The following is a 72,089-nucleotide window of genomic DNA, read 5'->3' on the forward strand; positions in this document are numbered from 1 at the left end:
TCACTATGAAAATTTAGGCTCTTAAACTTCATCATAATAAGTGGAACATCATTTATGTCATTTACTACTACTCATTTCTAATCTGCTAATGTATAATCCTAATTGAGAATCTATGTTTTTTAAGATAGATCCATGGCTTCCAATAATGAGATTGGTTCTACCAAAGTCAAAGGCTTTGCCTTCCATACTTGGCAGCACAAACTAGAATAATTTCCTAATTAAGAAAGAACTTTGGAATACAACCAATGACAAGGAGAAGAAACCTCATGAGGAAACCCAACAAATTGCTTGGGAAGCATAGGATGAAAAAGCACAAGCAATCATCAAGCTTGAATTAGATGACACTTACATGAACCATGTTGATGGTTGTGCTACTACCAAGACACATGGAATCAACTCAACAAATTGTTTGGCGCTCACTCAAAGAGCTCAGTTTGGCCTTTTAATTGAGTTTTTTCATCTTCAAATGAAGTCTCAAACCTCTCTCACATCTCATCTTAATCATATGAAAGGACTTCTAACTCAACTAATAGGTATTGAACTAAAGATTGATGAGAACATCATCATTGGTGTCTTACTAAAATCATTGCCTAAAGAGTATAACCATGTGGTCACCACTCTCATTATATATGCCTTCTCCAATACTAGGGGAAATAGAGGCATCTCTGCTTGAAGAGAAAAAGAGATTGAATTTTAAACAAAGATCAATAGCACCCCTCCAAAACATGAGGCACTCTACGCTAAATCAAAGTAGAAAGGAAATAATAAAATCATTCATAATGAATCCCGTATATGTGCCTTTGTCGCAAGCACAACCATAAAGAAAAAGATTGTTTTCAAAGGAAGTGAGCTAAAAAAGAATTTCTCATGAAGATTTCCAAGAAAGTGAAGAGGAAGTTGAAGAAGACAAGGAAGAAGTTGAAAGTGAAGAAGAAAAGTATGAAGCATTATACATGACTTTTAAGAAAAAGAAGAAGAAGGAGGAGGAGGAGGAAGCTAAGAAGGCCCCTCTACATGTATCTACTTATGAAGGATGGCTCTAAATGTGTGATACTATTTTGTAACTCTCTTGAGTGATATCATGTAATCCTTGTAAAATTTATTTGTAACAACCTTTTCTTAAGCCCAAGTCTCCTAAACCATCAAACCTTTGAACCATAAGTAATCAAGCTAGAAGAGCCTTTGATTATCTTGAGATCACAAGTCCATTGTGCCTATGTGAAACTCAAGAGTAGATACATCACTATAAGCCATGGTGGCCAAGGTGTTATAAGATGGTCTTGCACAAGGTTGCCTACAATCATGAGTTTGAAAGGGGGTGTTAAAACCACAAACACATTATGTACTTGAGAGGTTGCACAAGAGGCACACATTGCCTAGTATAATTTATTTTATCATATAGTTTATACCCATCAATAAAGGGAGAGTCTCCCTACACACACCTTGCACTGTGTGAATGCACTTTAGCCACCAAACATTACCTCTTTAGGAAACCCTAATCCATCTTGTTATATGTCTATAAAAGGGCACCCATCTTTTAAGAATAAACACGTCCTTTCCTTTGTGCTTCCACTCTATCATTGTACTTATGTATTTTCCCTCTTATTTTCTTTTCAAATCATAATAATCTATTTCCAAGTTTGGGATATCTTAGTAACAACTTTATCATGATAGCATTCTTTCCACCATAGATGAGCTTCTCAGGCGAGAGATAGTTGGAAATTATAGCATGATTGGTTATGCTTGTCCTAGCCATGAGAAAATAGTCTTCCATCTACTCAATCCATGTTTCTGTGTTAGTTTCTATTCTCAATTCTTCATCATTAAACTCTACTGGTTTAACTTGCTTTAGTAGAAACTTCCTTTCATGTTAATCAGCCATGGAAATATATGGTGGGTCTTTTCTAAGCCTTGGGAAAAGCCATCTAGCTAACCGGGCCATCTAGTTTAGTAATTCAAATAGGCATGCTACCATGCTGTGATGACTTATAAAAATAGCTTCAATAAATAATTTTTGCACACTGTTCATTGGCACACCTTTATGATACAAACACTAAGCAATCCATTGATATATATATATATATATATATATATATATATATAGATATATATATATGACTCCAAAGAGTGAACGTACTCACAAGTGAGTTACCACCTTTTCTCTATTCATCTGGAGTCTTCCAACGCTCAACCATGCTAGGCTCGTATAGGTCTTTTTTTGCCTATTTTAGGATCAAGATTGAGATTACAAACTCAAATCAAAGCCATATTGATTCTCATCCATCGTAAGGATGCACTTTCCTATATGGAAGACCAAACATACCTAAGTAATGGTCAATTACCTTGGGTAGTATATATATACTCCAATTGAAGAGTATCCAAGGTGGCCTTTGGGATGGCATCACATCTCATTCCCATTCAATAGCTCTTTGAGCCACATACATAATTAGTACAATTCTTTTCATATTTCACAACAACCACAATCAATTTCCAATTTTTTAAATAATCATCCTTTTCAATGTTAGAAATAGCTAAATTCTCCAGTAAGTTGAAATCATCCAATAGATATTTCCCTATGATTTCACAATTCATTATTACTATGAATCTAATTCAAAACAAAGTTTAACTTTGCACACTTGAATGCGCTTTAACACTTTGTATGTGTGAGTACACTTGATTTTCCTTTTCCATACGTGAAAGTGTACTTTAGTATTCCATGCACATGAATGCATTTTAATAGAACAACAAATAATTTAAGCTAATTCCTTGCAGAAAGGACTATGAATAAATGAGATTTTTGCATTTATCCTTTTTGCTTGTGTGTGTGTGTGTGTGTGTGTGTGTATGACCTCATCTACAAAAATACATTTTTATGAAATATAACTTTGAATTATGAAGAAAAGATTATTAGTTTTTCTCTTCACTATTTAATCTTTTAAATAATGAAACTATCTTTGATATTTAAAAATATTTTTTGTATTATAAATATTTATAAAAAAGTAGCTAATTTTTTAATCATAAGATTTTTCATAATCATAAATCTAATAATATTTTTAGTGTTATTTAATTAAAATTATATTTTAAGTTACTTTAATAATATTTTTAATCTTATTATATTAATTTATTTAAAATTTTGAGATTGTTTTATTTATGTTTTTAAATTGAAACCTTCTAAAATTTAAGAAAAATAATATGTGGATTATTTTATTATTTACAAATATTTTTTACAAATAAAATTAAAAAAAATAATGATTTAAGTATAAAAATAACATAATATAATATTTATTGACCATATTTTTTGGTATTATGGCTTGTCCATAGTCCCACCACAATGATATGCTTGCATGGGCTTGTTGTGGATAAGAAGAGTGAAAAAGAAGGATTTGGATATGGTGTCAATATGTGAATTACCAAGAATTCCTTTTGTGCAAAATTTCCTCACAGCTCATGTTCCTTAGCTCTCACACACTCTCTTTCCTTCTCTCAAAAATAAAGTGCTTGTCATTGTGTATTGAAATTTTTAAGAGGGTCCTCCTTTAAATAGTTTCTAAGGGGCTTTGTCTTTTTATATGGGAGATTATTTTTATTTTATTATCTAAGAGAAGAGGCTTTCTTTTTTTAGTTCTCTTTTAGAAGAAATGAAACTTTTAATTAATTAAGTGAATTAAAACTTTATTTGTACTTTCTTTTGAGAGAAATCTAGGAGATTTTGTTTTCCATATAAAAACGTGGAAGCGGAAAGGGGGGCGGGGGGGGGGGGGGGGGGGGGAGTAGTGACCCCATGTGGGTGAGAGGAGGGTGTTTAAAAAAATTAAATTAATACTATTGTTATTGGTATTAAATTTGAAAAAGCAAGTTTTTAGTTTTAAAAAATGAAAAATTTTAGTTAATAATATTTCATATTTTAAGGAGAATTCAAGACTTATTACGACTTTCAGAGTTTTAAAAATATGCAAATTTGTCTCAAAATTTGAAATGGTTTACTATAATTTGAAAAATCAATAATGATTTAGAAAGTGAGTCAAAATCATTTTTAGAAAGTTATAAATGACTAGAAAAGTCCATATTTAGTAAAGAAAATTTGATAATAAATCCTTCTTAATTGAAAAAATCTCAAAATAAATCTTAAAACTTTCATTATAATTCATTAATTTGAAATAAAATATTTCATGCTAGTGTAATTCGATATACTACATGGGCATATGAACTCCTGAATGAGTGGCCATGGTAAAAAGAGAGCAGAATTGTATTTACTCGATTTACAAAAATTGGGTATGTTACAATAAGTCTTTTGTAAGAAGCTGGAAAGAGACATTATTTTAGTGTGGTTTATCAAAGAATACTATGTCCCACTGGCATAGGTATATAAGGTGTTGAGACTTGTAGATTTTCACCAATTCATTAATATAGATTGTAGTCTCTTTATCTTACCTTCTCTCTTATAGTTTCTGTGGCTTCTCTTGCCTCTCCCCTATCTTTTACTCTTTCTCTCTCCTCGTCACTTATTCTCTCTTTTCTACACTCTCTTCTCTCACCTCAAAGTCCTGTTCTTGACAAGTGGTATTAGAGTATTGCTCTTTGATCCATTTGATCACAATCTTCTTAAAATAGATTGGTATAGAGACCAAGGAGTTTTCAAGTGTAGAAGATAGCCAAGTGAGAGATATGGAAGCCAAGTTAGAGGCAGAGTGGACAGGATAGTAGGTCGTCACCAAGAAACAAGCTATTTCAAAGGTACTATGTTTTAATAGGAGGTCACAAAAGTTAGTCGAGGCTAGAACGTCAATTACTTTTTTGAAAGAGGCTTTCTCTTTATTTTCCCTTCAAGCTCTTTCCAAGTTTTCCTGATGGCCAACAAAAAATACTTCTTGTTGATCAATGATTGACCTCCCTTCTTTCATCAAACCCTGGGGCAAATGATCTTTGTATCATGCTTGATTTGTAGAGCACACTTATGCTAGACATTAACTAATCTTTGGAGCAATATTTCCAGCACATTTTTTGGTGCAATCTACAGTGATTATAGTAGGCTTAATCTTCATCTTCAGCAAGGATGATTCTAGTGCTTGTCAATAGCCATGCCAATCATCTCTAGAAGGCATTGAAGCTTCTCTTTCAACCTTTGAGCATTCTCTTTCATCTTCACAAACCCTAGCTATGGCAAAAATAGGGCAAAAACCTCACATGTGAAAAATCTTAAAGGTTATGAAGGGATTTCACATCTTTTTACTCTCGAGTCCTACCTACTAGCCATGGGCTTCCCTTTGTGCCAAGAATATTGAGCCATTTCCCCTCTTCCACAATATTTTTTCTTTTCCAAATGTTCATGGATAGTAAAGTATTGTTGAATTTCTCATAAATCTTTGAGGATTCATTGAGAAGACTTGCAAACAAAGACAAAGGACACTACATAAGAAGGCATTGAGAAGGAATACCTTCAAGATTGCAAACATTGAAGGGATTTTAGCACTTCAAGCATTATGGAGATTTATTTTGGGGATTTTGTATATAAATCTTGAATTTCTTGTGATCAAGTATTCAAAGGGGTTCAAGGCAATTCTACTTTAATCTTTAATGATCCACAAGCATTGCATGGGTTGATTCATGGAGATTATTGACTATGTAGCATTATGGACCAAATGGGAGATTCTCTTCTAGTCTTTGCCTAAAGCTTGATTCTCTTTGGATCATTCATCTTCTTTGCTCTTTAAAGAGGTAATTTAGTCCCTTTTAATCTTTGAAATCTCTCTTTATCCAATTTCTCAAGCTTATCCAATTATTGATGAGAGATTATGACTTATTTAGGCTTTTAATGAACCATAAATCATACTTGCAAGAGAAAAAAGGCACTTGCAAATTTATTGGGGATGATTTTCATCCATTTTTAGGTGCTCCAAACTATTCCAGGTCCTATAAAGGTTTCTTATAGGCTATTATAATGAGACAAGGCAAAAAAGAGTCACTTGGGGATAATATCCACTCATTTGCAAGTGTTGTGGGTTATTAGAGAGCTTAAACAAGGCTTTCACAGGTCATTACAAGTGGTATTCTATACCTATGGGTCTTGTCCAGGTGCTACAAGATTAAGAGACCTTATTTTGGACTTACAAGTGCTTGGAAGACCAAAAGAATCAATTTATAGGATACTAGTCAATTTTGTGTAATAGAAAAAGAATATTCCTAGAATATTTTGATGTAATTCTAAAGTTGTTCTTAATAGATCATCTCGAAGTCCTATTCATTAGGTTTGATTTCAATTAGAAAGTACTTCATTTGGACATCATTGTCAAAAGTTAGAGCCTTTTCTATGATAGAGGGTTTGTTTGGACTACACTTTGAGAGTGAATAGAAATGGCAAGAAATAAGGGAAAAGATAAAGAAAATGCAGATGTGCAGTAATAAATCAAGGAAGGATGTGATACAATGCCTAAGCCACATCATGAGGAAGAGGAATCACAAGAATATGGCGCATACAATACCTTGAATGCCACACTTTTTAACCATGAGACTTCTATCAAACACATGGAGCTTGTTTCCAAGCTAGATCATGTGGTTAAGGAAATGGTTCAATCTAATTCTCAAACCAAAGAAGTGATGGAGTAGATAGCTATATATTGATGTATTCATGGTTGATATGATATGACATACCAATATGTGATATAATGTATATCTTAAAATGGATGAATAGAAATGTGTTTATGATCTTTGCCACAAACTCTTTAGAAAGTTAAAAATCTTACGATATTAAAAAAATAAATTTAAAATCTAAATTCATTTTTAACGTCACATTATGACAAGGAAAACCTACAAAATCTAAGGGAAAAAAAGCTAAGTGTGGAAACTTATGATCAATAAGGCCACTTATTTTCCATTACTCCAGAGACATGTGGCTAATGTTCCCATGCAATAACAACATGAGGACTAGCATGTGAGCTCCTATGTAGGGAAAATTAGGAAGATAATGAAGATATTGACATGTTGAAAGAGAAGCACTTAAACAAAGAAAAAAGACTCAACATGTTGAGAAATAACAAATGATGTATGCTCCAGGAAGAGATGTCCTGAATCCCATATGCATAGTGAGGATAGTGGAGAAGCTGGAAAGCTATAAAATCATGTAATTGGTTCACTTTTTAATGCACTGCTATTGTACTTTGTACTTAGAGTCTGTAACTCTATCCACTAAATATTGTTTTTATGAGTTCAAGCTAATCTATCTTGGAACCTAATTCACTTGAGTGAAAGTTTGTGTCTAGTCATCAGTCTTCATGTCTCTTGCTTACGAGTTTAAGCCTCCATAGCTAAACTGTGTTCAAGTTCCATGTTTGTCAACATGGTATCAGAGCTATGGTTAGCTTAGTTTAGCTCTTCTACCTGATTCTCCAACTTCTCATAGCTTAGCTCTAGCTCAGGACAAGTGTTTGAGTTCATCTCCTACCTCATTCTCACACACCTCTTCTTGGCCACCATAGCCAGACTACACCTACCTTCAGTTGAGCACTTAGATCTCATCATACAGGTGATTTTAGCTCGAGATGTCTTTAGGGAAACTCTTTATCTACTCCCAACGTAGTTCCTTATCACATCAAAGTGTGACATTGTCCACTGTGGAGCCCAAGATTATGAAAATTTGACATCGTTGCCCAGAACTGCACCGATTTCAGGTCGTATAGAGATCCGTCTTCTACGCTGCACAATCTACCCTATGAGCATAGGGCTTTTTAAGCTCACTATGCAAGCCTACTCCCCATGCAATATCTTATGCAATGGTCAACTCGTTGCATTGCTAGAAGGGAAAAACCAGTCGGGTTGAGAACCCTAATCACAGTCCACCATAGCCAAAAGTGACTAAGCTTCATTTCTCACTTCATTTGCTTATCTTTGCTAGTTGGAAGGCTCAAGGGACCCCTTGCAAATCTCACCTACTCAATGCCACTGATTAAACAACAAGGAAGAGAATTCTTTGAGGATTTTTTGAAGATTTGAAAGAATGAAGTCAACAACATCTAGCTCAACAAGGAGACTTAACATCAATAGTATCTCTTGATACTCAATCAGTGTCTCTTGGCACTTGTGTATTTAACTCACTCATGAATTCATTGATTTTACCTCAACTACTCAAAAGTTCATTCTCAGTACTTGTAATGATTTGAAGCCCCATTTATCAAATCCATTTGTAAGTTTCAATTTCTTTGTAAAAGGATAGACACTGCTCGAGTGTCCTCGAGGTAAAACCTCCTTCTAAGATGACTGAAGTTGAATAGATAGCAATTTAATGGTGAAGGCTTTCATGCCTGGAAGGAGAAAACCATGTATCATCTCATGAGAAAAGACATCTGGGATCTCTTTGAGGAAGGTGATGCAGATGAAAATGCTAAAGAGGGAGATGCTGTAGAAGGCGAGCCTAAAACAAAGGCATGGAAGAAGATGAACAACAAAGCTCTAGGTATTATTGTTTGGGGTCTATCCGATGATGTATTACATCATATTTTTGGCATCAGGGATGCAAAGAAAGCATGCGAAGAACTTAACAAGATCTTTAGTACAAAAGCAAATAACTCGAAGGTAAAATTACTTATGTAGTTTTATAAGTTGGATGTAAAAGACAATTCATCTATGACTGTACACATCAATAAGTTCAAAGCCTTAAAACTCAGCTAGTGACTCTTAAAAAGAACATTGATGAGGATGAGGCAATAGCAGTGCTACTTGCTAGTGTTAATCACGAACCATATGAGAACCTTGTTTCAACACTAAGTAATGTTTCTAGTCTCTCACTTAAAGATATTGAGCACTCTTTTCTTGATGAAGAGAACAAACAGAAGAACAAGAATGCAAAAGATGGTATCCCATCATCTATGGAAAATCTCTTATACACCAAAGGAGCTGCTCGACCCAAAGGAAGAGGTCAAGGATTCAACACCGACGACAAAAGTCGGATAACATGTCATTATTATGGTAAGACTCTGGCCATGACTCTAGCCATATTGTCAGTGAATGTTTTCACAAAAAAAGAGCACATCAGATGCAAAATTACCACCACCAAAGTCAATTCATAAATGAAGAAGAAGAAGAAGATACTTTCGCTACCATCAACAACTCTGACATATTGTTCTAAGGAATTTGTTCCCATAGTGGATTTGCTTTATAAAAATCCTTACCAAAGATATAAAGTCTCAAGCTTTAACTTGACTAGGCTGCCTATGAGCTAGTCTCCCGGGCCATGTTATCATGTAGGGGGGCAAAAGCCAACAAGTGTAGCGACTCATCATTTGAGGGGGGGTGTTGAGAAATAACAAATGATGTATGCTCTAGGAAGAGATGTCCTGAATTCCATATGCACAGTGAGGATAGTGGAGAAGTTGGAAAGCTATAAAAGCATGTACTCGATTCACTTTTTAATGCAATGCTATTGTACTTTGTACTTAAAGTCTATAACTCTATCCACTCAAGATTGTGTTTATGAGTCCAAGCTAATCTATCTTGGAACCTAATTCACTTGAGTGAAAGTCTGTGTCTAGTCATCAGTCTTCATGTCTCTTGCTTACGAGTTCAAGCCTCCATAGCTAAATTGTGTTCAAGATCCATGTTTGTAAACACAACAAAAGTGGATGAAGAAGGTAGTGCATTGATGGAACCTCTCTACAATAGAGGCATGTTGAGAGCTCATAACTTAAGAGCAAGGTTGACAATATGTTATGGAATTATGGTATTTTACTAGAATTAAATATGAAAGTAAAATGATTTTTCCTTTATTTATTTTAATGTAGATTTTTTCTATTTGCCACATGATATGCGACTTGTTACAGCTATGTGTATGACACTAGTTGTATTATGCCTAGTAAATAGATAGAAGGATACTAATGTGATTTGTGTTGTGGTGAGCATATTATTAGATAAAGTTATGCAAAATAAATATTTTGTGGAAGAGCATTTTGATGTATAATATTTAATTATGGTTGAGTGTTTTTATGCACCTCTTAGTGTAAGGAAATTGTGGGTACTCAAACACACTTTATTTATTTGAACATTCTTATTTTTGTAAAACCTAGAAGGCTTGATTATTATTACTTACAAACCTTAATTTAAGTGTATTTGATAGGAGTTAGAAATATTGGAGAAAAATCATAGACTTCATGCAAGAAAAGCAAAGACCCAAAAAGGATATGCTTTTCAATGTTATATTTGAGCACAAAAGGTTAATACAATTCATAAATATTTGCATGGGGGAGGTGTTCACTTATGGATGTGGAGAGATTGTATCAAATGATCTTATGATTTTCAAGTCTTGTCTTTTTCTCTTCTCTCTTGCAATTTGTTACCTCTCAATATTCTATCTATTATTTGAGGCTAGCAATATTATTATTAGAGCATAGTGATTGGTCAATCTATCAACATCACTTTGGATACATACATCCATATTTGAGGATCACAGCGTCCACATCATCAAGCTTTATCCTATGAACTATTAGACAAAAGCTTTGCCTAGTGATTCTTGGTTCCAAGACTTCGTATCCTTAATGGTGTGGTTCTCTTCTTCAACCTTTGATGAAAAGGACCCTTTACAAAACACTCTTTTCATTTATATTCTTCTTAAACCATAAATCTTATGAATAAACTGCCACTATAGGTGCAAAGTGCCACTATAGGTGACTTTGCAAGAGAAAGTTGTTTTGTAGAAGAGGTGGAATCAGAAAAATCAAAGGCCCTCAATCTAATTGCACTAGCACTACCACCCAAAAACTGTGTTTTGTTGAAATCAAATCCACCAAACACCATATTGGGGAATATGGGAATTTCCCATAAGTTTGGGACACGCGGTCAAATTTTTGGATTTGTCATAACTTGAACACTATAACTCCAAATCGAGTGTTCTATAGCTCAATAGATTCCATTTTTCAAGCACTTTCCAATGATAGGTCACATCATATGGTTTTGAGAAAATTATGGACATGTTATCCGGGTGCCACCTTTTTAGTATTCAAAAAATGGGAATTGGGAGATTCCCAAACTCACTAATATTGTGTTACCATATGTGCCCCTCCATCAACGGATGGCTGTTTGCCCCACCAGATTCCATTAGCCCTTAACGAATAGATTCATTGTGCCTAAAGCTTAAACACTTGAAATGCTCTAAACTTTGAAAAGCTTAGCTCTACACAACGATGGGTTATCATTTTTATTTTTAGAGGAAGGTGAGAGGGTATCTTTTAAGGCCCTCTATACGTACTTCTTTCTTTTCTATATATTATGAAGACTATTCTTATGCGAGGATAAGAGTTTTTTTTTCTAGCCTCATATTTATCAATGCACTCATCCAATAAGGATACTTTGGCTTAATTGAATATGCATAGCCAAGATGCAATCTGAGAAGCTTATCAATTATTCTAAGCTTTGCATGCAAAGTACAAATATGAGCATTTATAAGAGAGATTGAAAGAATAGGATCCCATATACCCTCCTTATTTTTGAAATTTCTTAAATATAAGGGTTCTCTCATTGGAACTCTTCTTATCAATAGTAAATTAATCCAATCTCTAGTCCCATGCTTTCCATGCAATAAATGCAAGGGTATTTTGCATTGGTCCCATTACATATCCCTATGATAATATTAGAAATACATGTATGAAAGAACAACCATTTTAAGATTTGATGACTTTTAACTAGTACTTCAACTACACATCGTATGCCCATTTTGGACTCAATTTTAGGATGTTACTATTGTATTCTAGTGCCATATTCATGATACAAATGTTGACTTTTTTAAATCTTTTGTCTTATTTAAATTTATGCTTTGCCCAGTTTTAGCACAAACTTTAAACACGACCATATTGCATAGCAAATTTATATACATGGACTATTGCGATTTGCACTCATTTAAGATTAGCCCAAATATTATTAAATCTGTTGTATCTAAGGGCAACTTTTGTCTTCTATTTTTCATAGGGCATACATAGGCCCTTCAATATGAATATACTTCCCAAATACATTTGAAATCCTACTATCCATGGTTGGCCTAGCAAGTGAAACTACAAGAAATCAAGGCAAACCAAATGCAATTATCCTATGACATCTAAGGTTTTTGAACCATAATTTACAGAGAGTACAATAACTTCTACAGCTAGTACCTATAGTGTCATATGTCTTGACTACTTCATTTGGTTTCATTGTCCCTTTCAAGTCTTTCACTAACTCTTTCAAAGTTTGACCTCTCAAATCTACATTTTTTGGTGATTGAAGAATCCTTAAGATATCTTTTTCATTCATAATTTCTTTTAACATCTTGATTAACCCCTCATTCTCTCTGATATCATTGCTCAAAATATAGAGATAAATCTTCTTGAAAGATTTAGTCTCCTTTTTCTAACTTGTTTACGCAAGCTTGTTATATTTTTTAGCGACATTTTTCTTTCTCTAAATCCTACTAGTGTTTTCTTTAAGTGTAATAATTTTCCTTGCAAGGACTTGTTAGAGTTCTTTAGAATCTCAACCTTTTGACCTAAAAATAGTTGTTTGTGCAATTGTTAATACATCTCTCATTTCAAGCATCTGTCTTGTACTATATACAAAATATGTAGAATGTAATCACATGCAATACCAAAGCATTCCATCACAACCATCTCTAACATATCTTACAAATTTGTGAATATTGAGAGAAGGAGGAGGCTTACTTGTTGAAGGGTCTTCAGGGCAGATATTTCCATCTACCCACAAATCTATATGTTTTTTTCATTCGAGTTGTAACTTGTTAGCTTCATCCATGTCTAACAATACTCAATGATATATACTTCTCCAAGATGAATAATTGGATCTATTTGAATAGTATACACTTGAGCTTGTATTACTTAAAGAGATGTTGTTAGACATTTTAGTAGAATAAAATCAACAAATCCATACTATATTCAGAAAAAAGGTAATTACAAAATAGAGAATGACACAATAAATGAGTCTAGAAGAATGAATGAATGTGTTTTGTTGTGAAAATCTCAGCTATGCCAATTTTCACACGTTCAAAGAAAAAAACAATCGAAAAGGTAGTCATTGACATGGATTAAAGAATTGAGGCATTTTAATAACGGACCTATTCAATGATCTCTTTAATTCCATTTAAACGACAAAATTTTGAGGGTTTATTACTCTCAAATATTCTCTAATTAGCAAATTAATCATTTTCCTACAATTTTTATTTTTGAAATATTTTTGGCCCTAATGACTCATAGAATCTGAATGTAATGTAAAGGTCTATCTCACTAGACATGCTAACCATAGGGCCTCCTTGCAAGCCTCAGTGAGGCTACAACATACTCTACCTTAGTAATAGATAAGGATGTGTATTTTTATACCTTGGACATCCAAGAAACAACGCCCAGAGGTGGAATTTCTACTATCTATACGTCTTGCATAGTTAATGTCAACGTAACCCACAATTATAGTATCATGACCACCATAACAAATGCTCATATCTGGAGTGCCTTTTAAGTACCTCACAATAGATACCCTTCACAATGTCCCAATGCCAGGATCCAAGTGTAGCTATATAGCATGTCGCAACTTCCAGTACAAATGCTATGTCTCCCTATCATTGCATACATTTAACTGTCCACTATGGATGTACAAGGAATCTTGGCCATCTTGGTCTTTTGCTTATCTGATTGGGGAGAATCTACCTAACTGACCTTCACATGGAAAGCTAAGGGATATCTAATAGTCTTAGCATCTTGCATATGAAAGTGCTCACGAATCTTCTATATATAGTCCTTCTATAATAAGTAAAGAAGTCTCTTAGAGCAATTTTGTGTGATGCATATGTTGAGAATATGTCCTAGAGAGTCCACTTATAAGAAATCATCTATATAACGTGCATTCAAAGGATATTAAGAAATACCATTTTTTACATATTATAAGGCCTTAAAATGATCCCTTTTACTTTATCAAACTTACGATTTTTTTTTGAATTGTAATTGAGAAATCTCTTTTATAAATATAATCATGTAAATTTTACTAAATATAATACCCTTTCTTTTGAACTTACGTGGTATCTTACATATTTTGTAAGGTGGACCCCCCCTGGGGAATATGTGAGGCATGTCCCATGTCCTTCATCTCAAAGCTCTTCTTGAGCTGACTTTTCTAGGCATCTACCTCATCGTGAGATCCCCCAACAATCAACATATCATCCACATAAAGTACCAAGATAATAAGGCTGCCATCATGAGCCTTCTTTGTGTAGAGACATGGATCCATATCACTATGTGTATATTTCTATGAATCCATGAAAGCATCAAAATTGTGGTACCATTTTCTAGGTGTCTACTTAAGGCCATAAAGACTCTTTCTCAACTTGCACACTAGGTGTTCCCTATATTTTTCCTCAAAGCCCTTAGACTATTGTATATAAAACTCATCATGAAGGTCCCTAAATAAGAAAGCCATCTTTACATCTATCTAATAAAGGTCTAGATCTAGCTACACAACCAAAGCTAAGACCAAGCATAGGTAAGTCATATTGACTACAAGAGAGAAGACCTCATCAAAGTCAACACCCTGCTCCTACATAAGACCCTTTGCAACCAATCTAGCCTTATATACCTGCTTGGGTTATCTAGGGATACTCTTTAACTTGTATACCCACGTGTATGGCAAAGCATGCTTTTTACTAGACAAAGGAACCATAGTTGTATATCCATTTACATAGCAAAGCACACTTTTTACTAGGTAAAGGAACTAAATCCCACATGTAATTTTTTTTGCAATGAGTCATACTGTGACTATATGGCCATCTCCCAAGAGTGACTATCACTTCTATGCATAGCCTCATTATAGGTAAGAGACTCACTAGTATCTATCACCATAAAATAGTCCATGGAGGGTGCAAATCAATTAGGCTAACCTCTATCTCTAGTAGACCATTACAAAATTATAGGTTGTGGAGTCTATACATCCTATCCAACATTATGATCATGGGCCACTAGAACATTAGCTTGTAGGTTGTCTAGCTGGTTGTATGGTAATAGGAGTTTCCTCTTGAAATATCACTCTACAAACCCCAACTACTTGCTCAACTTGCTTATGCATCTTCTCCTCATAGAAAACAACATCATGGCTACAAATGACATTTCTAGCTTGTGGATCCCATAGGTGATAGCCCATCTTACCTTCATCCCTATAACAAAGAAAGATTCATTTCACTAATTTAGGATCTAGCTTATTATCCTTGGGAACATGGCAAAAAGCCTCATATCCAAAGACACAAAAATGAGCATATGATGGAGGTTTTTTAGACCATACATCCTCTACTACGATGACATGACAACCAATAGTAGTACATGGGGCTCTCTTTATAAAATGTATGGCAATATCAATTGTCTTACCCCAAAAGTATTGCGATAAGCCTACCTAGCTAAGCATACTATAGACTCTCTCTTGAATTATCCTATTAAAGTGCTCCACAACACCATTCAGGGGTGGGGTATAAGGGATGGTCAGCTAATGCTTAATACCTTGCTCATTGCAAAATTGATCAAATGCTTTAGATATATATTCACTCCCATTATGTGAACTTAGAGATTTCAGCCTATACTTAAACTAGTTTTCAACAAGAGCAAGCTAACATTAAAAGGTAAGCCAATACATCCAAGTTTTACTTTCTGGAATATTCATTGACCTAATATGAATAATCATCAATGAAAGTCACAAAGAACTTCATGCCACCTAGTGATTGACATGGCATGGGACCATGTATATTAGAATGAACAAGAGCAAGAGACTCACCCATATGTGTAATGCCTGACTTTTTACGAGAATTATATGTCTACCTACCATAAAGAAAAGGATCACATAAATCAAAACTTTTATAGTCAAGGGTGAAAGATACTGAAAATGAGAAATCATTTTCATTTCTTTTAAGGACATGTGCCCAAGGTGATGATGCCATAAAGATACACATGGTATGTCTGTCACAACTGAAACATGGTCAATAGATCCAGGTACAAGCAATGGATAGAGATTGCCAGTCTTGGCAGCTTGAGCAAAGGCAAGATTTCTACATGTAATCTTCAATGCAAAAGATACGTGATATCCTGTATCATCCAACTGTCTAGCAGAGAGTAGAATCTGCAACCTAACATTACCAATGCTAATAATATCCAATACCAAGCCATTTCCTAATCTCCTAGAACCTGCTATGCTATGATAGGAATGAAACCAATCCCCATGTGAAGTAGCATGGAAAGAAGCCCTTGAATCATGTAGCCAACATTGAGAGAAAGTGGATGAGGCATCAGTCAACTAACTAGCATCAAAAGAAGAAGCTACCAAGCATAAAGAGAAAACACTATATTAGAGAATCTGGAAAATTTTCAAGTCTTGATTTTAAATAAGTGATAAATATTTGATTACAAGGCTAAATCTCGATCCATATTTGAAAGTGAGATTTGGGAAGATATCTTATATAGCATTTAGGGTAGACTCCACCTTTAAGTAAGACAACAAGATTTGACCATGTGATTAAATAATAAAGGTATTGGGGGTTCCCAAAGTACATGAAAATTCCCAAATTCCCTAATATAGTGTTAGAAGAAGCTACCAAGATATAATCATCATCTGACTCAAGCTACACTATATTTATCTATTCAATCTTTACACTAGACTTAGTAGGGATAATGTTGCAATAATCAGACTTATCTTGCACTTTACCCTTGTCTTTCTCCTTGCACTTATCATTACATATCTTATGGAACTATGGCCTAATATGGCCTTTCTTTCCACAAAATAACATGTAAGAGAGGCCTTACAACTATGAAACTTATTGTGAGAGTACTTGCAAGATTGAGACCTCTGTGAGTATCTACCATGATGGCCATTATCGCTCTTACTATCACATATGTCGCTAACACTCAATGCATAAGAAGTATGGGCTACATCCACATTCTTTTTATTTATCTCCTCTGTGAGTAAGGCACCCTCAACATCATTGAGTTTAAACTATCCTTAGGTATATTAGCATACATGACAATACAAAAAGTGGCCCATGACTCATAAAATGCTATAAGTCAGAACAAGAAGCAAAGATTATCCTTGAATTGAATGCCCTATAAAGTCAGCTGGCTAAAAATTGAATGAAACTCATTCAAATGCATGGACACACTAGTCCCTTCCTTCATATATATTTCAGCCAATATATCTATGAAGTAGGACTTTCTTATCATAAAGACTACATATATTTTTCCATAACTGCCAAGCATTATCCTCATGTGCCATAACATTGAAATCATTAAGAGAGAATTGAGGTCTATTTTTGGCCCTATAAGAAAATTGAGGAGAGAGAAAGTGCTATGCAATTTAAAAAATACATTGTTGGAAAAAAACATAATCTACGAAAAAATTAGCCCTTGGTGGATAAAAGTACGGTTTGGTGGTACAATAAAAGAACCAATTTTATTTTTTCCTACTTGGTGTTTCCATTAATTCTTAATTTGGATTTTCGTAACAAGCAAGATACATACAAACTAGGGGTTAGACACCCAATCATACTGACCGGGGTATGTAAGGTGTAGGAGTCAGATTAGGTCAACCAGTTATTATCAAGAACATACTCTTCACCTTCATCTTCAGCTTCCATGGCTTCCTCCTCCCTTCTCCCCTCTTTTCTGTCTTTCTCTCTTCTCTTCTAGTCTTCTTTCCTCTTCTTCTTGCTCTCTTTCTCTCTCTTTAGCTCCCCTCCTCTCTCCTCTCAGCTTCATTCATTACAAGTGGTATCAGAGCTTCAAGTTTTGGTCATTTTTTTCTTTTCCCTTTCTTCCTTTTTAAATCCCAAAAACCCTAGTTACTTAGCTTACAAGTATAGGTACAGCAAGGACTACAGTTAACCTTAGCTTTTTGGAGCAAGTAGGAGATATGACTGGAGATTCAAACATATCTAGAGGTAAAATGGTTAAAATAGCAGGTCGTTACTTCTTTTCATGCAAAATTTAGGGATTCCAAGTCAAGTTTAGAGTGCCAGGAGTTGGAAGAGGGCAAAAACCCAGTTATTTTTTGCCTTAGCCCTGTAAAATATTACACAGCGTAGCGAACAGAATCTGAGAAAGAGATAGAGAGTACACAACAGATAAGAGGAGAATCAGTAAATTCTTTAGCTCCAAACAACTGATACAAAGATGGCTCTGTCCACCCATGCGCTTCCACTGTGTGAAGCTTAGATGGCGGTCTAGACAGAAGATAGGTGAAGAGCTTAAGGCTAGGTGGAACAATAACTCTGACTGGGTGAAAGATGAATGATAGATGGCTGTGAAGGGGTTTAGCTTTTATAGCCTGCGAAGGCCATTAGGTCGGCCTGACCGACCTACCATATAAGCTTTCACTAGTCATCCAAGGAATATTCCCTTTACCATCGGGCCGGGGGCATTGCCCCCGGACCCCTGCCAGGGGGGCCGCTGGCCCCCTTGGGACCCCCTAGCCAGGGGCCACTTCCACGGCCCCCGAACCCCAAAATAGGGGCTCCTTTTAAGTTCCTTATCCCGCAACTCGATGCAATGCACCTCGAGTTGCTACCAGCTTAACCACTCCGTCTAACCCAAAGATTAGACCCACAATGGTCACATTTTTTCCATCTGGTCACATAGAACTCATCTGATATACAAGTCAGGACTCAACCAATGTCCGGGCTCACATTTGGCTTCTCTTCATAATGGGGGCCTTACAACTTTGAGCACCATGGATCATTGGTGGCACCTAATGAGGGTGGGACATTGATCATATCTAACACCCCCCCTCAATGTCCACCCATAGGTGAACTATCTCCTCGGCCCAATGCGGAGTCTCTGAAGATGAACTTGAAGCAGATCCTTCGTAAGTGCTTTGGTGAAGATATCTGCTCCATTCTCCTCTGTTGGACAGTAAACTAGTTTTACTATCCCATCCTCAATCAAATCACGCACATAGTGATACTGGATCTCTATATGTTTGGTGCGTGCATGAAACACTGGATTTTTGGCAATGGCAATACAACTCTGATTGTCACATCTCAGCACAATTGGTTCTTCATCCTGCACTCCCATATGCCATAGAATCCTTCTCAACCATATGGCTTCACATGCAGCAAAACAAGCTACCTTGTACTCTGCTTCGGTAGAAGACAATGCCACTGTTGGGCTGCTTCTTACTAATCCAAGAGAAAATTCCTGAATCCAAAGAGAAACAATAACCAGAAACTAACTTCTTGGAATTAATGTCTCCTGCCCAATCTGAGTCACAGTTCCGCACAAGAGAAGTTCTGAAACTGTATGTGATACCATAGTCAAGAGTTTCCTTCAAGTATCTGAGCACCCGCATCCCAGCCTTCCAATGACTCTCATGAGGCTTTTTTGAGAACCTGCTCAAAACACCAACAGCAAAACTAATATCTGGTCTGGTGTTACACAAGTAGATCAGACTGCCAACCAACCTCCTATACCTCCCAATGTCTGCTAGTGCTGATGTTTCCTCGATGGATAACTTTGCATTCACCTCCATAGGTGTAGTTATCTCCTTGCACTCGGTCATGCCAAATGCCTTCAAGATCTCCCATGCATACTTCTTCTGAGAGATGAAGATCTTTCCTGGCTCTTGCCAGACTTCAATCCCCAAACAATAGTGCAGCAAGCCCAAGTCTGTCATTTCAAACTCAGAACTCAAAGCCTTTCGAGTTTGGTTGATCATATCTTCATAGTCACCTGTAATAAGAAGGTCGTCCACATACAGGACAATCACTACAGACTTTTTACCATCCCTGTAAACATACAAGTTAGCATCTAAGGCACATATTTTGAAGTTTAGGTTTAAAAAGAACTTATCTATCCGCTGGTACCATGCTCTGGGGGCTTGTTTCAGCCCATACAATGCCTTCTTCAGCTTACACACTTTGTTCTCAGAATGGGGGGCCTCAAACCCTGGTGGTTGAGCCATGTACACCTCCTCCTTGAGGTCACCATTTAAGAACGCTGACTTAACATCCATTTGGTACACTGGCCACTTCTTGTGGGTAGCCACTGCAAGTACCGTGCAAATAGTGGTCATTCTGGCAGTTGGGGCAAATGACTCTTGAAAATCAAACCCTTCAACTTGTGAATACTCGGACGACCTTGGATCTTGCAAGCGGATTGCCAAGTAGATATACCTACCGGTCGACTGATATTCGGCAGAGGTGCCCAGCGTGTGGTGGTTGATGCTTATCCTGAGTCCCGGCAGAGTGAGAGAGCTTCTCTATCTTCTACAGAATTGGAGACATTAGAAGATTTATCTGCCAGTGAGACATCATCGAGTGATGAGTCCAAAGAGGGATCCACCACAGAGGACATCTATCAGATCACTTTGAATGAGCCGATAGAGGGCCAAGATCGTATAAGAGATGCAGATGTTATCGAGCTAGACCTTGGTACGCCTGATGATTCGCGGCAGGAAAAGTCCTTTGAGTTATTGAAGAATATGGTTTTTGTTGCACCTATTTTGCAATCACCAGAATGGTCTTTACCTTGTCATATTTTTGTTGATGCCTCGGATATGGCAATTGGGGCAGTTCTGATGCAGGAGAAGGTGAAGGGCTGGTATAGGCCAGTTTACTATGCTAGTAGGGTTTTGTCATCTATAGAAAGGAATTATGCTGTGACTGAACGGGAAGCTTTAGGCATGATCTATTCTCTGAATAAATTCAGACATTATTTACTACGGAACGGGTCATTTTTCATGTGGACCATCAGGCTCTGTTATATTTGATTAAAAAACCTCTGCTGACACGAAGGTTGGCCAAGTGGATGCTGTTATTACAAGAGTTTGATTTTATGATAGTTCATATCCTAGGGAAACAACATGCTATTGCAGATTACTTTGGTAGTTGGGCAATCAATCTAGCTTTGTACTTTTCTAAGGTACCATCAGCCTTGTACTTTACCTTCTAGATCCACTTGGTGCCAATAACCTTCCGCTTTGCTGGTCGATCCACTAGCTCCCAAGTGTCATTCTTCATTATGCTGTCATACTCCGCTTGCATAGCAGCCTTCCATGATGGATCTGAGTGCTTCTTCTAAGTCAGTTGGCTCCTTTACTTCTCTTATAATCTCAACCATCAAGGCCATATTGACTATGTGAGCAGAAGCCCTCTTTTGCTCCTCTATTCTCTGAGACCTCCTTGGTCCGTCTGCCTTCTCCTCAACAGATGCAGGCATAGGATTATTGTGGTCATAGAGCTGCTTCACCCAACGCAGATGGCTTTTCCGATGGGGTGATGTCAGGTTGGTGAACTTTTTCCTCATCTTCTGAAGATGATGCTTCCTCCTCCTTAAGGATAGGGACAGCTCTCGAGACAGGTTCATAGTGGACTACTTCTTCGCTTGATGATAAAGTGAAAGAACTTGCCTTCTCCTCCTCCACTGTATGCGGCTTCTCCTTGAACACTACATCACGGCTCGCGATGATCTTCTTTGCCTCTTGGTCATATAATTTGTAAGCCTTCTGCTCATCACTATAACCCAAGAAGATACATTTTCTGCTTTTTGGTTTTAACTTGTTTCTCTTCTCATCTGGAACATGTGCATAACATTCACATCCAAAAATTCTGAAATGTGAGACATATGATTTCTTATCAGTGTAAGCCTCATGAGGTGTTTTTCCCTTGAGAGCCTTTGTGTAGCTCCGATTTAGAATGTAGACTGCAGTATTAACAACTTCAGTCCAAAAATGGTTAGGCAATCCCTTCCCCTTTAGCATGCATCTTGCCGTCTCCACAATGGTGCGATTCCTACATTCCACAACACTGTTCTGCTGAGGTGTGTGAGGCATCGTCAATTGATGCTTGATCCCTTTGCTCTTGCAAAAGCCTTCAAACTCCTTTGAGTTGAACTCACCACCACCATTTGTTCTAAATTTCTTCACACTTTTCCTTGTTTCATTCTCAACAAGTTTTAGCCATTCTTTAAACTTATCAAAAGCTTGAGCCTTATCACGAAGGAAGTACACCCACATCTTCCTACTGTAGTCGTCAACAATCAACATAAAATAAGAAGATCCCCCCAAGGCATGTGTAGGCATCTTACCACACAAGTCAGCATGCACCAACTCTAGAGGAGCCTATGCTCTATTCTTGCTTTCTTGTGGAAATGCCTTTCTCTGTTGCTTTCCCATCATACAAGCTTCACATAGTTCCTTCAATTCAATTATTGTAGGTAGGTGAGCAACCATACCTTGCTTTTGTATCTCCTTCAACACTGCAAATTCAATGTGTCCAAACCTTTCATGCCAAAGCTTACTTGTGCCCACTCCAGCGGTGGCTGTAAGAGCACTTAGCTTATACAAGTTGTTCCTTCTTTCTCCTTTGCCAACAATTGTGCCAGCACTATCAAGAATTTTAGCACCTGTCTTCTTAAACCTCACTTCATGACCAAGATCAGTTATGGCAGCCTGATAGTAGATTTCTCTTGATTTTGGGAACATACAACACATTTGAAAGTTTTTTGACTTCACCATTTGCAGCAACAAAAGAAATAGTATCTGTGCCCGCAGCAAGGCATTTAGCATCATTTCCAACCGTCACAGTAATGGATTCTTGTAGAGGCTGCATAGAATTATATAGACCTTTCTTGTTGGTCATGTGACGGGAGGCCCCACTATCCAACACCCATGAGTCAGTGGTAGGTTCTTCTTGCGCCGAGGAGCACACTTCCTCAATGGTCGCCATGAATAATTCCAACTTTGCTTTAGCTGTATTGGTTGTCTCTTTCCCTTTACTTTTAAGGGTACCATTCTTTTCATCTGCCTTTTTGACACGACAATCTGCAATTGCATGTCCTTTCTTCTTGTAGTAGAAGCACTCTCCTTGAAACTTCTTCTTGCCACCCTTATTCTTTTTGTCACCATCATTTTTGGTGGAGGAACCACCTTTGCCTTTTGCATTGGCAGAGAATGCAGCATCTCCATTGTTGCTTCCTTCTCGGGCTTTTAGCCTCAACTCCTCGTCCATTAATAATGCACAAAACTCCTCAAAAGTCAAAGCTTGAGGTCTCACCTGAGTATTAAGGGCAGTTACTAGTCCATCAAACTTTTGTGGACAAATTTGAAGACATCTCCGAGCTAGCTCTTTGCTAGTCTTTTGTATCCCAGTGCCAGCCATCTGGTCGAGCAGATTCTTAATTCGAGTGATGAATGCTTCAACCGTCTCTCCTTCAGCAAACTTCTCCGCTGCTACTTGATTCTCCAAGTTTTGAATCCTTGTTTGGTTTCGTGTTTCATACTGACTCCTTAGTACATTCTAAGCCTCTAACGCTTTGGTTGTATGTTGAATCAAAGTCAGAACACTGTCAGAACAGCTTGTAACTAAGGCACACAATGCATCTGCATTCCTTCGTTTCCAAGCTTGTAGAAGATCTGCATTCGGAGGAATCATCACACTAGGATTTGATGGGTCGGGGGTAGGCTATGGTTCTATGTCAGTCCCCAGCACAGTCTCCAGAAGCTCATAAGAATCAAGGATAGTTGTAATTTTGAACTTCCACAAGGTGTAGTTTGTACCATCTAACGTGCCTTCGCTGAAGGTTGGTGAACGAATCCTCAGTGTTTGAATAGCCGGTACAGCAGCACCACCTCTTGCACCGCTTCCTGATGCGCCAGAACCGCTTCCGAAAGTCAACATAGTTTCTCTTTGCTGTTGAAGCCTTTGCCTCTTGCATACTCTCCAATCTCTAGAGCCCCCTGGGCTCTGATACCATGTAAAATATTACACGGCGCAGCGAACAGAATCTGAGAAAGAGATAGAGAGTACACAACAGATAAGAGGAGAATCAATAAATTCTTTAGCTCCAAACAAATGATACAAAGATGGCTCTGTCCACCTGTGCACTTCCACTGTGTGAAGCTTAGATGGCGATCTAGACAGAAGATAGGTGAAGAGCTTAAGGCTAGGTGGAATAACAACTCTGATTGGGTGAAAGATGAATGATAGATGGCTGTGAAGGAGTTTAGCTTTTATAGCCTGCGAAGGCCATTAGGTCGGCCTGACCGACCTACCATATAAGCTTCCACTAGTCGGCCAGGGAATATTCCAGGGAATATTTCCTTTACCATCGGGCCGGGGGCATTGCCCTCGGACCCCCGCTAGGGGGGCTGCTGGCCCCCCTAGGACCCCTCAACCAGGGGCTGCTTCCACAGCCCTCGGACCCCAAAATAGGGGCCCCTTTTAACTCCCTTACCCCGCAACTTGATGCAATGCACCTCTAGTTGCTACCAGCTTAACCACTCCATCTAACCCAAAGATTAGACCCACAATGGTCACCTTTTTGCCATCTGGTCACATAGACCTCATCTGATATACAAGTCAGGACTCAACCAATGTCCGGGCTCACATTTGGCTTCTCCTCATAATGGGGGCCTTACAACTTTGACCACCATGGATCATTGGTGGTACCTAATGAGGGTGAGACATTGATCATATCTAGAAAGCCCTCCTTCTCTCTCCCTCCTACAAGCTACCATGGTTGCCATCCCCACACAACCTCTCCAAGCTTGCTTCAAACACCTCCAAGACATCAGCCAACACCAAAGCCTGATCCTCCTCATCTCTAGTCCCATTTAGAGTACCTGGATGGTTAAGGAAACCCTATGACAAGCAGCACCAATAGTAGCCCGCAATTTGTGGTGCAAATTGCGCTACTGCCCCTGGCCTCTTCCTGCCTCTCCCACTCCTACTCCTGGCCTCTCCCGTAGCATTCTTGGCCTCCTGGGGCAAGGGCTAGACACTCTTTCAGTAAGATTTGACCTTTCCTCCCCCACCATTGAACCCGGTTGAATTCCCTACTATACACTGCCTATGGGCAACAATTATTGCTCAGTTCAAGCTTTTGATCTAGCCCACAACCCCTGGAGCTTAGCCCTCACGGCCCCCCTTACCCTTTTTTCCTCTTTCTTACCCGAATTGAAGTTATGGAGATCACCATATAGAGATTTCTTGAGAGAAGCCATGAAAGCTTCACTTGAAGCTTTCCTTCCTTAAAGTTCAAGCTCGGGAACAAGCATGGGAGCCATCATCTCATCATTGGAAGCATTTGAATACTGAAGCCTTCATCCATGGGAGTGCTCCAACCAACTGGCCTTGCTTGATGGAGAAAATGGGCATCATGACGGGGTATGCTTCAACCATCTTCTCCAAGCACTGAAGAGGTATGACAATCTAATCTTAATCTCTCATGGTTATCCACTTGCTGAGCTTAATTCTTTGTTGGAGAGATTAAAGATTGCATAGGCTTAGTAGTTCAATCCCTCTTATATGCATGCATTATAACTCATCCTGAAATTCATTGTATTGGCTAACATTAACCCCCCCATCTTGTCCTATGACCTTGTATAAGCCTCAAAGTGAGTAACAACCATTGTAATTGGGTAAGTAGTAGCCAATGAGTCACTAGATTGCCAAGGTAGCCCCTACCCCAACCCTTGTTCATTCCTTGCATCTCATGAAAAGGCCCAGTGTCTTCTTTCCAATGCATCTCATGTTGATTTCTTAATAAAAATGTTTTCCATGTATACTCCAGCTGAGGAAAAAGGATGATGCCAGGCGAGATGGTAAGACAAAAGAGAGGTGACCCTCCCTTACCACTTAAGACCTTGAAGGGGTGCACAACCTGGCCCAGAGGGAAATTTGCCCACCTCCTAGTGATCCAAAGCTTGATACTTGTATGCAAGTGTAGGTAGTTCCCCATGATCACCACCTCTCCTGATGAAATGATCCCCTTTGGACACCCCCTCAATGCTAATGGCACCCATATATGACACTTGAAGTGCACGCAATCAGAAGAGATGGATGGTAGTCAATTCACTTATGCATTGATGATAGAACAGATGGATATGAAATGACACTTGGGATACTGCTCAGTATGCCTAGGATGCTATTCATGTTGCTGATCAGGCCTCTCAACATATTATCCATCCATATAAGGCTTTTGCAATAAGAGACATGCAATGTTTTTGGTCACAATCCTATAGGATAGTCACGAAGCTCCTATTACAGAAAATTTTGTATTGAATTTGGGAGTGAACCCTATAGGTCACCTCGAAGAGGGCTTTGTCCCCTTTGGTTTGAATAAAAAACTCCCCAATCAGAGCTACGGTTTGGAAGTTACGCCCATTTTTGTGTACTAGGGTCTTTGTGGGTAGGGTGCAGACTGCTCTAGGACAAGCACAATAATTCCATTGCTGATCTTTTTTTGTCACAAAGACTAATAGCTCATCTCAAAGAGGACTTTGTCCCATGCGACCTAAATCAAAAATCTCACCAATCGAAGTTTCCTACAAAAAGTTACACTCCATTTACTGACAGTAGGTCCTGTGGACTGCATCCAGATGGCTAGCCGCCAGAAAGGCAAAAGCAAGGCCCATGAGGAACTCTAGAGGGATATTAGAGACTCCTTGACCTCCATGAATGATGAACCAAGCTCGGCACAATATTACTATGGCGATATGTAGGAGGAAATGCCCAAAAAAGGACCCATATAACCTACTCAATCACACCCTATGTCACCATGAGCTTCGTCACATGAAATGGCATAATGACATGGTCACCAACCACCACCAAATGATATCCAAGTTTGATGAAGCAATCGAGCATATGGCCCTCTCAAACTTGAGGACGCAATAGACCTTGGAGCAGCTCGCTACTCTTGTTGCTCAATTAGCTACTGCTTCATCCCAAGAGAAGGTCAATGACTCTAGGCATGAATCTAGATGTCCACTACATCAAGAGCCATTGCATGGTCCACAGGGCATACTTGGTGCTAAGGGAATCCCCCCTTCTACCTATGAGACTGGTGAACCCTCTCATGTGCACGATAAGCCCTTGTTGAACTCCCCCATTAACCATGTAGCCAACAGCCCACTGAGGCCTTCTCCCACCCTTAGTAGAAATTCCCCCACTCTCCCTAGGAGCCCCCATACACCCTATATGAATCAGTCCCCTCATGAAAAATATGGTACCAATGGACCACATGGACAGCTTGGCTATAATGAACAACATGGAATAAATGCAATACATGGGATGTATGGACAACAAGGTATGTATGGCCACCACGAGATGTATGGGCAGCATGGCCCTCATGATCTGCGCGACAAGATCATCCTAACTAAGTTCAATGGGCAATCTCCCTCACCATCTGACTTGGAGGAATGGACATCCAAGTTGGAGTCCTACTTCAATATCTACCCCCACACTGATGATAAGAAAATACTTTTTGCTTCCCTCCACTTGGAAGGATTTTCCCACACATGGTAGTGCTATATCAATCGAGAGAATCATCAGTTCATTGACTGGGAAGATTTTAAAATGCATATGGTCCAAGTCTTTGAGTCTTCTATGGAAAAAGAGCGGTTGGCAAGATGATGGTATACTCTTGACCAACGTAACCTCACTATATGTGAGCACAAAAATCAGTTCATGAACTTGACCATGTATGTAGAGAGCATTAGAGATGATGCTAAATTGCACAAGTATAGCTATGGGTTGGAACCGAGCCTATCGGCAGATATCATGGCCAAAAAACCTACCACATTGTTTGATGCAATTGAACTAGCTGAGAGATATGCAAGGAAGTACCATAAGAATGATGATTTTCAACAAGGTTCTGGACAACCCCGCATCCCCTCAAGATCAGCCCCATATGGAGGTGGTTTCCAAGGCACCTCTGTACCTAATAACAGCCCCAGAATACCCACATCATACCCCACCTTCCATGCTAAAAGAAAACATGGCACTTTTGGGACAACATTTGGGTCTAATGCTGAGAATAAGTATTCTAAAAATAAGCAGTCCACTGCATCACCTTCCCATGGATCTATGAAATATGTGGGATCTAGAGCATGGTAGATTCGGAAGCTATGGACGTTGAAAGAGGAAAAAGAAACTCATGAAGACATTGACCTTGACTAGGACAAATTGTTACACAAGTGAATTAGGTTCCAAGATTGAGACTTGGACTCATAAACACAATCTTATGTATTGACAGTGACATGACACTTTACTGGAAAGAAAAGAGTACTATCATTGCATTAGAAAAAGAGTGCAAGTACAATGCTTTATAGGAATTGAGTAGTGGTACTTTCTCCTACTGTGCATATGGGATTCTGGTCCTGAGCCCTCACTGCTTCTCACAAAGGGACTAAAGTAGGTGTGATTGCAAATATCTCAACACCCCTCCTCAATCACAACCAAAAGTACAAAGTGTATAGAGGCTTCAGTGAAAGCAACACCTGCAAAGTGTGGGCACACCATAAACATGGCAAAAACACCAGAGGCTGTCACAGAAAAGGCTAGGTGTGGGTACCACAAACATGATGGACATCCAGAGGCTGTAGCAGGGACCTCACAAAGTGTACAGATGCTGTAGTACAAGGATAACTGAGGAGTTTACAAGTTTATGTTTGAGGCATTAGGGCTAGGAAATACAAAACTAAAAAAGTCTATCTAAATAGAAGGACTGATGAGGTTTGTCCTTCTCCTGGTGGTCTTATTCTTCTTCTTCTTCTTCTTCCTTTGCTCCATTTTCTTCTTCTTCTTTGACTGCAACTAGATAGGCCTTTTGGGACCTCTTTCTGGCGTGGAAGAACTTCTTGGTGTGTCCGGTCCTTTTGCAAAAGTCACAGAAGAGCTGATCCTTCTTGCCTTTGTACCCTGTTGCCAACATATAATGCATGCTCATCTCTAGAGGTACTTGGTTCTTCCTTAGTTTTTAGCTTATTTTCCTCCTCTAACAGTGATGCCTGGATATCAACAAGTTCAGGATTTGGCATGTTGATTAAAGTTGTTGATACATTATTATATTCAAGAGGAAAACTCTTAAGTAGAACACCGATGCAAACATCTTCTTCCATTTTAATGTTGATTCCTGCAAGTTGGGTTAGAAGTCCTTCCATGTAATTTAGATGTGTGGTAAGTGATGTATTGGACTTCATTTTAAGCCTGAAAATTGATTGGTTGAAATGCACCCCTATGGAATTACATCACCCCTTGAAGGTCCAAGTAGCAAATGGAGAAGAAGAAATCAACACAATGTATGCCCTACAGTCCCCTTGTGCTTGGCTGAAAATTATGAGGCACTGGTTGATCTAATTGCCCTAGATATGGGCCCCATTGATTTTGCCTTGGGTTGTGATTGACTGAAACAATTGGGGAAATTTTCTATGGACTTCTCTCGACTCAACATGGATTTTATGATGCATGGCCAACCCATCCGCCTAGAGGGAATTCAAGATTATGCTGATTTTCAGCTCACTACAACAAAGCAACTCAGATAGGAATTTAAGAAACGCTCACAAATCTTTGTCTTGTAGCTAAATAAGGACTATCCAGGTCAGCCCTCTACAGTATCTAATGATTTGGCCTTGCATGCCTTACTTGAGGAGTATAGTGATCTATTTTAGATGCCTACAACTCTCCTTCCCCCTAAATGGCAAGTGGTCCGTCCACTTGATTTACAGCCCAATTCCAAGCCAGTAAACAAGCCCCCTTACAGACTCTCCAAGTGTGAGTGTGAAGAGGTTGCAAAGAAAGTCAAGGAGTTGTTGGAGATGGGTTTCATTGAGTCGAGTTCTTCCCCCTATTCATACCTTGTTGTCATGCTAGTCAAGAAGAAATATGGCTCTTTTTGCATGTGCATTGACTCACAGAGACTTGAACAAAATCACGGTGAAGAACCGATACCCCATCCCACGGATTGATGACTTGTTGGATGAGCTGAAAGGGGCATGAGTTTTCACTAAGATTGACTTGTGCTCTGACTACCATCAAATTCGTATGAGGAAGGGAGATGAGATCAAAACGGCCTTCAGGACTAATCATGGAATTTATCATTTTCTAGTGATGCCTTTTGGGTTGACTAACGCCCCCGCCACATTTCAAAGCCTCATGAACAAAATCCTTCAACCCTTTTTGTTCAAGTTTGTGCTTGTTTTCTTCGATGACATCCTCATTTACAACAAGTCATCAAAGGAGCACTTGACACATGTCAGAAGGGTGTTTGATATATTGAGAGAGCATAAAATCTTTGCAAAGGAGAAAAAATGCATCTTCATGTGATATCTATGGAGTACTTGGGACACATTGTGAGCAAAAATGGCATACAGGATGACCCGAAGAAGGTGCAATGTGTTAGGGACTAGCTCACTCCTTTCACCACCACTTCGTTGCATGGCTTCATTGGTCTCTCCTCATTGTATAGATGCTTCATTAAGCACTATGCCACCATTGCAGCACCTTTAATTGATCCATTAAAAAAGGAGTCATTCTTTTTGGGATACTACTGCTGATCATAGCTTCAAGCAGTTAAGAGACATGCTTACTTCCACCCCCATCCTTGTCTCCCCCGACTTCTCTAAGCTATTTACCATTCATTGTGATGCTAATGGCAGGGGTATTGGTGGAGTATTATTGCAAGAGCAAAGTGTGATTGCATTTGAGAGCGGCAAGCTTGATGTGAGAAGGAGATGCAAATGAATGTATATGACCAGGAGATGTTGGCCATACTCCATGCCATCAAGAAATGGCACCACTATTTGTATGGCATCCACTTTCAAGTAAAAAGTGACCACTGAGTTCTCCAATACTTCTTCACTCAGTCCACTTTGACTCCTAAGCAAAGGCAATGGGTAGCAAAATTACATCACACTCAGGGCAAGGATAATATTGTGGCCGATTCACTCTCTTGGATGTGGGCATGTAGAGTATCCTCTATTTCAGAATTACATAGTGATTGGGTTGAAGACTTGTTAGATGATCACTTCAGCCACATCTTCTAGAAATTACAGTATGGGGTTAGGTTGAAAACTCCCAATATTAGCTCAAGCATGGCCTTATTTGGTCATATGGCAAGATTGTCATCCCACACACTTTCCCCTTCACGTAGAAGATCATGGAAGAGATGCCTTCTTGCCCCATTGCTGGTCACTTGGGTGTTTTCAAAACATATGACACAATTGCCAAGAGCTTTCATTGGATATGATTATGGAGGGATGTCAAGGACTTTGTGACCAAATGTGTTCCATGCCAATAGAACAAGGACAATACACTTAGGCCCACTGGCCTCTTGCAGCCCCTCCCTATCCTTGAAGGAAAATGGACTCATATCACAATGGACTTCATCATTGGCCTTCCCGTGACCAAGAAAGGGTGAAACAATATCTATGTGGTAGTTGATCACCTCATCAAAGCTACCCACTTTATCGCCACTAAGATCCAATACACTGCCTCTCAGGTGGCCACTCAGTTTATGGAATATGTCTTCAAGTTTCATGGCTTACCACAAGTCATAGCACATGATTGGGATGCAAAGTTTATGAGCAACTTCTGGCAGATAGTTTTCACATCCATGGGAACCAAGCTTGCTCCATCCTTTGCATACCGCCCTTAGATTGATAGCTAGACTGAAAGAGTAAAGAAATGGCTTGACGGCACTTTTGCCATGATGTACAACACAGTTGGGATACGTGGCTCCACTTGGCTGAGTTTGCATATAATAACTCCATCTACTCCAACATTGGAGTTTCCCCTTTTGAGGCTTTATACGGGTATAAGGTTCCCCTCCCCATAGTCTTATTTAATGATAAGATAGTTCCCCTCCCCATAGTCTTATTTAATGATAAGATAGTTCCCCTCCCCATAGTCTTATTTAATGATAAGATAAACCCTCAGAGTCACAGGATGAGTTGGATCGAATGCAAGCCTTACTTCAGCAATGTAAAGTGAACCTTCAAAAGGCACAAACACACATGAAACTCTATGTTGATGAGAAAAGAAGGAACTTTGAATTCTAGGAAGGGGAAGTGGTCCTTTTGAAAGTGCCTATGTCTCGCTACACCACTTTCAGTAGTAATAAGCTGGCCCACTGCTTCTATGGCCCATACCATATCTTAAAAAAAGAGTTGGTGACTTGACCTATTGATTAGAACTTTCCCCTACCACCAAAATCCAAAATGTGTTTCATGTTAGCCAACTAAAACCCTTCACGGGCTCCTCAGTGGACTATGTGGAAGAACTTTCCCCCATAGATAAAGAAGGCATCACACTCAATATATCCCTAAGGCAATCATTGGGTAGCGAGATAAGCGCATAAGGTCTTGATCCATTAAAGAATACCTCATCAAATGGCAAGGCCTACCCCTAGAAGAAACCTCTTGGTGCATGGCAACCATTGTCAATGAATTTCCCCACCTCCAAGAGGCCCAACATACTGAAGACTAGCCGGTTATACCCCATTTGACCACCCTCTGCCTGTTGTAGACTACACACTATTTTGGAATAGTTTTGTACTTATCCAAATATCAGGCATGCGTATTCTACATAGACTGAAATTACTCTTCATAAGTTCTGTTTTGATATGTGGCACGTCCCATTTGGAGCAGCCTATCAAAATTTATGACTCGTTTACCTTAGTAGGCTAGTCATGGACAACATAATGTCCCTAGTCCTTACCCACCCATTTTTCATTGTGAAATGGCTCAGAGTAGTACTATGCAACCCTCCCTTAGCCCACCCATCACTACCCTCCAATTCTCTTTATTTTTTAGGGCAAAAACCTTCAGGGTGGGGATGGATTGTAACAAGTGGGATACATACAAACTAGGGGTTAGACACCCAGTCACAATGACCGGGGTATAGAAGGTGTAAGAGTCTCAAATTAGGGCAACCAATTATTATCAAGAACATGCTCTTCACCTTCATCTTCAGCTTCCATGGCTTCCTCCTCCCTTCTCTCCTCTTTTCTGTCTTTCTCTCTCCTCTTCTAGTCTTCTTTCCTCTTCTTCTTGCTCTCTTTATCTCTCTTCAGCTCCTCTCCTCTCTCCTCTCAGATTCATTCAATACAATTTTTAGAGAAATTTCTCGATTATAAAAGTAAAAATTTTATAGAATTTTGAGTACGTTACCAGTCCAAATGATATCAAACTATGATGTACGTGTATGGTATCATTATTATGATCACCTATAGATGGAGTTCAATCAAGTAGACTCAAGCTTGAACTACTGAGAAATGTACTATCTTGGAAACAAATCTCACCATCATCCAATCGACGAGGCATAGAAGATGTGTTAAAGCTCACTGCCCTAGATACAACACTAGTTTCCTCTAGCCATTAAGCTCTCAACATACCCCCAGGGCTCTTTGCTTTGTCAAGATTGTGGGAGAGAAGGAAGGAGTCTCACTTGTAGCTTTCTTGCTTACACAATGGGGGAATACGCACAAGGGTGGAGGCTGAAAACAGTTTTCCTCTTCTTAGTTGTGTAAGCCAAAAGAACTCTAATGCAAAGAAATAGAAGAGCCCTATATATGGGCCTCAAACCAAACTCAACTAACTAAGGTGGCATACTAACTGAGCCACGAACTAGAGTAGGTAAGGATAGCTGTCATGTAGCTATTATTCATGGGCGGTGTACCAACCGCATCTGCAACTGACAAGTCGATGACATAAATGCACAACGGTCACCCTGGCATATCACGAGTGGAGCTCGATATCTCAACACTCCCCCTTGAGCTCAATCCCAATTCCTGCACACCAAGCAGGTCTCTGAACTTGCGCAGCTTCTCTGCGCCCAATGCCTTCGTAAATATGTCAGCTACCTGATCCTCTGTGCTGACATAATCTAGATCAATAAGACCTAGTAAAACCCTCTCCCGTACATAGTGATAATGCACCTCAATGTGCTTTGTTCTAGCATGATAGACTGGGTTATTTGCCAAGTGTATACTACTCATGTTGTCACAATAAATGACAACTGGCCCATCTGTAGGCTGATACATATCATAAAGTAGCTTATGCAACCAAGCTACCTCACATGCAGCCATTGCTGCACCCCTGTATACTCAGCCTCTGTGCTGGATAAGGCAACTGTAGGCTGTTTCTTGCTGCTCCAAGTGACTGCAGCACTCCCAAAAGAGAACACATATCCACTGGTAGATCGTCTATCAGAAATGCTACCAGCCCAATCAGCATCAGTGTATCCATGCAACTGTATCTAAACCCTAGTCTCATAAAATAGTCCATACTGCAATGTGGACTTCACATACCTGGGTATGCGTCTAGCCGCATCCAAATGCGGTTTCCTTGGAGCCTGCATAAACTGACTTACCAATCCAACAGCATAGCTCAAATCTGGCCTGGTAATAGTCATATAAATCAAGCTTCCTACTATGCGTCTGTACATAGTAGGGTATTCTAGAAGCTCACCTGCATCTGCGCTCAGCTTCACATTCTGCTCCAAAGGAACTGAAATAGGCTTACAGCCTATCATCCCATAATTGGACAGCATGTCCAATCCATACTGCCTCTGCAAGAGCTGTATCCCACTTGGTGATCTAATCACCTCAATGCCCAAGAAATAACGCAACTCTCCCAAATCCTTCATCTCAAACTTCTACTTCAATAGCATTTTCACATGAAGGATATCTTCATCACTGTCACCTGTCATAATCAAATCATCAACATAAATGACAAGTAGCATAATACCTTTCTCTGTTTTTCTCACATAAAGTGAGAAATCTGCCTTGGAAATTTGAAAGCCAATAGTGACAAGATACTGTCCTATCTTGTCAGACCATGCTCTAGGTGCTTGCTTCAAGCCATACAAGGCTTTCTTCAACCTGCAAACAAAGTCAAGATGAACAGCATACACATAACCTGGTGGCTGCTCCATATAGACCTCTTCTTGCAAATCACCATGCAAGAAGGCATTCTTTACATCCATCTGATGTAAAGACCATCACTTTGATGCAGTCATAGCAATGATTGCTCTTACGGTTGCCATCCTTGCAACCGGACTGAATGTTTCTTCATAGTCAATGCCATATGTTTGTGCATACCCCTTGACTACTAATCTTGCCTTGTATCTGTTCACAGAACCATTTGCATTGTGCTTCGCCTTATAAACCCACTTACAGCCAATTGCATTCTTACCTTTAGGCAAAGGTACCAATTCCCATGTAGCATTTGCTTCCAAGGCATCCATTTCTTCATCCATGTCTTTCTCCCATTTTTCTTTTTCCATGGCTTGCTCAAAAGAAGTGGGTTCTGGTTCCTGTATCACTTTGACCATATATGCATAGTGAATGGCTGTAAATCCATCATATTTCAGCCTATCCACAGGATACCTAGCTCTCGTAGACCTGCGCAAAATAGGTTCACTCCCAGGTTCTCTCAAAATATCCCTGGTTTTCCTTACTCCAGGTGTAACAATAGAAGGAATACCCAACTCATCATCAATGCTCTGTTCTGAGCCACTGGATTCACCATCCACATAAGAGTGACCTATATTCACATCAAACATGGGCTGGTCAACCTTCTCTTTTCCTTTTCGTGATACCTGCATACCACTATCTGCATTGCTTTGAGAAGATTCTCTTGATCTCAATCAGCCTGTCCATGGCGAAGAATGTGAACCACTGCTAGAGGATGCTCCAGGTCCACTAATATTTTGTGACTGCTGCTGTGAATTCTGTGCAGCATTACCATTTTGTGCATCTACATCATCAATCACATTTACTGGTTTATACCAGCTACTCATCTCATCAAAAACAATATCTCTGCTCACTGTAAACTTATGAGTAGAAGGGTTATAGCATCTATACCCTTTTTGCTACAGAGAGTAACCAATAAAGATGCACTTCTTAGCTTTTGGATCCAACTTGGATCTCAACTCATCTGGCACATGTACATAGACAATGCAACCAAAAATTTTCAAATGAGAAATATATGGTTTCCTACCAGTATACCTCTCCTCTGGAGTTATCCCATGTATTGCTGCAGTGGGAGTCATGTTCATTATATAGACTGCTGTAGCAATTGCTTCAGCCCAGTTAAAATCTGGCAAGTCTTTTTCGTTGAGAGTGGCACGAGATACCTCTCCAATATTCTTGTTTTTCCTTTCTGCAATTCCATTTTGTTGTGGGGTATGACTGCATGAATATTGCTGCTTTATGCCATGCTCCTACAGGAACCTTGCAAACTCATTTGAGAGGTACTCTCCCCCTCCATCTGATCTTAGGCATTTTATTTGCAGGCCTGTTTCTTTTTCAACCATAGCTTTAAGAGTTTTGAAATGCCCAAAAACTTCACTTTTCTTTTTCATAAAATACACCCAAACTTTTCTGCTATAGTCATCAATAAAAGTGACAAAATAATAACAGCCTCCAAGAGATGCAGCTTTAGTAGTCCACACATCAGAGTGGATTAATTCCAATGGCTTCTCACTCTCTTGAACATGTCTAGGAAATGGTTTCCTTGCCTATTTTCCAAATTGATAGGCTTCACATATCTTATGCATTTCTGCAACCTTGAATTTTGGCAATCCTGCAACAATATTTTGGGCCTGCATTGATTTAAGTCGCTGTACATTAACATGACCAATGCGTTTATGCCAGATATCAATATCTGCAACTACACCGGTCCCATGTGCAAACATTGCTGCTTTCAATTTAGACATGTCTGCATCCAACGTAAACATTCTGCCCTTCTTCTTTCCTTTTGCTATCAAGCGACCTTTATTTTTCATATCCTCAACAAAGCATCCATGAGGATTAAATCTGACCTGCAAGCCCTGCTCAACCATTTGACCAATAGAAACCAGATTCTTGGTGATATTCGGGACATGAAATACATCAGACAGGTATTTCTTTTTCCCATCCTGCATAGACAAAGGAATTTTTCCAATCTGCACAATAGGATGTGCAGTATCATCACCAGTCTCCACAAATCCTGGTTTTTTCATTTTCCTTGCATCCTCCATCCATTCTGCATGACCTGTCATGTGGTTTGATACACCTGAGTCAACATACCATACATCATTGCTTTCTTCTCCACTTGTCACAGAATTGTTCATGTGCTGCACCATAAACAAATGCTCATTTTTGTCATCACCCTGTCTACTAGAAGATGCAGAATTCCCTTGTTGCAGTTTTCCATTCATGATGTCATTCTGCTTTTTATAGCAGTCTTTAGCCATATGACCCATTTTACCACAGTAGTAGCATTCAACATTACTGTTTGCATTTTGGCCTCTTTGCCATTCACCACGACCTCTTTGGCTCCCCCTACCTCTAGAGTTACCACGTCCTCCTCCATAGGACTGGTTTTCTTGAGTTTGCTGCATATTCTAATTTCTACCACGGCCTCCAAATCGGCCTCCTCTACCTCTGCCTCTACCTCTTCCAGCATTTGAGTAGAATACACCTTCTTTTGAAGTTCCTCCTAAAGAGGATGCACCACCATTTCTCTGCTCCTCAGAAATTAGAAGAGCAATCAACTCCTCAAAATCAGAAAATCTTTCAAGGACGGAAATGGATGTTCGGAATTGTGCATAATCCTTTCCTAGACCATTCAAGGTCACGGAAACTAAATCATCATCTTCCACTGTCGACCCAATGGAAGCAAGTGCATCTGCAATCTTCTTCACCTTCATGTGGTAGTCATTAATACTCATACTTTCTCTTTGCACATTATGCAACTCTTGCTTGAGCTGCATTTTCCTGGCTTGCGTATTTGTGCTATACATTTTTGACAAAGTATCCCATGCCTCCTTTGGCATACTTGCATCCTGAATATGCACAATCATAGAGTCTGAAATACTGATAGACAGCTAGTACATAACTTTCCTAGCTCTCTCATGCCATGCTTTGAATACCTGCATTTGCTGTTGATTGGGAACATCAGGAAGAACTGGTTCTTCTTCATTTCCTGCAACAAATTCCCAATATCCTTTTCCCATAAGGAAATTTGTCATTCTAAACTTCCATGCTTAGAAGTTGTTCTTGTCAAGCTTTTCAGTTACAATCTATGAAAGAGAATCAGACGCCATTACAGAATACTGAAAAAAATTCTTTCACTGCAGAGAACACAGCTTCAGCCTCACAAGGGCAAATCTGTAAAACTGACGAAAGTGGTATTTAACCACACAGTCACTTCCTAGTGACGATTTTGCATCAACAGGCAACAAGGATGATTCTGTAACTTCCAATGTCTCTGCGCACAGGCATACGATGCAATTTCTAGAGTAACTTTTCACGGACCTATAGAGCAGTGGTTGCACAGCATAAAACTGGGCCTTTTCCTGAGTGCGTGCAGAAAACTTTCCGCCTCCAAAACAGGCCCCGAAATGGCTCAAATAAAAAAAACAGGGTCGTCAGGAGCTAAAGCCCTCTTCCGTAGCATATACTGCCCTCTTGCTTCACCGTGAAGGGCGCCTCAACCTGAGACAATGCACTCTTGCAATTTCCGGCTGTGCTACCTACAGAGATCTGCTCCCAAAATAGAAAATGAAAGAAACACTGCTCCTCTTACCAGAACACCGCGAGCTTGGGTTGCTTTCTTGAGCTGCTTACCACGAACAAGGCTCTGATACCATGTCAAGATTGTGGGAGAGAAGGAAGGAGTCTCACTTGTAGCTTTCTTGCTTGCACAATGGGGGAATACACACAAGGGTGGAGGCTGAAAATAGTTTTCCTCTTCTTAGTTGTGTAAGCCAAAAGAACTCTAATACAAAGAAATAGAAGAGCCCTATATATGGGTCTCAAACCAAACTCAACTAACTAAGGTGGCATACTAACTGAGCCACGAACTAGAGTAGATAAGGATAGCTGTCATGTAGCTATTATTAATGGGCGGTGTACCAACCGCATCTGCAACTGACAAGTTGGTGACATAAATGCACAACGGTCACCCTGGCATATCACGAGTGGAGCTCGATATCTCAACGTGCTTTACCACTCAAACTCTCTTCTTGGTGCCTTATATCCAATTTGTCTATTTGCATGTTGCCATGAGGATTCCATCAAGGAAGAGGGATGTTGAAACCATGTCAGTGAAGCCCTCAATAACTGAGTGCAATGAGGGAACAAAATCTCCTCATAACATCAACAAGACATTGTGGTCCATCTTGAAGGAGATGTGGATCCCAACCACTAGTGCAAGCAAGGATAACCACTCCATGGAATAGTCCAAGAAAACATCAATCCAATTTAATGATGAAGACAAATACTCAACGAAACTTAGAGGTGAGCTTACATGGTATTACTTGTTTGGGATTTACTTTGTTTATGGTATTACTTTGTTTGGGATTCACTTTGTTTATTCTGTGTTTTTCTTCATTTAGCTAGGACTTCATGCTGTCTGCTATACTAGGATATATGGTTGATCTCATTATTTTGATTTCTAAGAGCTTGTTGCTCGGTCATGAGCCTCACATGGTTTAAATCCACAATGAGTACCATATCACTTGGTGGTGACCCTTTTGTGTGGTGAACCTTGTGGGTCAGCACCAAGGGAGAGATTCCCATCTCAATGGCAGAGGGTCCTTATATTATTTGGTTGAAGAAAATACATTTATGAGAAGCTACAAGATCTTGTAGGAAAGATTTCATGGAAGGGTTATTATTTGAGCTTGGGTTATGTTTCACAAAACATATCTAAAGACATGAAGAAAGATGTGCTCTCTGGGAATAGTGAGAAGTTAGTAGACTTTCCAAAGCAATTTGCAACTCTCTAGTTTGCAATTTCCTATGACTTTATCAACACACCGAAAGGGTCAACTATGACTATTGCTATGAGTGTCTTGATCTATAATGATTGGTGAAGAGATATAACACTCATATCTGAGATTGAGAAGCAAAAAATTAAGGTGAGAGATGCTAATTCTGTTCATATATTTGAACATGGAAAATGTTCATGTAAGAATGGTGCAGTGCAAGGTTCACTTTCAAAAGAGCAAGGAACTATAGTAAGGCTAGTATAGTGCACATCAAAATTTGTTCATTGAGATTCAAAGTAGATCAATCTATCACTAGAAAGCTTTCTAATAAGAATATAGCAGTGCTATGTGACTACTTGCAAAACTTCTTGCAAAATGGACCAATGTTGAGTTTGTTAATTTGCACCTTGGATTTATATAAAGTTGTATTGATTAAATAGAAGATCCACATTTATTTTCTAAATATTTGTTTGTTATTGACTCTCTATTTTTGTTGTGTATTTTGGCCATTTTGCTACTCCAAATTATCTTATAGAGAGTGGGTAGTGTTATAATTGGCATTACAAACAATGGTGTTATAACCGTTTGTTCACAAGGTGCAGAAAAGTTTTAAGACTCTAAGGGTCTTTGTACACTTGATTGTAGATAGTGGAAACTAGAGTTAACCAGAGTAGTGGTCATCTTTACCAAATTTTGATAAAGAAAATGAGGTACATTGCCACTGCCATCAGTTCCACTAATGAGAAATAGTTGATAATAATGCTAGGGAGGTGTGTCTAACATCATCCCAAATTTTATATACATGAAGTATTATTTTACTTTCAAAAGAGAGCCATGCTATATCTAACTCCTAGTATCAATTGACATCTATGAAGGAAAAATAAAATGGAAGAGTACTCACAACTAAGTAAATTTTTCTATATGGTAAAGAAGTTGCACCAGGGGTATGGCTTGAGTGTGGAAGGGGTGCTTCCAAAGGACTTAGGTGAAGATGCCCTCCGTGAAGACCAATGGTTGATTGTCTTCAAGCACAGGCACCAAAAAGTACAAAGATCTAGTTGAGCCATGTGCACCCTCACTTGATGGAAGATTGCAAGTTGTTTTTTCACAAGGTGTATCAAGCACCTCCATCTTGTCGTAAGATCACATCGGGGATCACAACTAGGTTTGCATAGTGCTATGTGTTGGAGTGATGCCATGATGGGATGAAAGACCCCACAAGCCACAAAGTGGCATGGGCCGAATTTGGAGAAAAGTGTTATTCAAATGTATAGGAGTAGGCCAAGGGGGCTTGAAAAGAAGATTGAGACATGGAGAAGGGAAAATGCTACCTCTCAAGCCGGTGTCTCTCCTGGAAATAAGCCTTGCTTTGCAAAGTCTATGAACAAGATTTGTACAGAGCTAAGGCCTGGGTATGCAAGGCCAGTTTGTGATTACATTGCTGACTTGGAGTTATTGTTGGAGAGGATGCCTAGCAAGACCAAGAGTACATTGAATAGGCTATTGGAGCTAAAGGATTCGATCCAACAAAAGGAGGCATTGCTGAGTTATGAGGGATCAAATGCAGTGGTGGTTGAGCACATAAAGAATGACATTAAAGTATATGAAGCATGCCTCAAGGACTCCAACATTAAATTTTGTGTAATGATGGAGAGGTAAAGGAGGTGGAGGTTGATTGCCAATGAATACTACAACATCTTGAGGTCACTGAGAATATAAAATGACTAGGACAAGAGGTTGAGCTTGAGCAAGTATACTCAATGTACTTTTTCTTGGTTTGTCCCTAGTACTACCTCCTAATCTTGTGGGAGCACTTGATGATTTTGGATACATTCGGTACTTTTGAAATCCTTTCCATACCATCTGGTGCTTCTTGGAACTTTCTGACTGATCTCCTTGCTAAAAAACTTATTGGTACAAACTTTGGCTCTTTTTGGTATATACTGGTGTTTCTTATACTCTTTGGTACATTTGGTCATGTTTGATACATTTGGTTACCTTTGCTAAATTAGGTTTAGGGTTTGGATTTGGTACATTAAAAAATGTAGGGTGCATTTGGTGGTTTTTGGTACTTTGGGACTATTGAATCTTTGTTGAAATTGGTGCTTTATTACTTTTTAATTGTTTTGGAGTGCTTGGTTGTTTTGGATACATTTGGTACTCTTGAAATCCTTTTAGTACCATTTGGTACTTCTATATACTCTTTAATTGTTCTCGTCACTAAAAATCTTATTTCTACTATCTCATTACTCTTTTTAGGATATTTTGGTGGTTCTTGCACTCTTTGGTATATTTTAAGCTCTTTGGTACTTTGAAGTATTTGGTAGAACTTGATACATTCTTATTGAACCTTTGGTACAATTGGTGATTTTTGGTGGTTTTTGGAACCTTTGGTGGTATTTGGACCTTTCATGTAGTTAGTGTTTTTTAGTACTTCCTCTTAATCTTTTTGTAGCATTTTGTATTTTGGATACACTTGTTACTTTTGAAACCGTTTCAGTGCCATTTGGAGCTTCTAGGTATTCTCTGGTTGTTTTCATTACTAAAAAGCTAATTGATATTGCCTCACTCTCTTTTAGGTATATTTTGGTGGTACTCAATATACTTAAAGCTCTATGATACATGAAGCATACTATTGAATGTGGTACATTTGGTACATTTTGGTTCCTTTGGTACTAAATGTTTTCTTGTACTCTTTGGTACCTTTGGTGTTTATTGGTGCTTCCTCATGTTATTTTTTGTACAAAGATTCCTTTGCTGTTGTTTGTAGCTATTATTTGTATCGTTTGGGGGACATTTGGTGCTCTTTGGTACATTTGATAAATTGGCGGTCATTGCAATAATGGTTGGTAATGGTATAATGGTTGAAAGTTTTGCTACTTGTTGCTTAGTTCTTGTGATGTTTTTTTTCTAAGTTTAATCCTCTTTATTTCTTCACTTGACAATCACATTATGATAAGCTAGAGACCTCTTGCAAGAAAGGTCAAGTCTACATGGACTTTGTCAACCAAATGATCACTGACGTGAAGGAGAAGAGGTTCACCCTCTTCCCCATGCCACATATTGTAGATAATCCATGTGTTTGGCATCTGTGTTTCATATGGGGGGTCGCTAGAAGTGGCACATGTCATGGGTAGCTTCATGCTTGAGTGATGACATCAATACCATCCCCTTTACTTCAACAAAATTTTGCATAGTAGTGGGTTTTTGTGAAAGAAGGGTGCAAATGGTATGCCATGCATTTGGGATGATCTATGGTTATTACTACATAGATGAGAAACATGTGGCTGAGGTCGTCAAAGATGGAAAGACTATAGATAATGTGAACTATGATGGGCAATGCTGACAAAATATGCCAGTCCTATGTTTGAGGAGTCATACACTACAAAGAAGGTGAGAGATATCCCACGAGACCTAGACCTGAGAGTTGGTGCTATTGAACCTAAGAATATCGAGGATGACGTGCCAAGCGTGGAGCACACTAGGGCTGAGAAAGACTCTTTCATCGATGAGGCACTGCCACATGCCATTGGGATCGAGGGAAATTCAGATGCTGTTGATACCAAAAGTGGAAAGGGAGCTACTAATAGTAGGCAAGAAGGAAAAAGATGCTATGGAGTGCATGGTTCTTGACAACACAGAAAGTTGGTGGACGAGGCTGTGGAATCAAAGGTCTATGAAGAGACTATTATGGCTGTTGTAGAGGCAAAATCTTTAGGTGATTGATCTTGTCTGAGCTCTTTTTTGAGGTTGTGAGGAAGCACCCTCATGGTCAATGTAACAAGCCTTGTCTTTGCAAACTATAACTAATGTAACAACAATAGCATTGATATAATGCATATGGGGTTTTTTGGTCTTCTTCCATCACCTCCTGTTTTGAATTCCTAACATTGTATCCTATTTATCTTATGCACTCTTCTTAACATTCAGTTCAAAATATAGTACCAAAGTTATGTTGGGCTCTATAACAAAGAGCTACTATCTAATACCAGGATGGAACATTGTTATAACCACACTTGGCATTGTGTGGTTCTCACACTAGCCATCCACCACAAGGATCATAGACAAGCGATATGAGAGAACTTCACCCACTGGGATGGGGCTCTCTTTCTTTGGTGGTGACTCATGTAGGATTCACACCACATGCAAGATACCACCAAGGGATAATGGGCCACAAATTCCTTGGGAGGTGCCTCCTTCATATGGTGGTGATCCATTTAGATCCCTCAGCACATGATGGTGACCTCCTCAACATGGTTCCCTAAGATACCATAGTCAACATTGGCATTTTTAAAAGCCTGGAGATCACTACCTAGCACCACCCACAATATCTTATCACACTTGTAACTTGTGGTTCTCACCCTTGCCACCCATGAGGGTCACTACCAAGTGGTAGGACGGAACTCTACTACTATGATGGAGCTCTCTTGCTCTTGGTGGTGACCCCTTTGGGGATTTCACATCATATGAAGGTCATCACCAAGCAATAACATGCCATATCAACATGATGAACATAAATTTTTAAGATACCATAGTCAACATTGACATTTTTAAAAGCCCACAGATCACCATCTATAGCTACCTGCAACATCGTATCACACTTGGAACTTGTGGTTCTCATCCTCACCATCCACAAGGGTCACTATCAAAGTGGTAGAAGGGAACTCCACTATTGCGATGAAGCTCTCTTGCTTGGTGGTGACTCATGGGGGGATCCAGTACATGAAGGTCCACCACCAAGCAATAACAGGCCATGTCAACACAATGATCACCTTCTCAACATAATTCCCCAAGATACCAAAGTTAATATTGATATTTTTAAAGGTATTAGGAGATAACTACCTATAGAAACTTGCAACATTATTTCATAATTGGTACTTGTGGTTCTCACCCTTAACACCCACGAGGGTCACCATGAAGCAATAGAAGGGAACTCCACTACCTGTAATTGAGCCCTCTTGCTTAGTGGTGACCCATGTGGGTTTCACACCACATGTAGGTCACTATCAAGAAATAATGGGCCATATCAACACAATGGTCACCTCCTCAATATAACTCCCTAAGATACCATAGTCAACATTGACACTTTTAAAATCCCAAATATCACTATCTGTTACCACCTACAACATTGAGGGACCACATAATCACAATGTAATCATACAATCTAGTATATACGTAGAGAATGAGGCTTTTTGGTTCTCTAATTATCTCATGCTCTCTGATAGTTCTTGTAGTGCATTACGATACCATAATCAACATTGACATTTATTCAATCCCAAAGATCACCATGCATCACTACCCACAACATCGCATCATCATATAAACATCACCAAAAAAAGGAATAAAATTAACCATATCCAAATCATAGATCTTATGGTTTAGCTAGATAAGGAAAAGGTAAGAATATCATCTCATCAGACTCAAGCATAGATGAAGGTGGCCTTCATGAGATTACAATACAATTACGACAATTCTGAATAGTATAGTCCATCAAATGGAGGAAGGAACCAATAGAACCTATGAGGAAGTAGTATAACGATTGACTACATGCCTAGCACACTCTTCATAGGAAAATCCAGCTTAAACTCCATGCAATAGCATACAACTAAGCACTTTTTCTACAATAAGAGTTTTATCAACATGGTCTCTACATTGTATCTTCCATAAACATAGAGGATGTACAAGAACTAAAGGCCTGGTTGGGATTGGCAACTCGCACCTTGCCCAATTTTGACCAAGGAAGATATCTCTTACTAATGACCTTATAACTAACTAGAACAACTCATACATTTGTCCTTTCAAGTTGATACAAATAGCTCTCCTTTTGAGTGAAGTAAATTTTCTCCACTGAAGATAACTCATCTTCGATGTTATACATGGGATGTTTCCTACAATAGGCCGATGGGTAGAGATCGGTGATCCACCCTTTAAGCCAGGGCTCAATAGTACCCATTAGATACAATTTATTTCTATATGGGGTTCAACCTCTCGCACATAGGAATGGACAACTAAACCATTCTCATATTCATTCGTTAGAGACTTGTAGTGACAGTCCTTCAAGAGTGTGGTGTTGGTGGCACTGAACCAAGGGTGTTTTTCCAACACTTTCCTCAAGCTCTTTAATAATACAAGCTTCTTCTAATGTTTCTCATCAACATGAGGGATCTAGGAAAAGCTCTTTTGCCACACTTCACAATCCTACTAAGAGAATAAATCTACTCATAAGAAAATAGGAACGTAAGACTTAATCAATAGAAAAACTACAAGTGGACACAAAAATACTAGTGACCTCGAAGTAGCTTTACCTGTAAGGATTTTGTCATTTTCTAGTGTGTAGGAGAAGCATACAAACAAAATTTGCATTAGTTTTGGCTTGTTGCAATAGCTCCAAATCATGAATACTTGTTTTGGCCCCCAATGATAGCAATAACTATTTGGGTCTAGGCCTCACCATATAGTAACAATCCTCACTAATTCTAATTAGTTTGGACCCCTCTAATTGCTAGTCTTGTTTAAAAGGCTCGTTTGATTCCTTCAAGAGCATCACATTGAAATCAATGATTATCAATCTACCCTTGGTTGTAGAAACATCACTTGGAAGCTTACCTTCTACAAAAGACTCCTCTTTGAGTTATCAAGCTCTTAGGGCTACAAAATAAGTTAATAAATTAGGTATGTGTAGGAGGTTAAACAAATAGCTGAACTCAAAAGTGGCTGAGTTATATATTATCTTCACCTAGTCTCCTAATTTTCACGAACCATATTGGGCTTCCCTTCTCCCTCCATCTCCCCCTTCTACTCTTAACATCAGATAGGAACCATAGCAAGCTCCTTGTCTCCTTCCAACTCCCCCTTCTGCTCTTCATAAACAACATGCTCAGTGGGTATTTTTGCATGTATTTTCGAGTCCCCTTGGTCATTGCTTGCTTTGGGTTCCCCAAGAACCTCTTCCTTGATATCATCAAAGTCATGTACAAGACCTTTTGGGTCTTTGTTTGCAACATGGTTGTTTGCATATGCTATATTAGCCTTGCAATTTACAATGTTCAACAAGATCACCCATAGAAGAAAAAGAAAAGAAAAAGGTAGACAATATGAGAAAGAAGATAATAGTTACTTACTCTCTTGAATATATCCCTTGTGCATCCAACTCTTGGCAACTTTTGAGATTCGACGATTGCATCCAGCTCTCATATAAGTGTCATTTGTCATGAGAGTGGCTGTGAAACACGCTGGGTGTTCCTATTCCTGTAGGCCAGTATGAAATAATCCACCACATAGGCAGACTCTAAAGACTCCCCTGAAGCAATTAAAGTCCCCAAAATGGATTGTATTGCCTTCATCCATAAGTTAGGGTTTGGGAAACAAATTTTCTACCTTCCTCCAGTTCTACAATCAATATTAAGAAAATCACTTTGAGTATGAGTGAGCCTCTGAACCGCGAGCGAATCACATTTCATCTTCAAGATGAACATGAAAATGTCGTCAATAGAGTACCAAACAATACCAATATTATAAAAAAGTACCAAAAAGTAAATCATAATGTACCTAAATATTTAAAAAAAACCCAAATGTTTCAAAATGTATCAAAATGTGCAAATTATTGGGTGTGAAATACATTATAATGTGTGCAATAAAAGTGTGTAAAAAGTACCAAATAGTATCATGGAGTACCAAAAAATATTTGACATTCAAAAATAAAAAGGCACAAACACAATACCAAAAATACAAGAAACTACCAAGTGATGGAGTCTCTCTAATAAAGTTCACATGAGGGTCACCACCAAGTGATAGAGATCTCTTCGACAAGTGATGGGAGGCCAACCAAGCGATCAAGAGTACCAAATAATATTTTTGATTCAAAAATAAAAAGTACCAAATAGCATAAAAAAAACCGTAAAGGTACCAAGCAATGGGTTTCCTCCTCCAAGTGATGGGGGATCCTTTGAAAAAGTTATCATGAGGGTCACCACCAAGCAATGAGAGGGCCTTTTCCCTTACAAGGAGGGGGACTTCGCTGCTTTCTATTGAAAATGGCATGTGCATTTATTGCCTCTGGGGATAGTGGCATCTTTAACATTGATAAGTTGGATGGCAATAACTTCAACTATTGGAAGACCTAGATTTGGTAGGTTTTGGGATAGAGGAAGTAGGTTAGACCATTGGAATGCAAAGGCATAAAGCCCAAAGATATGGATGCTAACACTTGAGATGACCTTGATGAGCTGTGCAAGTCCACTATCATTTTGTCTTTGTCTAAGCATGTATACTTCGATGTCATTGAGACTAAGCATGGTGCATGGAAGTTGTGGGAGAAAATATGTGATTTTTGTGATAAGAGAAGTCTTATTTCATAGTTATATTGACTAAAGAAGCTTGTGGACCTTTGTATGAAGGAAGGCACATCTATTACTCATTTGAATGAGTTTCACACTATTGTAGCTAGCTTACTTATCTTCTCCCTGCACCTGACTATCATTGCTTGTGTGTGTTGACATTGTTCATACACGGTGACACAAAAAGCAGTGTTTTTTTATTTACATATTTATGAATCCATGTCACTTCACGAGGATAAGAACCAAGTGTAGAACTCGGGGTTGTACCGAAGCGTGGCACACGCATCTAGTATTCATGGCAGCTGACTTAATACTGATAGATATTTTGCCACGTCGAGTAGCATGGAACCTTGATGAGTCTAACTGGCAATATGTAACTCCTCCTCAGTGAGAACCTTATCAATCAAAGGGACCTGTAGCCTAGTCCCAGCTAAGTCCGTACCCCAAATGTCAGTGAGCACTCGAAGGGAAGTTTGTGCCACGTAGGTTGGGTCTCTTTGAGACCGCCATTTGGCCAATCGCTCTTCTAAGAGCGTCATGATCTGAGCCCCTAGTTCGGCCATTACAACGCGGCCTTCGCACCAACACTGCTCAAATTGACTCTGGCCTGCTGACAGTCGCTTTAGTAGCTCTAGGTCTGCGAGATTCGATCGGCAGAGCACTTCATTGAACGTGATAGTTAAGCGCAGTTCGTCAGCCTGCTTGTCAGGGATGAGTCACATATGTTCATGTAGGAGCGTGTCATAGTACCCGTTAAGATGTTCTTGTTCTTCCCACGATAGAGGAAAGGTCAAGTAATCTCCAAGCTGCTCCTTGGGGATTGTGCCCATGTCCACAAGGACGTAGACACGCGCGACCACTTTGAGCTTAGCCTCCAACTCAGTTAAGCATTCTGCAACACTTCTATGTTCAACGAGGGCTTGCTCGGTTGCTATCTCATGCAAAGTTCTAAGAGTTTCCTTAGGCTTTAGCATGGCTGGGGGCTCAGGCCTAGATGAGCAAGATTGGTCAATGCTAGGATTTCTTATGCTCTTGGGGTTCTCACGTTTCTCCTGAGGTTTTGCTGCTATTTCGTCATGGTTCTTCTCGAATGTGATTGGTATAGATTTGTCACCCTGTTGTGACAGCGTTATATCCACTCTTGATTGATCAATGTGAGTTCTATTGTCAGTGGATAGAGTGTTGCAAGCAACTATTGATGGCAACTGTTGCTTTGGTTTGTCAGAGCACACAGATGTGTCTGAGATTTCACCATTATTAGGAGAGGCATCAGTGGGTTCATTGGTGGATGGACTCGATGCTTTATTCATCAGCTCTCCAGCGCCCTTCGTCTCAATGTTCTTGGGGTCCACAACCACCTGCAACTATTGCTGTTTTCTCTGCTTTCTCCTCTTTTTCTTGGTCAATGAAGGTGCCTCTCTTAATGATTAAGGACCTTGGGCTATATCGACCGTTGATGTGCTTGGTCGGGCCTCAGCATTTCCCTTCTCTAGTGTGTCCTTATGGGACATAGCCGTGGTTTGCTTAATAGCCTTGCCCGGTTGTGAGGGCACAACTGCCGCTCTTTTCGGAGAGTCTAGCTTTTCAACCAACTCCCCTACATTTAACTCCCCTGTCCTAGGCTTTAGGCACTTTGAAAGTGCTGGAGTTATCGAGGGATTTGGTTGCGACACCTCCTCCACATATAAACTACTAAGGACACGTTCCACAAGGGGCATTGTCACAGCCAAGGGCTGTGACTGCTGTGGTCCCTGGTTGGAAGTAGTAGCAGCTAGTTTAGTGGGCTGGCTACCCTTGGTGGATTGCGGTGCCAAGTCCCTAGGGCGATCACAAGTGGTTGTGTCTTTTGTTGGCCTTTGAGCACTCATCTGTGTAGATCGAGCATGAGTTGATCTGGTCACATTAGGTTGCTCACGCATATCCTTGGGTCGAGAGTTACAGATGGAGCCATGTTCCACCTCTTGGACATTTTGAAGCTTAGATGGAGATAGAGATTGGAATTGAGCAGTTTCCCTTGACAACTGCTGTTGTGCTTCCTGTGTCCGTTTGGAAAAAGGGGATGTAGGAGATCTAGGACTCTTAGGTGGACTTGGCACTCGCTGAATGATTTGATCGAGGCTATTAGACGATTGTGCCATTTGCTTTGTTGAGCGGTCAGCCTTGCCTTGAGCAATGTTGTGCCTATGATGCTTGTTCTCCCCTTGGGGAATCAAAGGCTCCTTGGGCACTAACGATTTTTCTGCCTGCTCAATGGCTACGTATGACATCTATCTATTTAGCATGCCAGGCTGGGGTTCTTTCCTTCGAACAATCATATCTGGTTTCTTGCCTTGAGACCTAGAGTTTCTCTTAGATTTCCTCATGTGCCATGCTTTTGAGGCACTCTAGCCTTCAGCTGATAGAGGCGGTTTAGCAGGGGATTTTGGTACCCAAATCCATTGGTTGCCTGCGTAATACCCTTGAGTACGTAGCAACGCCTTGGATATCCATTGCGGCGTTGTGCTGACTCTCCATCGATGCCTTCGTCTATAAGGCTTGGGATTCTTTTGGGGTCTTCTACGATATTTGTAAGTCCAAAGCCTATCCTTGGCATTGTCTCTTGACCTTCTTGTTTCAGGCCTGGCCTCACTCACTGGTTCTCGTTGTTCGATCTGTGCTTGTATTAACTCTTCCAACAAGTCCTTGCTCTTGTTAGTAGGCTTGACTATTACATCAGAAGCTTCCTTGCCTTTCCCTGGAGGTTTGATGAGGTCACCCTTGCTAAATGTTGTGACTATCCTCACACATGGTAGTGTCAGGTGTATCCTCTGTGCTACATAGTCGGCCTCACACTTGGTCGCCCTTTTAAAGGGTCTTCCTAGGAGGGTTTCTTTCCTGCAGCTAGCACTATTTGGAGGAACATGAAATAGGATAGGCAAGCTTTTTGTTTCAATTGTCGCAAGGATTTTGCACTTCCCTATGAGTGCTTGTGGATGTCCCCCATAAGGGCTAAGGGTTGCACTAGTCGGTGTGAGCTCTGGTTGTCCTAGTAGGGTCCATGATTCATAGGTCAAGATATTAAAATCTGCTCCTTTATCAATTAGAGCATCGATAATATGCTCTCTTTTCGCGGTGAGTTTGACCCTAAGATAAGCAGGTGATACTATGTCTTCATCTTCCGGGTCTTGGCTTGTAAATTTAAGCCTTCTGACAGATGCCCTTGAGTTCTCGTCTGCACGACCAGATGTGGATTCTCCACTGCTGTCTTGGATCGTCAGTGCAATGCTATTCAAGGTACATCTCTCGTCAAGAGTGTCATGTCTAGTCATATTTGCATTTGTAGCTTGCTGAAGTTGCATTTTGCTCCGGTCTGAACACAATGTCTTTGTGTTCTCATGGCATGGCCTTTTTGCCCTTGATGGCTAGTTTGGCCCATTGATGTTCTAGGGTCTCTGTTTCTCTCTGTTCGGGTATGGGCTTTTGGTTGCTCTTTTGTGAGTGAGGATACATGCTCGTGTAGAGCCATTACTCCACTAGGGTTCAATTTGGAGGACCTGTCACGGCGTGCGTTTTCTCTCCAACCTACTTGGGGGAGGTGTGGAGGGGGCAGAGTCCCCTCCGTGGGGGTCCGGGGGGGCAGTCCCCCCTGGCCCGTAGGGCCGTTACGGTAAAAGCCATGCACAATTTGGAGGACCGTTTATAGCCAAATTTTGAACTAAGTGCTCTAAATTTTAGCCTAGTGATGGATCTATCATGTGCCTTTAGCTCTAGGTAGCCTTTGGGGTCAATCTCGGGGTTTAGATGTGCCAAAATTTGTGTTCTAGATACATGTCTGATTTTGACACTTTTTTGTCCGATTCTCAGATGTTCGATTTTCAGGAGTTCGATTATCAGAATCGGACGTCCGATTTTGGGTTGGTCCAATCGGCCTAGTGGACTGATTTTGGTCACGTCCAATTCTGGGAGTCGGATCAAAAAGTGGTTTGATTTTCAAAGTGGTCCGATTCTGGGAATCGGATCGGACAGGGTGGTCCGATTCTGGCAGGTCCAATTCTGAGTGGTTCAATTATGGATTGGTCCAAGTGTCCGAGTGTCCGAGTCGGACAGGTTGGTTCGAGCATCCGATTCTCAAAATCGGACGGGTTGGTCCGAGTGGTCCGAGTCCGAGTGGTCTGAGTGTCCGAGTCGGACGGGTTGGTCCGAGTCTGAGTGGTCCGAGTGCCACATGGCACGTCCGATCGGGCTAGTCCGATTCTGGGAATCAGACCAGACTGGTCCGACTCACTCTTAGTCGGGCGGTCCGATTCTGAAAATTGGATGGTCCGACTCCAAAACTCGAGTGGTCCGATTCTGGGAATCGGACCACTGCGAGTTGGTCCAACTGCGTCGGCGGCGGGTGCCATTCCCGCGCGTTTGACTCCTCCTTAATGTCTGCTGCACACAATCACCACAGATTTTCTAGATCTGACTAGAGCACTTGTTGGAAAACACCAAACTCACTTGGAGCAGCACGAATCGCCGGTGCCTAGAAATCGGGATAGCGCTCCCTCGTCCTGTGAACCAGAAGTTCTCTCTCTCTCTCTCTCTCTCACTCTCACAAGGCACACTAAGGAACTGAGGTCTGTCCTGGCCTCCCAGGCCTCTTAAGGTCCTTTCCCAGCACTGCAGAACCTTACAGCTAGTTCCCTGTCCCTGTCTCACCCAGAAACTTGAATCTGGTCCCCTGTTTCCCTGTTTTCGCCTGTTATACAGCAACATGGAACCCTATTGTTTGCTTGTTTTTTTTCTTTGTTTTTTCCTATCCTAAATACATCCAAATCACAAACTAAATACCTACACTACTCCATTCCACAACATAAATCTCAAGAAAGCAAAAAACCTACTTGCCAAGGAGATCGAATACCCTCTTCAACCCCCTCGCTTCCTACCTATCTATCTCAAGCAACGATTCGGGAAAACCCTACTCCAATGCCCGATTCAAAGCGCACAAGCGCTCAAGGCTTGAATCCGTTGGTCCCGGCAACGGAACCAAAATGTGCGAGCTTTCACTCAACCGCCAAGACCCATGGACCGCTTATTGTTTCAAGTATTCCAAGCCGAGCACTAATGACTACCTCTCACATAGCTGACGTGCCATCCATATCTATGGGTGTAGTGAGCTTACCTTGATGCCGTTCGAGTTACCTCCTCTCCCGCACACTCCGGTAGCTCCATGATCCAAGTGCAAGCTTCAAGCAAGCTCCATCCTCAAACTCCATGCTCCAAGCTCCATTGCCGCGAGCAAGACAAGAGAAGAGAAGAGAAGAGAAGAAGAGAGGAGAAGATGGAGAGCTTCTCCTCCTCGGTCCCTCACCCTCACACACTCACTCCCTCACTCTCTCACACTCCCTCTCTCAAGCACAAGCTCAAGCAAGCAAGAACAAGAAGAAGAAGAAGAGGAGGAGAGCTACTTTTGGCCACACACAAGAATGAGCTTCTCATTCACTTTTCAACTTTATATACAAAACCCTAAATCCCTTTTGGGCAGTCATCCCCTTTTCCCCCTCTTTACATGGCCGGCCATAGCCTAGGCCCTTTTTCCCATTGTCCTTCTATCTTCCTAGCTTCCTGTCCACCGCCTGTCTACATTTACAAATTGCACGGGTGAAAGCCCGGCGCTCTTTTACAAGATTTCAGGGTGCGCCTTTTTAATTTTGAAATGCACCTTTCCCATTTTGCCTTTTCCTTGGACTTTTAAGGTTTCCCTTACGCTTTTGGCCTTTTCTCCTTTTCTTTCTTCAGTCGGGCTACCTTTTTTCTGCCTTTGCCCTGCGTCTTTTCCACTTCCTTTTACTTTCCTCGTGTTGGGGTTAACAATTGCCCTAGGGTTCGAGCTTATGTAGATGGAATATTAATGGAATATGCCATTATAGACACTGGATCCTCCTCAATATCATGAGTTTAGAATTGATTGAGAGGTTGGGTCTAGGCATCCAAAAAGTCAGCTCCACCCTTCTGAGAATGGCTGATGATAGTCTAAGACAATTAGAAGGTTGCATTACTAAGGTCCATGTTACAGTTGCGAGTGTAGAATGATTCTTGGACTTTAGGGTGATAAGATTTGCAGGATGTCCTAGCTATCAAGTCTTGCTAGGTAGGCCTTGGATCTTATGAATAGATTGTCAAGTCGATATACCCTCCGGTCGAGTGGTTCTAGGTAGAGGTGCTAATCGAGTAATAGTCAATGCTTACCCTGAGTCTCCTTAGAGTGAGAGAGCTCCTTTATCTTCTATTGAATTAGAAACAACAAATGATCCATCTGATAGTGAGACATCATCCAATGATGAATCTAAAGAGGGGTCCACTACAGAGGATATCTATTAGATAAATTTAAATGAGCCGATAAAGCCGCAAGATAGGATAAGAGACGCGGATGTGATTGAGTTGGACCTTGGCACGCCGAATGATTCGCGGCCAATTAAATTAGGTTCCATACTCAGTTCAGCGGAAAGGGAGGACTATGTGTCCTTGATTCAAGAGTTCCACGATATCTTTGCTTGGAGTTATGATGAGCTGAGAGGCATTCCTTCCAGCCTAACTGTTCATACTATTCCTATAAAAGATGGCAGTTGTCCTATGCATCAGAAGGTAAGGCGTATGCCTTTTGAATTGAGGGACAGTCTGTTTGAGGAGTTACAGAAGTTAAGGAAAGTTGGTTTAATCTTTCCTGTACAACACACAGAATGGTGTTCACCAGTTGTTATTAGGAAGAAAAAAAACAACCAGATCCGATTATGTGTGGATTTTAGAGAGCTGAATAAGCAGACGGTTAAAGATTACTACCCGTTGCCATTTATTGACGAGATTTTGGATCAATTAGCGGGTAGGGAAATATATTCATTCATGGATTGCTTTGCAGGATACAACCAGATGGCAATTGTAGAAGAGGACAAGTTGAAAACAACTTTTATTACGGTCTTTGGTACTTTTGCATACCATGTGATGGCCTTTGGTTTATGTAATGCACGTGGATCGTGGCAACGAACATCAGTCAAGACCTTTGGTGACATCTTCCCAGATGAGTTGAAAGTGTTTATCGATGACCTGGGGGCAGCCATTGTAAGGGACAGGATGTTGGTTATCTTAAGAAAATGCTTTGAGCGTTGCAGACAATTTTGTATCGCTCTTAATCCAAGGAAGTGTGTCTTTGGAGTGCCTTATGGGCTATTGCTGGGCCATGTGGTCAATTCAGTGGGAATAGCAACTGACCCTGAAAAGATCAAGGTTATAGTTGTTATGAGTCCACCACGCACTCCAAAAGAGGTTCATAGCTTTCTGTCGTCGATAGGGTACTATCGGAGATTTATAAATGCCTTGGCAGAAAGAACGTTGCCATTAACGAATTTATTACCCTTTAGCTGTTCATTTGAATGGAGTGACTCTTGTAAGGTAGCTTTTGAGGATGTGAAACAAGAGCTAGTAAAAGCACCCGTTTTAAAAGCACCTAAAAGAGGTGAGGTATTCTATATATTTTCAGTAGCCACCATGCATAGTATCAGCTGCTGTTTAGCCCAAATTTGGGAGGAAAAGTGGTATCATCCGATAGCTTTTGCTAGTCGAAAATTGGGCATTTCAGAGATCAATTATACCTACATGGAGAAGTTGTGTCTTGCGATGGTCTTTGGGACTAAGAAATTCAGGCACTACATTCTCTATGAAAAGGTAGTGTTTTATACGAAGGCAGAAGGGCTTAGATTGCTTATGAATAAGCTACAACCGCCTGATCGTTTGGCAAAGTGGTTAATCACTTTGCAGGAGTTTGATTATGAGATTAAGAGTAAGCCACCGAGGCTGCAGGGTATTGTAGAATGCCTTGTGGATTTCGGGGAGCCGAAAGAGACTTTGGCTGAAGGAAGTGATATTGAGGAAATGTTTAAAATTGATATAGCTTCTATCCCATCTTGGTATGCTGCTATTACGCATTATCTATCAATAGGAGAGACGGGAGCTGGTCTATCAAAAGTTGAAAAGAGGAAAATCAAACAATAGGCTTTGAAGTTTTCATTGATGGCAGGGATACTATATCGGCAGGGTGTTGATGATATCTACCACCGATGCGTGATGCCTGACGAGGTTTCTTTCATCTTGGAGGAGTGTCATGACTCTGCATGTGGAGGGCACTTTGCTTGGACGGTTGACGGCAAGAAAGCTTTACGAGATGGATATTGGTGGCTGTCCATCTTCCAAGATTCCTTTGAGTATGTTAAGAGATGTGACACTTGTCAAAGGCATGACAGTAGAGAGAATAGGAAACGCCCACTTACGCCTATCATGGCTATTCTTCCATTTGAGAAGTGGGGCATTGACTTTGTGGGTCCTATTACCCTGTCGTCTACTACCCAAAAGAGATACATTATAGTAGCAACTGATTATTTTGCAAAATGGTCAGAAGTGCGGGCGACGAGACAGGACAATGCAAAAGAGACTGCAAGTTTCCTTTTAGAGCAGATTATCTGCCGTTTTGGTCCACCGAAAGAATTAGTGTCAGACCGTGGAACCCATTTTCTGAACAAAGTGATCAAAAGCTTGACAGAAGCTTGGCAAATCAAGCACAATAAAATGACCCCTTATAATCCGCAAGCAAATAGGTAAGTTGAAAGTACTAATAAGCAACTTGTGGGGATCTTGTCTAAAATAGTCTCTGAGAAGAAACGAGACTAGGACAGGAAGTTGTATGTGGCAGTATGGGCGTATAATACCACGTTCAAGCGAGCTACTGGCCATACTCCATTTAAATTAGTTTATGGGGAAGAGTATGTGTTACCCCTCGAAATTAAGTTGCCAACCATACGGTTTGCAATTAACCATTCTTTGGGAGATAAGGATTCCCCTTTTGAATGTTTCACGACTATAGCCCACCTAGATGAATTGAAATTACAGAGCTTATTACACCACGAGGTAGCTATACGTCGGATGAAGCAGTTGCATGACCTCAAAGCAAAGAAATATACCTTTAAAAAATGGCAATTAGTCCTCTATTATGACGCGCGTAGAGAGCTGTTTCCAGGGAAGCTGGAACCTAAATGGGATGGCCCCTACAAGATTGTCAGGTTAGGGAAAAATAGGTCTACAGCTCTATTAGCTGATCTACAGGGAGTAGAGTTTAAAAATAAGGTTAATCTTAATAAGATTAAATCTTATTATTTCTAAGTATGCTAATATAGAGAAATGCATTGCAGGTCCATGCTGGGGATGATTTGAGACCTGCAAAAGAGCTTAAAGCCGGTTGATGGGGCGGTTAATTCCTTATTTGGAGCACCCATATCTGGAGCAGAGATACCATTAGGGGAAACTCATTTGGTGGAGCAAAGGATACAAAGTGATTGAGCAAGAAGATGGAACCTTTGTGTGGGAGATCAAAGTCTTTTGCCATCACTGTTTACGACTGTTGACGAGTATTCCTGTTGAGTTCAATGAAGAAGGTGGGATGGAGCCGTCAGTTCACCCTCTAAACATGTTGAATTTTGATTACCATAATTACAAATAGAGGAGTTCGCGATGGCCGGCTGTGTAAATCCATTATGGACATATACATTATATTTTGACAGAGTGTCCAGGGGCCCTGATAAAAAAGGGAGTGTTGGAGTAGTAATCCGAGATCCCTGATGTAGAGTTACGATGAAGTTAGCTGCTTATCTCGGGGTAGGATTCACTAACAATATGGCCGAGTATAAAGCCTTGATTATGGGACTGCATATTGCCAAGCAAGGTGGTATTCGTCGGTTGTTAGTAAAAGGAGATTCCCAGTTGATCCTGAATCAGCTAGATGGGACATACACAGTGCAGAATCCCATTCTCTATATGTATCATCGAACTGCTATGACCCCACTTGAGGAGTTTGAGAGAGTGTCTTTTCAGCTGATTCCACGTTACTGGAATCAATTTGCGGATTATTTGGCAAATCTTGCTTATGAAGAAGACCTCTTCTTCAATTGTGGTCCTAGTTTGGATATTGTTATCAATGATGAAACAGGACCCTGGACCCATAGGTTGATTAGACAACTTATTATGCGTACGCCTCTTGCTGTATATGCAGGAGGGATGGGTCATAACCTTATGCATTTAGTTTAGGGCCGCGAGACTGTTTTTTCCTCCTTGGAAAGGAGCTTATTATTGTAAATCTGTACTATTTCGAGGAGGGATGTGTAGGTGCTATTCTGTTTTATTTCGTTAGGCCAAGAGGGCCGATTAAGTTTTGTAGTGAAGTGCTTTATTTCATTAGGCCAAGAGGGCCAGTTTTCTATTTAGTACAGGTGCGGTTAATAGTCTCTTGTTATAGTTTTGTGCTAGACAGGTTCGAAGAAGAGCTTGGAAGGAGCCTTTGTTGCGTGGAAGCTTCTCGTGGCCCTCTCCAGGTGATATCTTTCCTTTATGAGTACCGTGGTTTTTATGCTATATATGTTTGTGCACCTGTAGGGGATTTTCCATTTCTTATTGGGGACCGGCGTCCAAGGCATGAAGTCCGGAGGTTTAGGTTCAGTATGTTTGAGGGAGGTCTGAGTGGTTGTTGCCTCCTGTAAAGACATTGTCAGGCATTGAAAGACCTGTTTTAGAAGGTGGTCCTAGTGACCCAGTTCTTCTAGCTTGCTAGGCAGCCATTCTAGGAGTTCTTGTTAGTTGTGAGGTAGTTAGGGAAGCTTGTAGAAGAAAAATGATGATGATAAAGGGGAAAGAAACCTTGAATATCTTAAAGGCGATCAATATATACAGAGGTGTGTAAAAAGGGGCTCTAACCCCTCTCAAAATAAAAAGAAAAGAAAGGAAAATTTATGAACAGTTGATCATCGCCTTGCGAAGGCCTGGTAGGTTCCTAGGGACGAGTCAGACCCGAGGCCGATGCCTTGTCTTCCTAGGGGTGGCTTCTTGCTAGAAAAGAAGAAATTAAGGAAGGTTGGAGCGAAAATAAAAGTGAGCGTTAGAAAAGGATTAAGTATCGCCTTGCGACGGCTTGGTAGGTTCTTGGGTACCGAGACCGGACCTGAGGCCAATGCCCTGTTCTCCTTGGGTCACTATGCTCAGGTCCCTCCTTTTTACATGCCCAGAGTATGGAAAATAAAACCCTAAAAGAAGAAATGTGCTAAAAGAAAATACTTCTTAATCAGGCTATAGGAGTCCTCGCCTAGTAGGAGTTCCTAGTTATATTGTCCTTGGGTAGGTAGGTAGTTCAGACCACCACTTAGGGCAACCTCTTTGATAGTTCTTTTTAGTTTGGCCGTGTTGGAGCAGTCGGTTAGTGACTAGCTTCAGACCTTCTATCAGATTATGCTAGGCCTACTCTTTGTGGTTGTCATGCCTTGGTTTTGTCAGGGGGTAGGGTGAGCGTTGTGCTGTGTTTAGTATGTATCTATTTTGTATCAACTTGATGCTTCCTTTCGTTGTTTTGTGCAGATCTACTGTGGGATTCGACGGGCTGAGTCGCCCTATCCCGTGGTCGCGAATGAGAGCGGAGTTTTGATGCCGAGAAGTGCTTAAAAATAGCTAAAAATTATGAATATCAAGGGAAAAATATTCAACGTCGAAGGCGGCGGCTTCAGCTAGGACGATTTTAAGCACCAAGTGAAATACGACTCTTAAAAGGCGCCTGAATGACACTTGTTGATTTTGATAATTTTTCAGACTGAGGGACGGGTTGTCAGGAGTTGCGAGCCAGTGTGGGATGTCAAGCCGGATGCCCAGGATTTTTTAACACTCGATTTGGACACCGGACGGGGAAATGGCCAAGGAACCGGTCAAGATGCGAAGGGGTGGACAAAATTTGGGCAAAATGGGCAAGTGACCTTTGGGACCCCAAACTTTAAATGTCACATGAAAAAGAAGGAACTTGGCATGCATCAAAGCATGGAGAGAGGAGGCGCCATCACAGGCACCGAAAAATGCGCTCATGTCCTTGATGGATCAATCTCTTGCTTGCACACAACCCCCCCAAGTGATCATGGGGCTTGTATGCTGACTCTATCGCCGCCTCTCGCTCGCGCAATGATGGCTTGGATGAAGATCTCTGATTTTAGTCTTTCTCTCTCCTCCCTCTCTCTCCCTTAAGGGACTGTTCTTGTATGGAAGAAGACAATGAAGAATGATGGAGGAAAGCTTGTTCGGATGAGATCGGATTGCTTCCAGATGGATGAAGGCATGAAGAGTGCTATTCTTAAAGATGCTGAGCATTAAATGCATGCTCAGCCCGTAATCAAGACTAAGAAACCGAGACCTAAAAATAAGCAATAATGCTATTTTTATAAAGAAAAATGATCTTTTTATGCTATTTACTTTATAAAATCTTGTTCATATGGGATGAAAGCTCTCAGCTGTTTGCAATCTGAAAATAAAAAAATATAAGGCTACATGGCCGGAATTAGTGTCAAAATACATGAAAAACACGTGTTTTAAGGGTAAAATTGGGTTTTTGCTATATAAATGAAAAATATGATATGTCACACCAACTAAATCTAAGTTTTTTCTGTCAATGAACCTAAGGGTCACAGCCCATAATCAATTTTCATTTTCATTCATTATTTATTTAAAAAAATAGAGAAAAATATCCAAAAATGGAAAAAAATGGATTTAAAATTAGGAAAAAATAAAAAATGGGTTGAGAAAAATTAGAAAAACTTATATCTATGTTTGTACAATGTATAACGATGGCCAGGGGCAGTTCCCTACCCCTATCCCCAGATGCAAACAGTGCCGCAGTATGATGCACCTAATCGAGAGTGGTCACCGTAGACGACAGTGCCTCAAATGATGGTTCAACCACAACAATAGTGGCCTCAAACAGTTCCTCCAATGGCAACTCAACAACAGTGGAACCCTACTAACTGGAATCAACAACCCCAAGTCTCAACAGGAGCTCTGATTTAGAGCCAGAACAGAGGACCTTCTGTTTCGACCCAACCAGTGTAAGCAATGATTACAGAAGCTTCCCAAAACCCCACTACAAGCACTTTAGGAGGTAAAATCTGAAGGACTACTTATCCAACTCAGTTGCAAGTATCAAGAAAGAGCTTCTAGATGTGATTACAGAGCAGCTACAGACACTGAAGGTGAATACCGCCAATATATCCACTCGTGCGGGAGCTAGAAGAGATGTGATGCGCTCTAATACATGGTGCGGAAAGTGTCATCAAGTGGGACATTTAGCCACCGAATGTACCCGAAAACCAACCATTCTTAGAGCCTTCTGTTCCTATTGTTTGTGGAAGAACCATACAGAGGATATTTGCTCTCTAAAAGAGATGCATGAACAAAAACAGAAGGATGAAAATGCAAGATTCAACTTGCTGGAATCCAAAATGACAACACAGGATATTGGACCAAAGCCTAGGGAATTTGTTCCTAATTTTGGTCCAAGGAGGTTTCCCTTTCAAAGTTACAGAGGCCGTGTTGAGATATCGAGCTCCACTCGTGATACACCAGGGTCTGTTGTGTATTTATGTCACCGACCTGTCAGTTGCTGACGCGGTTGGTACACCGCCCATGAATAATAGCTACATGATAGCTATCCTTATCTACTCTAATTTGTGGCTCAGTTAGTATGCCACCTTAGTTAGTTGAGTTTGGTTTGAGACCCATATATAGGGTTCTTCTATTTCTTTGTAAGTGAGTTCTTTTGGCTTACACAACTAAGAAGAGGAAAACTGTTTTCAACCTCCACCCTTGTGTGTATTCTCCCATTGTGCAAGCAAGGAAGCTACAAGTGAGACTCCTTCCTTCTCTCCCACAATCTTGACATGGTATTCGAGCCTTGTTCGTGGTAAGGAACTCAAGGAAGCAAGCCAAGTTCGCGGTGCTCTGGTAAGAGGAGCAGTGTTGCTTTCATTTTTTGTTTTGGGAGCAGATCTCTGCAGATAGCACAGCCGGAAAGTGCAGGAATGCATTGTCTCAGGTTGAGACGCCCTTCGCGGTGAAGCAAGAGGGCAGTATATGCTGCGAGATAGGGCTTTAGCCCTGGGCGACCTTGTTTTTTTGATTTGAGGCCATTTCGGGGCCTGTTTTGGAGGCGGAAGTTTTCTGCACGCACTGAGAAAAAGGCCCAGTTTTATGTTGTGGAGCCACTGTTCTACAGGTTGGTGAAAAGTTACTGTAGAAATTGCATCGTATGCTTGTGCGCAGAGACATTGGGAGTTACAGAATCGTCCCTGTTGCCTGTTGATGCAAAATCGTCACTAGGAAGTGACTGTGTGGTCAAATACCACTTTCGCCAGTTTTGCAGATTTTCCCTTGTGAGGGTGAAACTGTGTTTTTTTCAGTGACAGAATTTTTTGCAGTGTTCTGTAATGGCATCTGATTCTCTTTCACAGATTTGTCACTGAAAAGCTTGACAAGAACAACTTCCAAGCATGGAAGTTTAGAATGACGAATTTCCTTATGGGAAAAGGATATTGGGAATTTGTTGCAGGAAATGAAGAAGAACCAGTTCTTCTTGATGTTCCCAATTGTTGAGATGGCAAGCTCAACACATGTGGACATGGATGATGGACCGCCTGGTTAGATGGGTCCACACGTCTACACTTAGCAGGTCGGTGGTCATTATGACTCTCACATGGCCACTGACTCATTACTTATTATATTCAGGTCGTTACACCTATTTACAGTTGGCATAGTTATAGTGCCAGTCGACTAGTGTAGTCGGTTAGTCATTGTTTGACTTAGTAGGCCACTTTCCTTTTATGTTGTATCTTATCTATACTTTGTGTACATTGTAAAGAGTGTGGAAAAAGAAGAAGAAATCAGCAAGAAAACGTTTTGGCCTCCATCTCTCTTCTTGTCTCTTGAGTGAGCTTCTCCTTGTGCATTCTGTGTGTGTTCGGCGCAGCATCTTGAGCAACCCCCTCCACCACGCGATTCTTGACATGGTATCAGAGCCGCGCCATTGAGAGAGGCTGATTTCGAAGGTTGAAGCAAAGGAGAAGAAGCAAGGTTCGAGCAAGCAAGCTACGGGTAAGAATCTCTCCCATTCTTCCACTCCTTCTCTTGGATAGTGCCTGTGGAGGCACCGGAAGCAGGGCAGAGCAAAAATCTCAGATTGAAGTGAGATTTGGTGTGCGCGAAGAGCGCTGTGTATTCTGCAGATAGGCCCTTTAGGGCTTTCCCGCAGAGATTTTGGGCATTTGAGGCCGTTTCAGGGCCCGTTTTAGAGCCGCAAGGTTGCGGACAGTAGTTTTCGGGGTACACTGTGACTTCGACTGTATTGACCGAACGTGGGTGCGCAGGTTACAGATTTCAGATCTGTAAGTTCAAAGGTGTTTACCAGTGAGTAAACACAAGGTTTATCTGCAAAAAGGTTGCAGATTGCATGTATTGTTGAGCAGACAGTAAAAAAGGCTGTCTGGTGTATTGCTGTGCACTACAGGTCAAGGGTTGCAGAAGATTTGCTTGCTGTTTGGTATTAGTTTTGTGATAATGGCAGAGAACAGTGGAAGCCCCATCATTGAGAAGCTCGACAAGAACAACTACCCATCATGGAAGTTTCGTGTCACGAACTTCCTTATTGGAAAAGGCCTCTACGAGTTCGTTTCAGGTGAAGAAAAGGAGCCGGAGGTGAATGATCCTCCAACTGCAGAAGAGACAAAGGCACGAAAGGAATGGAATGCAAAAGACAAGAAGGTCATGTATTGGTTGTCTGCAGTAATTGACAATAACATGCTGGGACACATTAGAAATGCAGAGAATGCATATGCAGCTTGGACCATACTTGAAAGTATGTTTTCTGTAAATACAAAGGCACGAAAGATTCAACTCAAGCAAGAGTTGAATACATTAAAGAAAGGGAAGATGTCTATCAATGAGTATGCACTGAAGGTAAGAAGCATTGCAGATGCATTGGCAGCGATTGATGCAATGCCCGATGATGATGATTTGGTGTCGTCTACCTTGGGTGGACTTAACAATGAAAAGGCTTGGAAGTCTTTTGTAACTTCCGTATATGTCAGAAAGCCATTTCCAGATTTCGATGAATTGGTCTCTCTTATGATCACTGAAGAGATCAACATGCAGAGTGAGACATCTGAAAGAAGTGGTGAACAGGTCCAAGCTTTCTACTCAAATTCTGGAAGGGGACGTGGCAGGTTCTCTTCAAGAGGCCGTGGTACAGGACGTGGTAGTGACAACCAGCAAAACAGATTGAATCAGCAATTTGGCGATATGCAGGTTTCAGGAGGTCGTGGTAACTTTAGAGGCAGGGGGAGCTTTAGAGGAAGAGGTGGATGGAAGAACAGAGGTTCTAACAACTCTGGTATTGTGTGCCACTACTGTGGCAAAACAGGTCATATTGCAGCCCAATGTTATGCTAAGAGAGATGATATCTGCAGTGGTAAGTTGCAGCAAGGAAACTATGCATCGTCTTCACGACAGAATGAAGATAAAAATGAACGTTTGTTCGTTATGCAGCATATGCTGAATGCTGTTACAGGAAAGGGAACACATGAAGATGTTTGGTATGTTGATTCAGGTGCATCCAATCATATGACCAGCCATGCAGAATGGTTTGGAGAGATGCAGGATTTGCAGAATGCAGGTTATGTGCAGACGGGTGATGACTCATGCCACCCAATTTCACACATTGGAAAAGTTCCCTTGTCCTTGCATGATGGTAAGACAAAGAGTCTTTCAGATGTATTGCATGTGCCATCTATTACAAAGAACTTGGTGTCAGTCGGTCAAATGGTAGAGCAAGGGCTGCAAGTCAGATTTAATGCAAAGGGCTGCTTTGTAGAAGACTTCAATGACAAGTGCAGGTTGGTAGCAAAGGGAAGTAGAGTTGGACGTATGTTCACTCTAGATGCTGGAATTCCTACTATGAATGCGGCTATGTATGCCAAAGGAAAAGGTGTTGTTGCAGACATTGAAATTTGGCACAAACGCATTGGACATGCAAATGTACAAAGGCTGAAATTAATGCAGTCCAAAGGGTTGGTTACAGGTTTGCCTACATTTAAAGTTGCAGAATTTCAGAAGGTATGTGAAGCATGTCAGTTTGGTAAGCAGGCAAGACAACCCTTTTCACATGACAGAGATGTAAGCAGAAATATCCTTGATGTTGTGCATACAGACATTTGGGGGCCTACACAAAATGTATCTCTTGGAGGCAGTTCATACTTTGTCACATTCATTGATGATTGTTCTAGAAAGCTGTGGGTATATTTTATGAAGGAAAAGAGTGAAGCTTTTGAGCACTTTAGAACTTTCAAGGCTGCAGTTGAAAGAGAAACAGGCTTGAAAGTAAAGTGTCTGAGGTCAGATGGAGGGGGAGAGTACCTCTCAAATGAGTTCAGTGATTTTCTGAGGTCTCATGGGATAAAGAGACAGTTCACATGCAGGTATACCCCACAGCAAAATGGGGTTGCAGAAAGGAAAAACAGGCATATTGCAGAAGTTGCACGCGCCTTGATGGCTGAAAAGAATATGCCTAAGCATTTTTGGTCTGAGGCTGTTCATACTGCTGTTTATATTATGAACAGAACTCCCACAGCTGCAGTTCATGGTATGACCCCCGAAGAATGTTTTACAGGTAAGAAGCTTGATGTTTCACACTTGAAAGTATTTGGCTGCATTGCATATGTTCATGTGCCAGATGAGTTGCGGAAGAAACTGGATCCAAAGGCTGAAAAGTGTGTCTTTATTGGATACTCATTAGAGCAGAAAGGGTATCGCTGTTACAACCCTATCACATGTAAGTTCAGAGTGAGCAGGGATGTCATCTTTGATGAAATGAGCAGTTGGTATGCATCTAGTGGTGATGCATTGGATGTTGATGATGATCATGACACTCATGTGCAGGCTGAAAGGCAAGAATCACGGACTCTTAGTGGACCAGAGACATCATCTGGTAGTCCTTGGTCTGGGAGACTAAGGAGTACCTCTACATCTTCGAGTGCATCTAGTAGCACTACAGGTAAAGACAAAGGAAAGAATAAAGTGTCAGAAGGCATTGATGCAGTTCTTGATGGAGACTCCAGTGGCTCAGAGAGCTTGGATGATGAGCTTGGCATTCCTTCAGTGAGGACTCCAGGTGTGCAGAGAGCACGTGTTAATGCAAAGACTCCATTGAGTGATCCAGTGGTACGCAAGTCTAGCAGGGTGAGATACCCTGTTAAAAGATTTGGTTTTGAGGGTTATGCAGCTCACCATTATGCTTATATGGTGAAACTAGTTGAGGATGTTGAGCCCACATGTTTTGAGGAGGCTGTTGGTCATGCTCATTGGGATGCAGCAATGGATGAGGAGATGGCTGCATTAGAGGCCAATAAGACTTGGGATCTAGTATCATTGCCAAAGGGAAAGAAAGCTATTGGATGTAAGTGGGTTTATAAGATTAAGCACAATGCAGATGGTTCTATTAGCAGGTACAAAGCTAGGCTGGTTGCAAAAGGCTATGCCCAAACATATGGCATAGATTATGATGAAACCTTCAGTCCAGTTGCTAGGATGGCAACTGTCAGATGTGTGATTGCTTTGGCAGCAGCCAAAGGTTGGAGGTTGCAGCAAATGGATGTAAAGAATGCCTTCTTGCATGGTGATTTGCAGGAAGAAGTGTATATGGATCAGCCAGCAGGTTATGAAGATTTAGAGCATCCCACGTATGTGTGCAGGTTGAAGAAGGCACTCTATGGGCTCAAGCAAGCACCAAGAGCATGGTCTGACAAGATCAGAGAGTATCTTGTCAATATTGGCTTTTATGTTTCTGATGCTGATCACTCACTTTATGTGAGAAAGGGAGATACAGGTTTGGTCATCATAGTCATCTATGTGGATGACTTGATTATTACAGGTGATAGTGATAGTGGGATTGCTGAAGTCAAGGGCTGTTTGAAGATGAAGTTTGAGATGAAGGATTTAGGTGAGCTAAGGTACTTCCTTGGCATTGAGGTGATCAGATGTGATGATGGTATATGGCTGTCCCAAAGACAGTATGGCTTGGATATGTTGTCCAAGTATGGTATGACTGCATGCAAACCACTTTCAGTCCCGTTGGAGCAGAATGTAAAGCTGAGTGCTGATGTTGGGGATGAGATAGAAGACCCTACTATGTTCAGGAGGATAGTGGGGAGTTTGATCTACATGACCATTACAAGGCCAGACTTGAGCTATGTTGTTGGTCTTGTGAGTCAGTTTATGCAAGTACCTAGAAAGCCACATTTGGATGCAGTGAGACGCATATTGAGATATGTGAAGTCCACATTACATTATGGGCTTTTCTATGAGGCAGGTACAGACGTACAGGTGTTTGGATACACAGATGCAGATTGGGCTGGTAGTATGTCTGATAGACGATCTACCAGCGGATACATGTTCTCTCTTGGTAGTGCAGCAGTTGCTTGGAGCAGCAAAAAGCAATCTACAGTTGCTTTGTCGAGTACAGAGGCTGAGTATAGAGGTGCTGCTGTTGCAGCATGTGAGGTAGTATGGCTGCAAAAGTTACTGGCTGATTTGGATGTGCAGGTGGAAGGTCCAGTTGTCATTTATTGTGACAACATGAGCAGTATACAGTTGGCTAGGAACCCTGTGTTCCATGCCAGGACAAAACATATTGAGGTACACTACCACTTTGTGAGAGAGAAGGTACTAGCAGGTGAGATTGACTTGGTGTATATCAGCACACAGGATCAGATAGCTGATATCTTCACGAAGGCATTGGGTACAGAGAAGCTTCAAAAGTTTCGAAGCTTACTTGGAGTTGCAGAGATACAGTTGAGCTTGAGGGGGAGTGTTGAGATGGCAAGCTCAACACATGTGGACATGGATGATGGACCGCCTGGTTAGATGGGTCCACACGTCTACACTTAGCAGGTCGGTGGTCATTATGACTCTCACATGGCCACTGACTCATTACTTATTATATTCAGGTCGTTACACCTATTTACAGTTGGCATAGTTATAGTGCCAGTCGACTAGTGTAGTCGGTTAGTCATTGTTTGACTTAGTAGGCCACTTTCCTTTTATGTTGTATCTTATCTATACTTTGTGTACATTGTAAAGAGTGTGGAAAAAGAAGAAGAAATCAGCAAGAAAACGTTTTGGCCTCCATCTCTCTTCTTGTCTCTTGAGTGAGCTTCTCCTTGTGCATTCTGTGTGTGTTCGGCGCAGCATCTTGAGCAACCCCCTCCACCACGCGATTCTTGACACCAATCAACAGCAAATGCAGGCATTTAAAGCATGGCATGAGAGAGCCAGGAAAGTTATGTACTGGCTGTCTATCAGCATTTCAGACTCTATGATTGTGCATATTCAAGATGCAAGTACGCCAAAGGAGGCATGGGATACTTTGTCAAAAATGTATAGCACAAATACGCAAGCCAGGAAAATGCAGCTCAAGCAAGAGTTGCATAATGTGCAGAGAGAAAATATGAGCATCAATGACTACCACATGAAGGTGAAGAAGATTGCAGATGCACTTGCTTCCATTCGGTCGCCAGTGGAAGATGATGATTTAGTTTCTATGACCTTGAATGGTCTAGGAAAGGATTATGCACAGTTTCGGACATCCATTTCAGTTCGTGAAAGATTTCATGACTTTGAGGAGTTGATTGCTCTTCTAATTTCTGAGGAGCAGAGAAATGGTGGTGCATCTTCTTCAGGAGGAACTTCAAAAGAAGCTGTCTTCTACTCAAATGCTGGAAGAGGTAGAGGAGGCCGATTTGGAGGCCGTGGTAGAAATCAGAATATGCAGCAAACTCAAGAAAACTAGTCCTATGGAGGAGGACGTGGTAACTCTAGAGGCAGGGGGAGCCAAAGAGGTCGCGGTGGATGGCAAAGAGGCCAAAATGCAAACAGTAATGTTGAATGCTACTACTATGGTAAAATGGGTCATATGGCTAAAGACTGCTATAAAAAGCAGAATGACATCATGAATGTAAAACTGCAACAAGGGAATTATGCATCTTCTAGTAGACAGGGTGATGACAGAAATGAGCATTTGTTTATGGTGCAGCACATGAATAATTCTATGACAAGTGCAGAAGAAAGCAATTATGTATGGTATGTTGACTCAGGTGCATCAAACCACATGACAGGTCATGCAGAATGGATGGAGGATGCAAGGAAAATGGAAAAACCAGGATTTGTGGAGACTGGTGATGATACTACACATCCTATTGTGCAGATTGGAAAAATTCCCTTGTCTATGCAGGATGGGAAAAAGAAATACCTGTCGGATGTATTTCATGTTCCGAATATCACCAAGAATCTGGTTTCTGTTGGTCAAATGGTTGAGCAGGGCTTGCAGGTCAGATTTAATCCTCATGGATGCTTTGTTGAGGATATGAAAAATAAAGGTCGCTTGATAGCAAAAGGAAAGAAGAATGGCAGAATGTTTACGTTGGATGCAGACATGTCTGAATTGAGTGCAGCAATGTTTGCGCATGGGACTGGTGTAGTTACAGATATTGATATCTGGCATAAACGCATTGGTCATGTTAATGTACAACGACTTAAATCAATGCAGGCCCAAAATATTGTTGCAGGATTGCCCAAATTCAAGGTTGCAGAAATGCATAAGGTATGTGAAGCCTGTCAGTTTGGAAAACAGGCAAGGAAACCATTTCCTAGACATGTTCAAGAGAGTGAGAAGCCATTGGAATTAATCCACTCTGATGTGTGGACTACTAAAGCTGCATCTCTTGGAGGCTGTCATTATTTTGTCACTTTTATTGATGACTATAGCAGAAAAGTTTGGGTGTATTTTATGAAAAAGAAAAGTGAAGTTTTCGGGCACTTCAAAACTCTTAAAGCTATGGTTGAAAAAGAAACATGCATGCAGATAAAATGCCTAAGGTCAGATGGAGGGGGAGAGTACCTCTCAAATGAGTTTGCAAGGTTCCTGCAGGAGCATGGCATAAAGCAGCAATATTCATGCAGTCATACCTCACAACAAAATGGAATTGCAGAAAGGAAAAACATGCATATTGGAGAGGTATCTCGTGCCATGCTCAATGAAAAAGACTTGCCAGATTTTTATTGGGCTGAAGCAGTTGCTACAGCAGTCTACATAATGAACAGGATTCCCACTGCAGCAATACATGGAATGACTCCAGAGGAGAGGTATACTGGTAGGAAACCAGATATTTCTCATTCAAAAATTTTTGGTTGCATTGCCTATGTACATGTGCCAGATGAGTTGAGATCCAAGTTGGATCCAAAAGCTGAGAAGTGCATCTTTATTGGTTACTCTCTGCAGCAAAAAGGGTATAGATGCTATAACCCTTCTACTCATAAGTTTACAGTGAGCAGAGATGTTGTTTTTTATGAGATGAGTAGCTGGTATAAAGCAGCAAATGTGATTGATGATGTAGATGCACAAAATGGTAATGCTGCACAGAATTCACAGCAGCAGTCACAAAATATTAGTGGACCTGGAGCATTCTCTAGCAGTGGTTCACATTCTTCACCATGGACAGGCAGATTGAGATCAGGAGAATCTTCTCAAAGCAATGCAGATAGTGGTATGCAGGTATCACGAAAAGGAAAAGAGAAGGTTGATCAGCCCATGTTTGATGTGAATGCAGGTCACTCTTATGTGGATGGTGAATCCAGTGGCTCAGAACAGAGCATTGATGATGAGTTGGGTATTCCCTCTATTGTTACACCTGGAGTAAGGAAGACCAGGGATGTTTTGAGAGCACCTGGGAGTGAACTTATTTTGCGCAGGTCTACGAGAGCTAGGTATCCTGTGGATAGGCTAAAATATGATGGATTTACAGCCATTCACTATGCATATATGGTCAAAGTGATACACGAACCAGAACCCACTTCTTTTGAGCAAGCCATGGGAAAAGAAAAAATGGGAGAAAGCCATGGATGAAGAAATGGATGCCTTGGAAGCAAATGCTACATGGGAATTTGTACATTTGCCTAAAGGTAAGAATGAAATTAGCTGTAAGTGGGTTTATAAGGTGAAGCACAATGCAGATGGTTCTGTGAACAGATACAAGGCAAGATTAGTAGTCAAGGGGTATGCACAAACATATGGCATTGACTATGAAGAAACATTCAGTCCGGTTGCAAGGATGGCAACTGTAAGAGCAGTTATTGCTATGGCTGCATCCAAGGGATGGTCTTTACATCAGATGGATGCAAAGAATGCCTTCTTGCATGGTGATTTGCAAGAAGAGGTCTATATGGAGCAGCCACGAGGTTATGTGCATGCTGTTCATCCTGCGTTTGTTTGCAGGTTGAAGAAAGCCTTGTATGGCTTGAAGCAAGCACCTAGAGCATGGTCTGACAAGATAGGACAGTATCTTGTCACTATTGGCTTTCAGATTTTCAAGGCAGATTTCTCACTTTATGTGAGAAAAACAGAGAAAGGTATTATGCTACTTGTCATTTATGTTGATGATTTGATTATGACAGGTGACAGTGATGAAGATATCATTCATGTAAAAATGCTATTGAAGCAGAAGTTTGAGATGAAGGATTTGGGAGAGCTGCGTTATTTCTTGGGCATTGAGGTGATTAGATCACCAAGTGGGATACAGCTCTTGCAAAGGCAGTATGGATTGGACATGCTGTCCAAATATGGGATGACAGGCTGTAAGACTATTTCAGTTCCTTTGGAGCAGAATGTGAAGCTGAGCATAGATGCAGGTGAGCTTCTGGAAGACCCTACTATGTACAGACGCATAGTAGGAAGTTTGATTTATATGACTATTACCAGGCCAGATTTGAGCTATGCTGTTGGATTGGTAAGTCAGTTTATGCAGGCTCCAAGGAAACCGCATTTGGATGTGGCTAGACGCATACTCAGGTATGTGAAGTCCACATTGCAGTATGGACTATTTTATGAGACTGGGGTTCAGATACAGTTGCATGGATACACTGATGCTGATTGGGCTGGTAGCATTTCTGATAGACGATCTACTAGTGGATATGTGTTCTCTTTTGGGAGTGCTGCAGTCACTTGGAGCAGCAAGAAATAGCCTACAATTGCCTTATCCAGCACAGAGGCTGAGTACAGGGGCGCAGCAATGGCTGTATGTGAGGTAGTTTGGTTGCATAAGCTACTTTATGATATGCATCAACCTATAGATGGGCCAGTTGTCATTTATTGTGACAACATGAGTAGTATACACTTGGCAAATAACCCAGTCTATCATGCTAGAACAAAGCACATTGAGGTGCATTATCACTATGTGTGAGAGAGGGTTTTACTAGGTCTTATTGATCTAGTTTATATCAGCACAGAGGATCAGGTAGCTGACATATTCACGAAGGCATTGGGCGCAGAGAAGCTG

Source organism: Lygodium microphyllum, chromosome 27 (genome assembly GCF_053477565.2).
Source record: "Lygodium microphyllum isolate KBCC chromosome 27, Lygodium_microphyllum_v1.1.10, whole genome shotgun sequence".
NCBI lineage: Eukaryota > Viridiplantae > Streptophyta > Polypodiopsida > Schizaeales > Lygodiaceae > Lygodium > Lygodium microphyllum.